This window comes from Lagenorhynchus albirostris, chromosome 15 (genome assembly GCF_949774975.1).
Source record: "Lagenorhynchus albirostris chromosome 15, mLagAlb1.1, whole genome shotgun sequence".
Lineage (NCBI taxonomy): Eukaryota > Metazoa > Chordata > Mammalia > Artiodactyla > Delphinidae > Lagenorhynchus > Lagenorhynchus albirostris.
The window spans coordinates 3,506,144-3,578,232 of record NC_083109.1 but is presented as its reverse complement, the minus strand read 5'-3'; the positions used below and the strand labels follow the sequence as shown (position 1 = coordinate 3,578,232).

At 46.9% G+C, this 72,089-nt stretch overlaps 1 protein-coding gene across 1 annotated transcript; it reads right to left on the bottom strand.

Annotated features, from left to right (window-relative positions):
• Positions 1-18,753: 18,753 nt before the first annotated feature.
• Positions 18,754-55,288, bottom strand: CDH26 (cadherin 26). The gene is given in 20 exon segments (XM_060123697.1): positions 18,754-18,987; positions 20,145-20,219; positions 24,086-24,154; positions 25,741-25,818; positions 27,993-28,122; positions 28,665-28,752; positions 28,755-28,793; positions 29,368-29,438; positions 29,440-29,583; positions 30,856-30,997; positions 31,000-31,097; positions 33,046-33,189; positions 37,746-37,911; positions 37,914-38,014; positions 39,854-40,026; positions 41,466-41,541; positions 41,752-41,879; positions 42,077-42,242; positions 43,782-43,933; positions 55,220-55,288. Coding segments are annotated over 20 exon segments (2,343 nt in total).
• Between the last annotated feature and the right edge of the window lie 16,801 nt (positions 55,289-72,089).

Below are 72,089 nucleotides of genomic sequence, written 5' to 3'. Positions count from 1 at the left end.
TGAGTGTATGACTTTGGATAAATCACTGCTCCATGTGAGAGTGAGCTGAGAAAGTCAGAATCACATATATACATGCAGGGTTGATTCACTTTGCTGTACAGCAGAAACTAACACAACTTGTAAAGCAACTATACTCCAATAAAAATTAATTAAACAAAAAAACAAAACAAAACAAAAATATTAATTAAAAAAAAATCACATATGGCAACAGGCTGGTTAGTTCCAGCCTGCAGGCCTGTTTTATATTGTACCATGATTTTAAAAATTGGAAAAAATAGGGTGATTGTATTAAAAATTCTGCACTTCTAGAGGCTTTTTAAAAATGGGAAGATCTGATTCCTTGGAGAGTACATCCCCACATGGTAGGAATTTCTGGGGCTTGAGTTACCCAGGGCATCACAGTCCCCACCACTCCCTATTGTCTCCCTCACTTTGAGGTTTGCATGTCAACTGAAGCACCAAAGAAGTCCCATGGGGATGTTGGATGCCAGGATTTTTATACTCGGCCCCTGCTGTTCATTTCCACCACCTTCCTGACCTCCATGGGTCTTTGAGTTACATACTAAGTCCCCTACAGCTCTGACGTTCTATGATTCCTAGAAAAAATTTTTAAATGATTCATATTTGTTCAATATTTATAAAAATAATATATACCTAATGAAAAAAACCCATCTATAGACAGTTTGGAAGGCCCAGCGGTTAACAGTGAATACTCCCAAGGGTCAGGGGACTCAGTGGGTTCGTATTCCAGAGGTACCACATCCTCACTATACAAATTAGATAGACTTTTTGCCTCCTCATCTGTACAATGGGGTCAACGATAGTACCTTCATTATAGGGTTGTTAAAAGATTAAGCAGGGCTTCCCTGGTGGCGCAGTGGTTGAGAGTCCGCCTCCCGATGCAGGGGATACGGGTTCGTGCCCCGGTCCGGGAAGATCCCACATGCCGCGGAGCGGCTGGGCCCGTGAGCCATGGCCGCTGAGCCTGCGCGTCCAGACCCTGTGCTCCGCAACGGGAGAAGCCACAGCAGTGAGAGGCCCGCATATCAGAAAACAAACAAACAAACAAACAAAGATTAAGCAGGTTAGTGCAAGTAAGGCATATATAAGCTGGCTCCTTCTAAGCAATTTGTAAAGTTAGCTGTATGATTATTACTCTTCTTTGGAGGGATAATCAGTATGGACAGCTTGGTATGTATCCTTTCAGACGTTTCTTTGCACAGTCACTACTATGAATCTGTATTAACAAAATGGGATCACACTGAGTATACTGTCCCGCTGGTGGCCTTTCTTGTTTTACCATGTGTCACAGCCCGCATTCTGGGGCAGGGAATATAAACCCTGAAAGGCTGCAGAGCCCCATGCCACGGGAGGGGAGAACCACTACACGATTATTTCCATAGGGATGGACATTTATGTTGTTTCCAACTTTTCACTATTACAAACCAAACTGCTGCTACCTTGTTCCTCCATCTCTACCTATCTGTTTATTTCTTTAGGGTAAATTCTCAGATCTGTAATTGCTGGGTATGGTTCTTTACAAATGCCTTTGAATCTTAGCCTAGATATTTGATAGGCGTAGTGGCTTATTCTCACCCTCATTTTTCCCTAATTTTTTCTCCTTCCAGCTGTTCAATAATTTGTCTGCCGGCATGGAATTAGTATATTTAATCATTGGACCTGGTGTAGATAAATATCCAGAGACTGGTTTGTTTTCTATAGAAGATAATGTGAATGGAAAAATACATGTTCACCGCCCTGTTGATCGAGAGAAAACACCATCTTTTACGGTACTTAAAATTTGATACATTCTAAGCTTGGATTTATTGTAAAAGTCTTGCAGGAATATTGTATTCGGTAAGCATTCTGTAAGCTGGCTGTGTGCCAGGTTCTGGGAGACTGACATCTTATAAAATGTGCCACGCTTTAGAAGTGAGCCTGGGACACAGAGGTTAATTTTGTAATCTTCTTTTCCAGTTCTGGACTTTGGCTTTGTAATCATATCTGTAATCTGTGAACTGCTACAGGTCTCCCTTCTAATGACCAGTATGCTGATATGATTCAGGATATCTGAAAGCATTGGGCTATAGAGAGACAGAATGTTTATAAAATGGGCTGATTTGGTCTTTGATGAGTCATAGTTTAAGTCTATGGAGAGAAGCTACAAACAGACTCCATGGATTGCATAACGATGAATGAGGAATTGCAGCCCTTGGTCATGGTTTCTTACTGTGAGTCTAGGTGTTCTTTATGATTTCATCACCCTAATACCATGGTCTACCAGGAAGCTGAAATTCAAGTTCTAAACCACAAAGGAAATTCAAAATAAGAATGCCCCAAACCACATGGTGGTATCTCGTGCTACCAGCCTAAGCTTAACGGGCTTCTTAGGAAGCCTGCAGCCTTGTTCTGGTTTGACGTCTGCTGGAACCTGTGCTTGGGTCTCAGGCCTGCTTGGCTACACATTGCCTCCTTCAGGGGGGAAGAAGTAATTTGTGAAGGTTTTCTCCAGTGACTCAAAACTTTTATATACAAAGTAAACTATATACCCTTAACTCATTGATGGGCTTGGACTCTCTAATTCTTAAACAGGCAGAAATTCTCCCAGACTCCAAAAGACATGCAAAGCTGACTGTCTAGGTCTTCTCTCACCATATAATCCCTCACCCGCCTCCACAAAACGTGCAGTGTTTGTTTAAAAGAAGGAATATACAGTGGTCATAAAGGAGACCCTGGGACAGCACTTCTCAGTCTCTACTGAGCAAATAGGTCACCTAGGAATCTGGTTAAAATGTGCGTTCATCATACTTGTCCTTTTACATCGATTTCTGCAATTATTTACTAGTTGGTCCCCTCTGACTGTAAACTTTCATGAGGGAAGGTACAGGCTGGGGACTCCAAGGCCTGCCTCCACTGCCCCGAGGCTCTCGGTCCTATTACCTGCTTTACTTTCTCCTCAACACCTTTCATTACCTGAAATGTATACCTGGATGGAGGTCCTCACAGCCCTGCCGGTCCCTCTTCACCCATCACAGCACCGCCTGGCCCTGGCGACTGCCGAGTGTGAGAACCTTGCCCGGCCTCGGTGCATCTGAGCGGGACTTACATCTCCCACATTCTCTTTGCTCTATGTTCCAGGTCAGGGTTGGCCAGGAGAGAAGCCTCTGGGCCGTCTGGAAGGCAGACACGAAGCGGCGTGAAATGGGCTCTGATGGGCCGGGCCTTGTGGAAGCTCCTGCTTGTGGCCTCTGATGGGGCCTCACCTGATTGTCCCGGGGCAGCAATGGGACCAGCGGCTCCTCCAGCTCCAGTGAGTCGTGGACCAGGTGCATGACCAGCAATGTGTGAGGGTGGCCATCCAGCCAAGCATCTTGTGGACTTAGACGTGGTGTGAGACAGAGGCAGGTTCTAGTCCATCCTGGGGGCTCCAGTTTCTCCCCGCCCCTCCTGCTCTGTGTGCCGCCCTGCTCAAGCTGGGAACTTCAGGCCAACCACCCGATGTAAAGGCATCAGCCTTCCGGAGACTCGCTCACCTCCTTCATCACTGCATAAGGTCGGGCCCCATCACAAATCTTATCCCAAATCGCTCACAGGGTTCGATCAAGGAAGCACAACTTCTTATCAACACAGCCCTGGACTAGATGGTCCCCGAGGCCACGATTAAATTCTGGGGGTCACAGGTCAACTTGAGAATCGCATGAAAGCTATGCGCTCTGTCACATACACATACAGACACGTTATAAGACGTTTGGCCCAATAGTGGGTGTTTGACCAGTGGGTCTCAAGCTTTGATATGCACACATGTCGCCTGGGGATCTTGGTCTCTTACTGAAATGCAGACACAGGGGCTACAGTTCTAGGGCGGGGCCCAATATTCAGCATTTCTAACAAGCTCCCCGGGCAGTGTCAGCACTGCGGGTCCACGGGCCACACTTTGAGTAGCCAGGCGTCAGAGGGTTCACGGACCGCATGTGAGGAGAGGTCCACAAAGGTTTGCCCAATAGTTTGACTGAACAGTTTGTCCAAACTTTCACACATGGGAAGAGGCACAGTGTGATACACATAGCAGATTCTCAATAAATATTTGCTGAACGGATGAATAAATGTGCAGTTTTCACAACAGTTTATCCTAAGTTGATCTCCCTTGGCCATCTGGACCTCCATGCTCCCTGTTACACCTCGCACCATTCATCTGTGGGTGTTCAAGGACCATGGACCCCTGTCACCAGTATCTTCACCACAGTCTAGTCAGAAAAGTGAGCCAACGACCCAAAGGCTGTGGGCGCGGCTCTCAGAAGCAAAGAAGAAAGGTAAGGGCAGAAGGTTTGGGTTTGGGCAAGCATGTTTAAACTCAGGCTCCCAGGGCCCCAGCCCAGACCTGCCGAAAGAGGCTCTGGAGGTGGGACCCAGGCATCTGCATGTTAACAAGCTCCCCGTCTGGCACATTCCGTCCATCGTTGCTGTGCGTCTGTAGCCATCCGTCCTCAGCGTGCACCAGCAAGGGGCTCTGTCCACTCATCTGCTCCTGCAGCTCACTCTGACGAAGCTCACTCGTGCCAGGCGCCGTGTACCACAGAAGCAGGTAAGACAGCACTTGCCCCCAGAAGGCTGGCCTGCAGTGGGCTGGGTAGGCAGACAAGCCAGGAGGGGGCACGTGAGGGGCGGTGAGGGGCCGGGGGCCAGAGGAGAAACACGACCTGGTCACGGATGCGGGCCGGGCCATCCCAGTTGGCACCCGCAGGCCAAGCATGGGAGAGACAGGCTGGAGGGGCACACCCAGAGCCTGGTCTTCCCTCCAAGAACACAGCATGCGAAAGCTGCACCTCGTGGCCCCACCCTTACGCAACGGGTGTGAATGGCCCACATTCTGTAAGTGCCTGGGAAGCGCTGGAATATCGCCCGCTCTTCAGAACCTAAACGAATATCGCCCGTCTGAAGACAGTTTGCAATAAAATAGTCTTTATCGTTATTGAGAGTTTGACCTGAACCTGCCAACCGCCATGCTCGATTTAAAATCCTTCCATCTGGAATTCTTAGTTAAGGGCAGTTTATCAAAGTAAAGATGGATGGTGTAAGCAGATTTTGCTGCCGGCATTCAGAAAAACATGTCATCCCCTGCCATTCAGCAAAAGTTCTTTAATCACGGTTGAATGAAGGTTACCAGCTTTGAATTATTAGTTAATGGCATCTCTGCAAAAGAATGATTTATTGGGCACCTAAACTTTGCAAACGAACGCAGATCCTGAATTGCTGGGTATTTCATCCAAAGCTGAAATGTGCATTATTTGGACAATCTGTCTTCACAGAGAAAACAAAGTCCAAAGCAGAGGCTGACGTTTAGCCTTGAGCTCCGATCTCTCTGTGCATTCGAGATGTTGGGGATACTGAAGCCTGAGGCACAGCAGAGTCCCCACATTTTCTGTTCACCTACAGCCTGGAAAGCGCCCCCTCAGCAGGTCTCGCCACTTTGGAGCAGCCATCAGGAGAGACGCATGCTTTCAGTGACTGTGACTTGGTCACCCTTCTCTAGGGCCCTGCCCTGAAACACCAGCCCCGCTGGGCCAGCACCATTCACTGTCCCACACATACCAGAGACCTGACACCAGCCCCCAGCCCAGCCCTTCCCGAGAAGAACGACTCACCATCAGGCCCCACTCACCTGGACCCACCTCAACCCTGCCTGTCAGCACAGCAGTTCTCAGGGACCATGGGGAAGGAAGTGAGGGGGACCTGTCATCTGCCTCAGCTATCGTTCTCAGACTTCCGAGCATCAGGGCCTCGGGAGGGCTTGCTAATACACAGAGCGCTGGCGCCACCCTGGCTTCGGAGCCTGCAGGCCCGGGGCTGGGCCTCAGAACGTGCTCTTTAAGGAGTTCCTGGGTGATGCCACTGCTGGGCCAGGGCACCCTGCTTTGAGAACCGCTACTCTAGTCTGAGCCAGAGGCTTCTGGGCCAGGACAAAGGTCACCAGGAGCCCTGGATAACACCCCACAAGGGATCCAAAGTGTGGCTTCTATTTTAGCCTCAGGATTCTGGCCAAATCCTACCTTCAAAAATAACTAGACTTAGGATCATGACCTGGCCTTATTAATCATGGCCCATGAGATCACTCAGTGCACCGAACGAGGGCTCCCTGCCTGCCCAGACCTGGGAGCATCAACCCAGGCAGCTCAGCAGTGCCCGAGGACCCTGGGCCAATCCCCACTCTCCCCTGACCAGCAGTGAGGTGTAAGCAGCCCGTGGGGCCCTGGTGAGCAGAGCAGAGGCAGCAGGGGTCCAGCCAGGTGAACTTGCCATCGTACACATCGTACACGTCGTACCATGTGTACGATGGTACACAAAGAAGCTCTGTGTGCTTGCCACGTACTAGGTGCTCAGTTAAAGCAGCTGCCGTGAATTATACTATTAAAGAGCCGCTCCTGCCCCACGAACATCTGCTTGAAGAGACGGCTTGTGCTCGTAAATCATTACATAGCAGTCTCGCGTTTCGTGTGATTTCTCAGTTACGTGTCTCCCCTGTTCATAGCTGGGGCATTAATCAGCTCCCCCAGCCCCTGCACCAGGCTGGTCAGGAGCAAGAGTTGGACAGAATTCCTGCCCACAGCTGTCCCTCCTCAGAAGCCGAGACATGAAAGCATGTTGCTGGCACCCAAGTTCCCGTGAGTTCTACTTGTGACTTGCAGTGACCTCAAAGGCAGCTTCCCAGAGACAGTGGGGGAGCATTTCTGGAGCCCTGTCGGGTTCAAGCCCCGCCCCTTCCACTCGAGGGGTTCATTTGCTAAGGGGCCAGCAAAGTCTTGCCGTTAAGGTAGTAGAACAGACAGAGGGCTCGGCTGCACAGCTCTGAAAATCTCTTAAGCAAAGGAGCTGGAAGTGGCATTTCGTTTGAGCCTGAGTACTAAGGCCGTCTTGGCAGAAGCTGAAGCTGTGGGCACCCTGAGCTGGCTGACCTTTGTGGCTGGGCGGCCTGCCTGCTGCCCGTGTTGTATCAGCTCTCCCCAGGGCTGCCTCTGGAGAGCGGTTTTCTAAATGCAAGCCCTCGGCCCATGACCAGGGTATTTTTAGCCAATCTCCTGGTGCCCAGGGCTCTGCGGCTATGATCAGCATGGGGCCAGAGAACATTCTTGAACTGTGAGTCCCTGCTCTAGGCTGGGCTGATTCCCACGGCTACTTTAGCACTGTGTGGCCTCCCTCCCGACCCTTTCCCCAGAGCTCAAAGCTCCTCCTGACCATTCCGAGGACAGACTTTGGCCCTGCAGGTCCTAATACTGGGAACAAATCATCCCTTCATGGTTAACAGCAGCAGGGACGCCGTTGCCCCCACTGAGAAGAATGTGACATTACTGACAAAAGAGCCATTCACACTCAGGACAAACTTCAAGTGTAGAGCTTCTAAGCTGGAACGGACAGAAACACCCTCCGGCCCAGGGTTCCTGAATCTTCAGCGCTCCTGGGCTTTCCACCTTCACTGTTTTTACCTTCCCTCTCATACTCTGTAATGTTATTGCTACTCATGCACTTTCTTAACCAGTATATTAACTTTAGCTGCATCCCAAGAACTACCATATATAATTTCATGGGTTTGACATGCTAGTTATTCTTTTTCTTCCTACAATGCTTTAAAGGAACTTCTATTAAAATTTGTAGGAAGAGAAAAAGAAACTCTTCTGTGTGCCTCTGATAAGCAGTAATGAAACCAGTGGAGAGGAAATCACACTCTAGAAACACCACTATAGCGCAGTTCCCACGGTTCACGCAGGAAAAAATATTTATTGCCAGGCCTTGGCATATGTTATTTCCTCTGCCATGTTTTCTCTCTCTCCCTCTCTCTCTCCCTCTCTCTCTCTTTCTCTCTCTCTCTCTCTCTCTCTCTCTCTCTCACACACACACACACACACACACACACACACACCTCTTGCCCACCTGGATAACTGACACCTGCTCCAGGAAGCCATTTCCAAGGCCCTAACCTCCGAGAACAGACACATGACCCCCACTACATTCTCCTTAGCCCTGGGGTGGCCTGACAATTTTACTGCCTATTATGCTCTGCTGGCTCCTTGCAAAGACCCCTTTTTGTTAAGGGGTGATAAGGAATGTGAGCTCTGGACTCAAATGTCCCCTGTTCACTTCCTGGCTATGTGGCCCTGGGCAAGTTACTCGTCTGTTGTCCCCAAGTCTACCTCCCTCATCTACAAAACGAGGGTGATAACAGAATGTGAGAAATAACGTAGGGAAATGTTTAACATAGGCCTTAATCAGTGCTCAATAAATATTCGTCGAATGCATGAACACATGAATGGATGCAGTCTGTATACAGGCTGAACTTAAACAATAATCCACAACTTATTCAAGAGCTACTAACAATCTTATTTAAAATACAGGTTCCCAGACCTGTAGCCAGACTTCCTAAGTTAGATCTAGAACCTGTATTTATGCAAGCCCTCAGTGTGATCGTTTCAGAACTAGCCTATTTCTTCGTAGGGACAGTGCTCAGAAGCTGAATGACCACTGAGAATCTGTAGATGCTTCCACAGATGCAAAGTCCCCAGCTCACCTCACATTTTCCCATTACCCTCACACTGTACGCACCACTGCTTAAACTTACAGTGGAGTTCTCTCTGAAGCTACGGCAATAGGAGTTAGAAGTTAGCATTTAGAGACCCTTCCATGGGAATGTGGTGTCTAAATAATAAGTGATTATGATGATCTTGGTGGTGGTGTTGGTGATGATGGTGATGACAGTGGTGATGGTGGAGACGGTGGTGGTGGTGGTGGTGGTGATGATAGTGATGGTGACAGTGATGGTGGTGATAATGATGGTGATGGTGAAGCTGGTGGTAGTAATGGTGATGAGAATGTTGATGATGGTGATACCAATGATTTCTCGAAAACCTACAAGAGAGGGATTATTGTTTTCCTCACTTTACAGACAAAGCAACGAAGGCTCAAAGTGTTGAATAAACTTAATCATAAAGGAGGTGAATGATGGAGCTGATTTCAAGCCCTGGCCTTTTCCCAAACCACAGCAGATGTTCTAAACACCTACAGTATGTCTTCCATACACAGTGTTTTCATCCTCCGTGGGACACCAGGGTTGGAAATATGTTAGGGCTACATTCAAGTTCTTCTTAATTCCGCCATCTAAATCTGCCAGCAATTCCCTGGCAGTCCCGTGGTTAGGACTCCACACTCTCACTGCCAAGGGCCCGGGTTCGATCCCTGGTCAGGGAACAAAAATCCCATAAGCCGTGCGGCGTGGCCAAAAAAATAAATCAGGGGCTTCCCTGGTGGCGCAGTGGTTGAGAATACACCTGCCAACGCAGGGGACATGAGTTCGAGCCCTGGTCCGGGAAGATCCCACATGCCACGGGGCAACTAAGCCCGTGCGCCACAACTACTGAGCCTGTGCCCTAGAGCCTGCGAGCCACAGCTACTGAAGCCGTGCACTCTAGAGCCCGTGCTCTGCAACAAGAGAAGCCACCGCAATGAGAAGCCTGCCCACTGCAACAAAGAGCAGCCCCTGCTCGCCACAACTAGAGAAAAGCCCGTGCGCAGCAACGAAGACCCAATGCAGCCAAAAATAAATAAATAAATTTTAAAAAGCGAAAAAAAAGATTGAATTAGATTGTGTTGTTTAAATCAATCAATCAATCAGAGTCTCAAGTTTAGTTTCTGACTAACAAACACAAGAATAGAAATCCATCTCACGGTGGTGGAGAGGGAATGTGCTTTCAGCATCCATGTGTTCCTCTCCGTCTCACAGCCTCCCTTAAGTTCTGGCCAATAGAATTTAAGAGCCACTGTGATTTCTTCATCTTTTCCCTGCTGCAGCAAACTTGGAGGCCCAAACTGTACAGTTACTGGCTTTTGCCTACATGAGAAATAAACCTTTGTTGGGTTAATGGAATTTGTGGATTTATCTGTTAAAGCTGCTTGCACTAACTTCCCTGACTAACGTAGAAATTAATTTCAGGGTTAATTTCTCATTCCAACTTCTCCCATTCATTGCAACACTCAGGCCTATATGGTAGCATTTTAATAATTATAGTTATTGAATTATAATACTGTTAAATTATTTTTAAATTGTTCTTAGCCTGTACGGCTTTTGAGGAACAACTCAGTGTTTGTTCCATATTAAAAACTGACTTATAGAATGAGTCAAGTCTTCCACTCCATGTCACCAATGTTATTAAAAGCTAAGAGGGGCTTCCCTGGTGTTGCAGTTGTTGAGGGTCCACCTGCCGATGCAGGAGACACGGGTTCGTGTCCCGGTCTGGGAAGATCCCACATGCTGCGGAGCGGCTGGGCCCGTGAGCCATGGCCGCTGAGCCTGCGCGTCCGGAGCCTGTGCTCCGCAGCGGGAGAGGCCACAACAGTGAGAGGCCCGCATACCGCAAAAAAAAAAAAAAAAAAAATGCTAAGAGAAGCAGACAGCTGTCTGTTGGGGGTATTGATTTACAAATCACATGATAGATTAAGTTAATATGCTTCCAAAGTGGAAAATAAAATCTTCAAAAAGATAGATCCGGAAGGTGAAAATACAAAGACAGTGCTTACCTCCCGGCCCCTGATGAACACCCAGAGTGAAGGCAGGAATCATGCAGCCCTCTCACCTGTCCCCTTCCTGCTCTCCCTCAGACTTTCTTCCAAAGAACCTTGCATATCTCGCAAAGCTGCTCACAAAATGCAACAGACAGGAAATTACAAACAGAATTTCATGAATATTACCTTCCTTTCATCTAAAGAACATGAGGAAGTTTTTACAAATAATTAATTAAATTCAATTAACTCTCAAGTATTACATTTCAGATGCCTGAATCCATAACCAAACCTAAGGAGGAAAAATCTATTACATGCACAAATATAGAGACTCAAACCTCAGTGACAATAAAGAACTTTCTTGAAAGGGGGCATTTGGGTCAAAGCCCGGTGTTTCCATTTCCCAGGCTCTGCTAGTCTTGGTTTCATCATTTCCTCATAAATATTCTGATGCAGCCCCTGTCAGCTGTGGCCCAACTCAACAACACCGTCCCTTTAAGCCACTCAAAGCAGGGGGAGTAGCTCACGAGGAGGGGTCTCTGGGAAAGTTTGACTCCTAGTTAAAACTTTTGAAGCAAGTCATTTCATTTGAGGAAATTTTCTTACTCAGGCTGGTTTCTAAAAACCTGAATTAGGCACAAAAGTAACCTTATCAGTACAGGTAATTGTCCAGGGGAAGCTGTGGAGTCACAACTTGGTGCAGGACCAAAGCAAGGTTATTAGGAGCCAGCCTCTGTCCTTCTCTCGTCTCAGCTCCCCTTCATACTGCCTGATGTGGTGCCCTCTGCCCCCATAGCTCTGCAGCTTCCCCTCATGGTTGCAAAGTGGCTGCAACTGCCCCTGCACTTATACCCACTCAGGTTCCAGCCCTACCCAAAGACTTGAGTAGAACTCGGCCTGACCCTCATTGGCTCAGATTGGCTGACATGCTCATCTCTGAGCCAATTATGGTTGCTATGCTAACTAGCTTAGGTCATTCATGATCCACCCCTAAAGCCCAAGTGAGCAGGGGATGAAGAGAAAGGGAACTGCCCGTAGGAATTCCCATATGTGCTTTCCCAGAAGAAGGGTGAAGAGATGCTTGTGGAAAGACAGACATACAGACAGATACCTATAATACCAACAGACCAAAGTTCCTCTGCCATAGTTGATTCTGGGTCACACTGATGTCCCTGAAAATGCTGAGACTCTGGGGAACTCAGGTGGGAAAACCATCCACCAGAATGAACCCTCAGTCTTACAAGTAGATGCTGATGCCCAGACTAGGGAAGTCTCCAGCAAGGGGGTGGCAGAGCCCTGCAGAGCCAGGAGCCGGACCCTTTTTCAGACCACGTGTCCCATTGTGGGCCTGTGCCTGCCTCTGGGCTCTGAGAACGCTAAAGATTCCATGTAGACTTCCTGTTAAGCATAGTGTTTAGCACAACGAGTTCATTTTTCTGGGTTGAAGGCATGTAACGTATGAGCTCTGTCTACTCTAGGTTGATTTTGGTCAGGGGCAAGCAACTCCTGTCTAATTATCTTTATTCTGTTTTCAGTCCCCGCAAGCAGTGGCTTAAGAGCACTTTGATGACAGGACAGTGTCAACCCAGGGTAAGTCGTGTGAAGGTGGCAGCCCTGGCCCAGAGGGAGCCCTCGAGATACACAGTTTACTGTACTGCTTAATATCAAGTCTCTCAGCTCATCTCAGAGAGGCAGTTCTTTTAAAACAGAGGTCATTAGCTTCTTGCCATCTGCACGGTATTTCAGAGCAGGTCTCAGTGGGTCTAGGGCAGGGTTTTTCAACCTTGGCACTGTTGGCCCTCTGGACTGGATCATTCTCTGTTGTGGGGACCATCCTGTGCCCTGTGGGACGTTTAGCAGAATCCCTGGCTCTACCCACCCCTTGCCAGGAGCACCCTCTCCCAAGTCGTAACAACCAAAGTGTCTCCAGTCATCACCCAGGGTCCCTGGGAGCAAAATCGCCCTGGGACACCTGGCCGGTGGAAGGAGCCTTTAAAACACAGCCTCCTAGAGCTCTCAGCGGCTGCTGACTTCATTAAACTGGGCTTCTCCCCACAGACACTGCAAAACATAGAGTGAATTTCAGCTGTTGGAGGTGGTTCATTAGGACGATGTGAACAAGAATAGCAATAAAATCATTCTTTTTTTCCCTCACTTAGTTATGTAAATGATTAGTTAAAATGGAAACTGCAGGGTCTGGAGACCCTGAACAGTGGACCCTGGCGATACCATTCCTCAAACCCGGGAAATGCTCACCGACCTTTCCCCGGTGAAGCCCTCCTTCATGGGTTCAGATCTATGTGTGGATCCTCCTGATGGCCAGACACAGCACCATCTTGGTTGACACAAGCATCCTGGTAACACTGCCTCTCCAGGCATGTGAATTCATTCTGCCACAGAATCCTAGGGGGTTCTGAACATCACAAGGCAAGAACTAAAGAATAAAATTGATTGAGCTCACCTGGCCCAGCTGCACAGCGATGCCCATGGGCTCAAACGTTTTACGGGTTGTGGGCCCCACCCTCCACCTTCAGCCCCATTCCCAGCCCACAGTGCTGTCACTCAGGCTGATCCCTCACCTGCTTACCCGGCGAGGCCCTGAACGCCTTTCGGCAGTTTCCAAAAATCAGACCCAAGCTCAAAATGATACCGTGTGGACAGAAAAAAGGATATTTAAAAGAGTCTTGTCACAGGGTAGTGACAACCGTTTTGGAAAATAATCTTAGAACTATATTAAGCCTTCATGCAGCACAGGGAAGAATGAAACATTCATTGTACAAATATTTGAACATAATGGAAAAAAATCTGTTCAATGAATAAAATTAACTACACAAGGTAATTGCTCTGAAGCATAATGCACATATTTTGTTATGTCAATGTTTTTTCTATTTATTGGTTTGTTTTTTAGGTTATGTAACCTGAGTTAATTAGTACGAAGTTTGGCTGTGAATGACAGAACACGAACCCCCTATAAATAGAGACAGTGTCTATTTCTCTCTTGTAAAAAGTGAGGCGATTCAGGCTCTCATGGTCTCCAGGGTGAGGGATGAGGCTCTAACACATTATCCCATGGTCGGAAGCCTCCGTTCCCAAGGTCTCCCGATAGCCTGCTTTTACAGTCATGTTCCAGCCTACAGGGAGAGGAGAGGGCTGGAAAGAGGCATCCTGTTCTCCTCAAGGACCCATCTCAGCATCTGCACATATGCTTCTGCTTCTGCTTCTGCAATGTGAGTCCCATTGGCCAGAACATGGTCACCTGGTCACATCTAGTTCAAGGAGGGCTGGGAAATGTCATTTTCACTTGAGGAAGCCGTAGCCCTCACTCAAACTTGGGGAAGAAGGAAAGAAGGGACAATGGGGGTTGGGAGACAGTAGTCTCCGCAGCCGTCCATGCTTTGGCCGCCCACATATCTGCTTGCCCTTCTTCTACACACAGAACCCCTCCCACACCCGCCCCAAGGGAATCAAGTGCAAAGCCCCACCCAATTACTGCATCTGGCTCACAATCCAAGATCCCAGGGTAAAGCCCAGTCCTCTCCAACAGATATGGACGAGGTTCTTCATGGTTTTACAACCTACAAACTAAATCATAAGTTCCTGGTTCCCAATACACCCAGCATAAGGTAGATAAGTAAGAACAGTAAGACGCCTGCAATAAAAATGCCCATTTGGAGAAAAGCAAACTAATAAACACAATTATCATTGATCCATACACATGAGCGAATCCTGGAGGCAGGAACAGTGAAGACACCCCTGCAGCCGTCGCCGCCCCCGGCCCCTACCTGCGTGCTTGCTGTTGTCTCCCCTGCCACAGCTGACCGGCGTGGGTACCGGAGGGGATGCCCTTCCTGGGACCTGCATGGTTTTCACAGCTTGCTCCTTGTTTTCAGGGATTGCTTTGGGGTTGAACAATCGCAGGCTTTTTCAGACCATGCTGTGGCTTCCTTGGCAAAGCATTTTTTCAGAAACGTAAAGATTTCTGATCTATTTGTTTCCAGCCAGCTCTCTCTGTTGAGACACAGTTTATAACCCTGGAGCGTCTGGCCTGTCCTTTTTGGCCTCCACGCTCGCTTGGCCAACGTCTCCCGTCCCTCAGCACAATGGCACCGCCCACCTTGAGTCACCTGAAGCAAAAGGCCTGGGTAGGAAGGCAACATCCTTAAAGTGACTTTTGCCACAAGGCTTACAAATTGGTAGGATGGGGCACTAGTTTTATTTTCCACTAAGTGCAATGCTTTGCACAGAACCTTTCCAATGATTGATGTCATCTGAGAGATGCAGCGGTTGCTTTTTTCAACCCTGCAAGGCTCCAAATTACCCAGTTCTCAGTCAATTTAGATTGCGGGCTTCAGGCAGAGATGGTCTCCATGAGCATAGCTGCCTTACCTTTCATGCCACACCCGCCCTGGCCAGCAGTCACCCATGTCCATCTCTTTTGTGGGACTTTGCTATAAGCAGTGAGAAGCAGCTAATGCATTTCTACATTATGAATTTCTCCTACCATTTCCTTCCTCAATCCTTGTTCAGAGCAAGGGCTGCTTTTCAAAAAACAACAGAGGAGAGTGGTTAGCAAATGCTTTGTTTCTGCCCGATATGGGTCACCTGTCCTCCAGCCCCCACTATCTGAGTCTCTGCCCCCGACCACATCCATAAGCCAACGCCCCAAGTTTCAGCTCTCCTACTTACAGTTTGCTTACCTTGGTCCTATATTTTGTATCAGTTAAGATTAGATTTGGCCATGAGTGACAGAAAATCCAAAATGGCATGGGCTTGAACAAGACATATTTAATTCTCTTTCAGTTTGAGTCCAGAGTAAGGGAGTCCTGGGATGGGTCCAGTAGGGCTCTCTGGTGTCAGAGACCTCCACCCCTTCTATCCTGTTGGTGTACCATGCGTCAGCTCTAACAACGATGTCCAGGATGGCTGCTCCTGTGCCAGCCATCACATTTTCATTCCAGCCAGTAGAAGAGAAGAGGGGGAAGAGATGAGTCTACATCTCCATGCTTCAAGGACACTTCCTGGAAGTTGCCTTCCATTGGCCAGAACGTAGTCACATGGTCATACCTGGCTGCAAGGGAGGGTGGGAAATGTCATTCCCATTCTCGATGGCCAAAAATTCAGGGTTCTTTTATTGAGGAAGGAGAAGTGACAGATATTGAGACAATTAGCAGTTGCTGCAGCCATTCCAGCACCAGTGTCCTCATGCTGGGAAAAATGAAAGGACAAGTCTTTCCTGTTTTTATATCTCCAGCATTCTTTCTCCTCTTCCTTCTTCCTGATGGCAGATTTGTTTGGCCTCTGACACACACATTTCAGGAGAGACAATGACTACCCAAGGTCTGCAGTCTTCTGCCCACATGCCATCTTTGAGGGGACTGTTGCTATGCCTACTTTACAAGTACATAAAATAAAATTTCCTGGGTTAGTGTTTCACTTGGGCAAGTTTTTTTTTTTAATACTTATTTATTTTATTTATTTTTGGCTGCGTTGGGTCTTAGTCACGGCACGCAGGATCTCCACTGCAGTGCACAGGCTTCTCTCTCTCTAGTTGTGGTGCGTGGGCTTAGTTGCCCCGCGGCATGTGGGATCTTAGTTCCCCGACCAGGGATCGAACCTGCATCCCCTGCATTGGAAGGCAGATTCTTTACCACTGGGCCACCAGGGAAGTCCCTCACTTGGGAAAGTGACCAACCAAGATAGCTTCTGTGTTTAGTAAATCATAAAAGTAAGCAAAACAAACTCCTCTGATGAAAAACTCCATAAAGCCAATGAGACCGTTAATATAAATGGAAACCCAAAATTGATGAAATGCAAAATAAATATTTAATTTATGAGATGGCAGCTATCTTTGGATTGCTAAGTAATTTGGAGGCTAATGTTCTTAATAAAATCACATTTTCTAGGAAAATATTTACTATTTCTGTTTTATTGCCTTCTTCGTTGCCATTAGTAAGACTTCGTTTAGTTCATGAGTGTACATAAATTCCACCGGAGGCTAACATTTTTTTCCAAAACCTCCTGGTGCTGATGTTTCTAATGGAAACCTTTCTAAGCATGTAGATAGACTTGAAAATGAACTTGTGGGGAGAACCGGCCAACATCCAAGAATGTTCCCTGTAGACATCAGTTGGGACAGGTGATAATATATAATATAGTCTGGCGTCTAAAGGGAAGAGTCAAAGTATTACATGCCAGGTATGCTTCATAAAATGCCAACAGGGCCAGTGTCTCCACTGCACAATATATCCCAAAGGCTTGAGACCTGCGAAAACATATAGAGGATTCAAAATACACAAAGAAAGCAGCAAAATCAAAATTAATACATGTCTAATTAAGTACCTACAAAAGATAACATTTTGTTCTTGCTAAGTGTTAAATCTGGGATTCATGAATTTTTCATGAGTATTTTATTACTTTTGAGAACAATTAGCTGGAGAGAGCCTCATAATGCAAGAATTCACAAATACGCACAATTGCCCAGATTTCATAACCGTTAGTAAAGGAGCCAAGTTACCCGTAGCCAAAAGCAAAGTTATCTAAAACCTTCCTTAACTGTATGGCAATGTATTTGTTTTTAACACAGAGTATGGATATATCTTAATACGTCTGTTACAATGTGGGGTTCCCAAAAAGAATGCCTTAGACAAGGGGGTCAGCATACTTGTTTTCTTTAAAAGGCCAGGAAGTAAATGTGTTGGGCTTTGTGAGCCATACGTCTCCATCGTGACTACTCAGCGCTGCTATGGCAGCACAAAGGGGTCATGGAGGCCCTTAAACAACATATGAGCACAGATGTGTGCCAATAAAACTTTATTCACAAAAACAGATGGTGGGCCACATCTACCCCATGGCCATAGTTTTCTATCCCTTGCCTCCGATCCAGGAAGGTCCAGTGACCACCTATACTGATCCTTAGCAACCATTCAGACTCAAAAAGTATACTATCCTAAGATATTACTGTTATCCTGAATTACCCAGAAAATGTCCTATACTCTCCTCGGAATCATTCCAGCATTAGCATAGCTGTTCTACAAGACTGTGAGTCAGCTTTAGACTTTCCAGTGCTTTGGAGATGGTTTTTCTTCTTTTTCAGTTACTCAAAGCACTAGGTGATACATGAAATAACTATGTACAAACTCTTGAGATCTCTTTAAAGTAAGCATTTGCACAGCTTCTTTAAAAAGAAAGGGAAAGTTTTAAGCTTGCGTCAGCTAAAACTTAGGTTTAATATAGCATTTCACTCATTTGACATAAATGTGCTTCTCCTGATTTATCCCTCAGGTTCAAGAGGGGACTAACAAAAGACTACGCTCATTAATTATATAAATTTTGTAGAATTTGCCACAGGCTTTTAGATATCTAATATATACATTAAAGTGTCCTGGTAGCATTTAAAATTCTGCTTAACCAGTTTCTTATCTATTACTCAGACAAGAAAACTGAGTATATATAGGGCACATGTCCTACTATTTACATTTTTTTAGATATTTAAAGGAAACTATCCCCGCCCCCACAATTTACACTAGCGGTAGGTGGACATGTAGAAATCAATTAAAGTGTGTGGTTTTGTGCATAGATAAAATTTAATCAGAATTTATTCACTCAAAGGCTCCTAAGTTATTTTACTTACATAATACATGCAAGTTAAATTATGTCAGTTTGGTTTTTTTAGTATGTACTGCTCACAAATTTTAAGTATAATCATTTCTCTCATGATAAAATATTTATCTACTCAAAAACTACAATGGGATTAATATTTATGTTTTTTAAAAAAATCACTAAAAATACTGGTCACAAATGTTCTAGAAAACATTTCCCTATTTTTCACTTAAACTGAAGCAGAATCATAATTATAGAAATTTAAATAAGCACTTAAAAAATCTGTTTCCCCAGTTTTTCCCAAATAGTTGGGGGTAATCAGTGGATTATATTTTATTTACCCTCAGAGTTGGGCTATGAACAGCCATGAGCTGCTTCCATGAGCTGAAGCAAGGAATTACACAATTCAAGTTTCTCTAGAAAATCTGCCTGACAAATCGAATTTTTATAAAGTATAACCTGCTGTTTCACTTTGGTTCAAGATGTCTGGTCTGCAAATGTCCAAGCATTTAATCCAGACTCAGTTTAACCTCATTCAAGAACTAGAAGGTAATTTTTTTAAAAAGGAAGTACGGAAGAAACATTCTAGAATAGTGATTTCCCCTTCATGAGTTATTCCAATTCACCATAATATGCAGTTTTTAAGAAACGAAAACCTGACTCAGAATATATTTCTTTGAGTGGAGCAGCCTTTGGCCCCAAAAAGTCCAGCAAGTCGGGCAACAGGTCTTGTTCGGAGAAGGCGAGAGAACTGCGGGTCTCTACTCGCTCACACTTGCCCTGCTCTGCGTAGACGTGAGGTGGGTAATCAGGGTCTCCCTTGGGGATGTCAGCACCACTGAGCTGCTGCAGGGGAGCCGCGAGAGAAGGTAAATGCCATGGTGGGCAGGGCCTTGTCCCCACTGTCGCAGACGTTTCTACAGACTGGTCTTGAATGAGGTCCCTAATTTCTTTGTCCCTGAGTTTCCTCATTTTATAATAAGGAAAATAATAGCACCTGCCCTGGTGGGCTGATGCAAGAACTGAGTTAATACCTTTTGATTCCTTAGGACAGGGCCTGGAACGCAGTGATTATCATCCACGACTTTGCCAAGTAAAGTAACTCTTGGCAGACGACGCCCACCAAGCATTGATCTATTCCTTTGCACTTATTATTTCACAGGTCTGAGCCCCAACTTTGCAACGTATGGGGCTCCTTAGGGTCGGAAGCAGCACCTGAAGCCTCTGTGTGCGTCCCTCCCTGCGTGGGTTGGGGGCAGGCACACACAGAGAGCATCTCTCCACAGCACCTGCTCCAGCCCCTTCCATTTAAACTACCCATGCGTTTGCCCCAACTCCCAAATCACTGTTTAATTTGCCCAAGAATAGAGGGTGGCTGTGTTGAGGAACCTTCCAGGAGAGACAATGTTATTGTCCAATAATTCCCTCCAGCACAGTCAACCCACATCTTTCATAATTTCAAAGAAAGAGACCATTCACTGTTGTCTGAGGCTGTGCTGATCTGCAGAAATGCCCCTGGAATGAGGATTCCCATGAAAGCACTTGCTATGGACTGAATTGTGTCCCCCCAAACTCCTGTGTTGAAGCCCTAACCCCCAATGTGATGACATTTGGAGGTGTGGCCTTTGGGTGGTAATTAAGGTTACATGAGGTCATGAGGGTGGGGCCCTCACGATGGGAATAGAGTACTTATAAGAAGAGATACCCGAGAACTTGCTCTCTCTCCCTCTCTCTCTGCCACACGAGGACACAGCATGACAGTGACCGTCTGTGAACCAGGAGGACAGCTCTCACCAGAACCTGACCATGATGGCGCCCTGATCTCAGACCTCCAGCTTCCAGAACTGTGAGAAAAACAGTCTGCTGTTTAAGCTGCCTGTCTGTGGTATTTTGTTATGCAGCCAAGCTGACTGACACAGTGATTAGGAGGAAGTGGCCCCAGGTCAGTGTGGGGCCAGATGGGGAAGCAGAACCCATTCACCACCAAGGAGAGGCCTTCCTACCTGACTCAGCATCCCTGCCATCACTCGTACCCTCACTTCCAGGGGTCCTCTGGGCACCACAGTATCCAGGTAAACCTACAAAGCAAAGAAGCAGAGTCCTAACACCACCAAGGACTCACAGCTCCCCCCAAGTTGATGGCCTCTTCTGGCCAGCACACAGGGGGCCACCACTGGGCGGAGGGCTGCCAGAGCTCTTCTTGAGGGACAGCGGGCCAAGGGCAGTTTGATCAGATGTCACCTACGTGTGTGGTGGGAGAGAGGGCAGGCCCTTCCAGTTTTGACTGACAGACCCTTCAACGCCTTGGCTTCTAGGGAAGAAGTGAGCCAAGCAAGCCTGGCCAGTGGGCTTTGGGACCATTCCACAAACGAGATTTAGCAAACAGTTGATTCCCACAGGGAACCTCATCCCACTTCCTGCTCCCCCGACCGCATGGCTCTTCCCCAGGTTCTAATTTCTCCTCTTCCTGTCCTTGCTGGGTCAGCCGCACCTCATGTGTGGTAGTGGGTGTGCTGCCCTCCACTCATTCACTGGGCAAGTGCTCATGGACCTGGGTCTTGGGGTACCGGCTGAGGAGTGGGCTAGAGCAGTGAGGAGATGGACGCAGCGTGCACCATGTGGGGGTTGCCTGGGAACCCACAGATTCCCCAACTGCATCATGTAAGTCAGGCCCGCACAGGGTAAGGCGAGGCAGCCTCACTCCTGGGCTCATGCAGGCACTGGGCCAGCACCCAGGGTGAGAGAAACACAGTGATGACCGTGGAAGGTGCAAGAGAGACCTCACCCAGCCTGAGCCTGGGGACCTCTCAGGAGCAGGACCAGGAGACAGGAGCAGAGCGGCCAGGGAGAAGGAAGGGCCAGCAGAGGCCTGGAGGCTGGCGGGAGCTCAGACCTGCAGGCGGAGGACAGAGGCCACCACACGGCCTTAGGCCTCAGGGCTGCAGATTATTACAGGGCAATGGCCAGCCGCTGGGAAGGTTTAAACTGGAGAGTGACATGATACAATTTGTGTTTCTAAAACACTGATGGCTTTATGGCTGAAGTGACTTCTGATAACCCCTGGGTTTAGGGGTACTTAGTACACTCCAGAAGATGTATGTAAAAAAATTGTAAAGCTTGGAATAATTTTACATGTCCATGAGGATACACACACACACACACACACACCCCTATCTGTACACATATCTACCTGTATACATAAATGCAGCACACCCCACCATTGTGAATTGAACTAAACACACTTAGCCAAAGAGAGAGCAAGGGGTGACCCCTACAAACAGCCCTGAGGACCTGCTGCCCAGAGATGCTGTGCCCTCAGTTGGCCACCCTCCGGCTCCCGTGGGCCTCTAAGAGGATGATCCCAGAGACATAGGCCCTTCTTCCAACGTGCTCACGGGTCAGACACCACGGTCCTTCCCGGGCAGTGGAAGAGGCTGCACCAGTCTGCAAACTCAGGGTCGATTTTGCCTTGAGCCAATTTTAGGGCCTACCACATGCTGAATTTTGCTGCATTTTGCTGCATTTTGCCCCATGTGTCCACTCTGGCCTACAGCACCATTTCCCTTCACCCGGCCTCTCTGCACTGAGACCCTGGCTTCAGCTGTGTCCCCAGGACCTACGAGTTCTCAAAGATACTTCGGCAAGAGTATTTGAATTTCATTTCAGGGAAGATTATTTTAATAATAATACTTAATGTTATTTTTCTAATATAATGGAGAAGGGTTTACATCTTTTACACTGAGTCCCCCCAACATGTTAATAAAAGCAAAAATTTTATAATTTGCTTTTATGACACTTGAATGACGCTTTTTGTCTCTTGTTTGCTGAATCAAAGAGAACCTGATATGATCAATTGAGCTCCCTAAAAAATATCTGAAACTGCTTATTGGCATGAACTGAAATTTTCTTGATACTTTAAGAACTAATTTCAACAATGTGAGGCAATGAATTAGGTGTTAAGGTAAAATTTTGCAAACTGCCTCCACAATGCCTAACTTCTTTTTTGTTGTTGTTTTCAACCGAATCACTATTTTTATTTGTTGCTTTGGTAATACGTATATGTTATAAACGTTAATGTACTTCAAAATTGGTACTAATAAAAAACACCTCTTTTCTGTTTTATTTATAAAGGCATTCTTTGTAGGATCTCATTTGTAAGGAAGGATTCTGCTGCTAGTAAGGTTTAGGGAAAAGATGGACCAGATGGCTTCAATGGCCCCCTTAGCTCAAAACTTCTACAAATCTGTAAAGAATCAAAGCAAAAGAATATTCAGGCCTTCACCAAGTTCTTAGCTTCTCAGCAGCAAAAGAAAGTTGACAGGGACTTAAAAACTCTGATGCTTTCAAGTCTAGATGTAGGTACTTTATCTACTTCTCATCTGTTTCCCACATTCACTTCTTTTGGCCTATTTGGATGTTGGGTGGGTATGTTTTTTCTCACCTCCTCCCTTCCCAGTTTCCCATTTTCAGGGCTTCCCATGGCTATCAGGACAATAAGGTAACTCTTTTCATGATAACATCTTCATCTGTACTTACAGGAGGAGGGTATTTGTTTCTCACACTTCTTGGATCAAAAAACATGCCACGACCCTTAAATTTTTTTAAAAATGAAAAATTAATTAATTCAAGTAAAAAGAATGAAGTCTTCATTGGTTTCATATAAATTACCCGAGGATACAAACACACAGCCAGAAATTCTTGTAATCACATTGCCTTTTGTTTCTGCGCTAAAGGTATGATCATTCTAACGATAGCCGATAGGTGTTCATAGCTGAAATCCATGGGTGAGTTTTATAGTTGCTTTGTGGGGATGGAGCATGAGAATATAACATTTTCGAGCCCCATCTTGGGTCCACAAAATCCCCATAAGACTCATTTTGTGCCATGAGCATGGCCTCAAAGTCTGTGAATGAGACGCACGCAACCCCTAAGACTCAGGACCGGCGACAAAATTTGCAGCACCCGGTGCAAAATAAAAATGTGAGCCCCTTGTCCAGATACGCAAAATTTCAGGATGGTGACCGTAGAGCATTAACCAAGCACAGGGCCTTTCTGAGCACAGGGCCCTGTGGGATTGACCGGGTTCCACGCCTGTGAAGCTGGCCCTTCCAGGACCAGAGGGACACACCTATCATACACAGGCCCTTTCAAGGATTCATGGCACCGTGTCTGCGCAAAAAAGAAGAGCACATTTGTAATCTTGGCGCAAACTCAGCCTGAGAAAAGATAATGAATTACAGAGATCTTGAATTATTTTTTAGAAGTTTCCATCATAAAAACTGTGGCTCTTTGGACCTTGAGAACCTCGTTTAGTTCTTGTCAGAAAAGTAAATTTTTTGTTAAAATAATAGCTAGTTATACTAGTGAAGTCCAAATAAGGTCTGTGTTTGAGACCTGTGCTAATAGTGTTGTACCACAGTCAGTTTTCTGGTTTTGAAAGCATACTATGGTTATATACAGTGTTATTCTTGGGGGGAGCTGTGTGAAAGGTACACAGAAACTCTCTGAACTATTTTACAACTTCTTGTGAGTCTGAAAAGTCATGTTAAAAAGCAAAGCCACAGTTGTAGAATTTGTACATGGAGTGTATAAAGGGGAGTTGGGGTTCCATTTGGCAGGAGGTATGGAATCACTGGGCTGGAATTTGCCCAGGGCCAAGGCCATTGCTCTTGATCTTACAGATGATCTCTATAAGATGGACACAGGGAAATGTATCTATCTGTGGCTGTTCTGAGAAGTGTCGTATTTGATCTGCACTATCAAATAACAACTCAGTAACAACCAACGATCACAATAACTAGGTAGACAGATGAGAAGGTTTTCACTGACTATGTGTTTGTTCTACCCATATCACAGAATCTTCTAGAAGGGCCGCCTCTCAAGGGAACCAGCTGTCAGTCATCAGTGAAGTCCCAGCAGGAGGGAGTGAGCTTGTGGAACTCACCAGAGTCCCCAGCACGAAGTGGACTTGGTCTGATGCACTTGGCGAAGATGGCAGCATTTTGCCTAAATCCTGGGGGAAAACGCTGGGGGAAACTCCAAAGACAACACGTCTCCCTCCAGTTGAAAACGAAGGCACACCTTTCCCTGCTCAGATACTCATATGCAAATAAAACTGGCATTATGATGGGGGAGGTGGTGGAGTGGGAGGAGAAAAGGAAAGGTGGAGAGAAGCAAGGAAAAGGGACTATAGTGAAATGGAACTGCATGCCCCAATGTGACTTGAAGACGTCGATTCTAACATTCTACCGATGACGTTACAGACACCTGACAATTGAATATGCCCACGGACAAGATCTAGAGGGTAACACAGACAAATGAAGTTGCTTAGATTTAGGGATAGGAGTGTGGACAATTTTTGCTTTGGGTTTCTATTATTTTAATATAAGCCCTTCAATCATGCAATAAAATTTCAAAGACAATAAAGCAGGCAATGGTCCTTAGCAACAGTTTTAAGATAGTTCATGTCTTGTCACAGATTTTAAAATATCAGGTTACCTGATAAATCATAAGTGACAACTTCACTTAGGGCAAGTATGTGAATGGCTGTCGACTCAACCAGCCGCCACAGGTGCACTTACTATTTGCAGGACATCATAAAGGGGACCCAGAGACACTCCAAGAAATAGAAGCCACAGGCCTTGGTGTCCTCCCCTCCTGCACGGGTCTGGTGAAAATGCAGTGGGATTATGCTCGTAGAGTGCAAACCCCAGGGCACGCTCAGTGGATCAGAGCTCTTAGTGTGCTTACCAGGAGCAATGCTCTGGCCTCCCGAAGCTTACAGACCAGTTAAGGAAAGAGAGGCCCCCGCCAGCCCCCCAGGAGTCTCTGCACTCCCTTCCCCTGGGAGCGTGGATTGGTGGGCAGATGCCCTCTGGACCTGGACCTGCTCACCCCAGCCAGGCACCTGCCCAATAAATGATGGCAGCCCTGGGTCAACTCGCTCTTTTCCAAAGTGGGATCATCGTCCTCTTAGAGAAGGGAAGGTTCAGCCAGTTCGGGAACAGGGTTTTAAATGACATTGAATTGCACAGCAAGAAAATTAGTCCCTTTCTAATTCCTCTTCCATACTCCTAATGACAACAGGAGAAAGTCTCCATCGGGTGCCAGCCTGGCTTGGCTCTCTCTCTCCTTCCACATTTTCTACCTGGAATTACTGGGTTCTATTTCTATGAGCACTTACCTGCTCTTTATACAAGCAAAACTGGTTTTTCATTTACAGTTGAAATATAAAATTTCCTATTTAAAGAAGTGTATTTCATTGGTATGCAAGTCCATTTAAGGAAAAACAAGTTTTTTAATACACTAGTGCAAGTGGCATCTGCATGTGGCAAAAAGTTGTAATGGTAGCAGTGGACGGACTGGAATGTGGGCCCCGGGTCATCTGACACCTGAGCTGGGAGGCGAAGGCATGTGAGCTTGAGCAGAATCGCAGGGCCTTTGCAGGTGGGGCTGGGGTGGAGGCAGGTGTGGATCAGGCCTGCAGGGGATCATCCTGGGTTGGGGGCTGGGGGAGCAGCCAGGGTGTCCCCCACCAGGGGGACCATCAGCAAAGCCACCCCTCTGTTTCAACCCAAGCAGCAAATGAGCCACACTTACCTTAGCTCCCAGCTTGGCACCTGCCTCGGCCGTGTTGATGGACAGGGCTGACATCTGATCCCTGACGAATGACCTTTCCTGTGGGACACAGGGAAAGAAATATGACAGGAGCTGAAATTACAGATGGCGGTAATAAATGCAGAGGGCAAGGAGTATCATCTCCCCCAGATGCCTTGTTCTGTGCCATCACAGAAGCATCCAGACACCTGTCCTATGAAGCAAGAGGACATACTTGGGGAGGGGATGCTTCTGTAATTGCTGGTTAGGAAGTGGAGCTTCTTGTTGTTCAGTGTTTCAGGTAAAGTGATGGTAAAAACAAAAACCAACCAACAAAACCAAAAGCCTTGTTTCACTAGGGCCTCGGCATCTAAAAGCCTGTTCTCATCCTCTTCGAAGACTCACAGTGAAGGCTCTTGGGGTCACCGCGGTTGGGCAGTGCTGTGTGCAGCCTTATCCATTCCTCATTCAACCAATATTCACTGAGGGACTCAGAAGCTGATGGGTGCTGGATTTCTTTCTGTAAGAGCTCACCAGCTTCCCCACAGAGAGGGCAGGCCCCTATGCTATCTTGCAGAACCTCTTGATTGGGGGTGTCCGGCGGCAGAGTAGGACAAGGTGGGTGGAATCAGTGATGGCATCTGGGATGAAGGAGTCTTCCCAGGAGTGTACAATGTCCCCGGTGTGTGAATGCAGGCTGGTATATTCAGGCTAATGGAGATGGGTAACAGAGAAGCGTGGACACTTTGGGGTAGCCTTATTTACCAATGGCTACAAAGACATAATTGGTAATTACTGTTAATAATACTAGTAGTAGCAGCCACTGTTCACTATGTACCAGTAATTACTAATTTACATGTGCTACTTGATTAAATTGTCCAATAAGCTTGAGAGAAAAAGAACATCATTGATCTCACTTTATATATGAAAGTCGAGGATTGGTTAGATTGATAAGACACAGTTTGGGAACCGAAACCCAGGTTTGTTGGATCCCCGTTCTCAGAGCCCTAAGATACTGTGGCAGGAATGGGGGTGTGTCCTGGGGTGTGTCCAGGGTGTGTCCTGGGTGAGTAGCAGATGAGAGGAAGGACATCTTCTGGGACAAGATGAGCTAGAGGCCCCTTGTCCCGGATTGGGTGCTCTTGTCCCTTGGTCAGTGCCACCAGACCCCCTCCAACCTGCCGGCCTAGCCCTGCAATGACCAAGCTTCCCTTCCACACACTCTGCTTCTGTAGCTGCTCCTCCTTCCCCAAAAGACAACCACTAAGCAGCTGGCCAACAAGAAGAGGCATCACCAGCTCCTCTCCCACCTCGGCAGTGCCCTCAGCCAGTGCCTGGGGAGACGCCCTCCCCACTGGCCTCCTTCCAGCCGGGCAGCCTCAGCTCCACCCACCAAGCGGGAGGCTAAGCACAGCCCCTGGCTCAGGAGCTCTTTCCATTTTCCTGGATGGTTCAGCATCAGAGCAGAGTAGAACTGCCTGAGGCAGGGGATTCTATCTGTCCCACAAAGAACTGTTGTTCGTCAGGATGGTTTCCTTCTTAAAATTACACAAACAAATCAGAACAGGTAGCTGCTATTCTCATAGCTGGGGGCAGGGGGCATTCCTTCTGGGAATCCAACTATCTAGCTAGTTCGGACCATGCCTCTACCTTCCTGTCCCCACGACAGGCAGGGCTGAACGCAGGCCTACACAGACATGGACTTACAGGTGTGTGCATCCTCAATGTGGTCCAAAGCTCTTACTTCCCCTTCCTTTGTGCCAACAGAGGAGAGAAAATGTGGGAAGAATCCTAGGAGTCTTGGTCAACCATCAGCTTCTCCAACCACCAATCATCTTTTAGAATATCTCCCTATTTATCCGAGCCAGGGACCAAAGTTAACTGGACTCTCTTTTCCCAAAATCATCTCACTAAGTCTCTTCCTTCCAGGAGAAAACCGAGGGTAGAGGTCTCAGACAACAGCAGATGAGGCAACCTGAATCTTCTGCGTGAAAGACAGTGTTCCCTTTTGACATTTCTTGGCTTTCGTCTTTTGGATCAAGCAGCCTTAGTTCAGAGTGAAGTGAAGACAGACAGGAGCGCTCACAGCGCTTGTATCTCACGGCCCAGCTGCTAACGAGGGCAATGGAGCCAAGGCAGGGCCAGGATCAGAGGCGGCAGGTGTGAAAACCCAGCAGTCGCTGGCTCATTCCACCTTGTGTTGGAGGCTTGTGAGGTGCTGTCATGGGCTTCGTCTTCCTTGACCCATAACCAACTTGTGAGGCTGGTTTCATCCTCCCTCGCTCACAGCTGAGGATGTGCAGAAATGACTCGCCCACCGCGACAAAGGCCCAGGGTTGTCCCTGCAGGGCCAGTGGGCTCTCTGCTCCACCTCTGCTGGAGATGCTGCATGAGTGGGTTCTGCCTTACTTCACCCCACACCACGGCCAAGAAGCCAGCGTGGGCTCACTTAATGAGGGAGCATAGCATGTTTTCCATTTAGAGAAACTCCACCTGGCAAAAGTCATTTTTCCTAAACAAGGTTTCTCAGCCTTGGCAGTGCTGACACTCGGGCCAGTGACTTCTCTGTTGTGGGGACTGTCCTGTGTCCGGTAGGATGCAGCCTCCCCGGCTCCTACCCGCCAGACGCCAAAAGCATCATCCCCCCACTGCACTCCCAATTGAGCTGTGACCACCAAAATGCCTCCACACTGCCCACTGTCCCCTGGGGGCAGGGGGCAATGGGGGGGCAAAATCACCCCCAGTTGAGAACCAATGCCCTAAAATAATAAATCAGTTTAGTGGGGTTGGACAATTTTCACAGGACTTTCTTTCCCATTTGCTACTCAAATATGGTGAGATGGTGAAATGAGAAAGAACAGTGAGTGAGAACAGTACGGTCGTGCCTAACTCGCATCGACATGAAACACAAGCACTGAGTTCACTACCTGGACGGGGCAGCTCCACTCCCATCGTTCCACATGATCAGGGTCTGGATGCCTTCCTCACGTGGGATAGAGCAGCCCTGCCTCTGGCTTCAGACACAAAATAGCATCTCAGCAGGAAAAGCAGAGCGGCTGTGATGAGAGAAAGGCGGAAACGAGGTGCACAAGCTCATCTAGATCAGAGGTTCCAGCAGGATCCTGTGCTGCTAACTTGTAACTCAGCCATGAACTCAGGGGTCAAGTGCGCCTTCAGCATCTTTGTAGCCACAGCACTTAGCACAGCTCGGGGCACAAGGAGGTGCCAGACGACTATCTGTTGAACCGATTAATACCATGTGAGCAGTAATATTTTATTATTTCCTTGAAAACTGAGCTTCCTCGTTAGCCTTTGCCAACCCTGGGAGCTTGTGTTCATTGCTGCCCTCAGCTATTATAAACCATACAGTCACCCTTAGACAGTGTCCATCCATAGGTTCCATGGCTGTAAGTTGCTGTGTACTAAGTAGAAGCTGCCTTTGCCAGGCAGGCAGCATTCCTGACCAGGGTGGCAACCTCTGATCTGAGTCTGGGACTCTGACGAGCCTAAGGGTTATTCTCAAAGGCATCACGCTGACCTCGGCCATCATCTGCTCCCCACCCCTGAGGACTCATCCCCCTGGCTGGGGAGAGGAGCCGCATTCCCAGGGTAGCTCCTGTATCTGCTGACCTGCCAGAGCTATGAACGCTGCACAGAGAGAGGCCAGGACCCCCTGGAGGAGCCCGGCTCCCGACGGAGGGCTCTGCACATGTGAACCCACCGGGACAGGAACAGACCTTCACATGGACAGTCTGCTTCCGGGAAAGCCCCTGTTTGTCTCCGATGAAAAGTGGCACCAAGTAGTCACCACGCGGAGGCTTCTCAGCATAAGTTCCACTGAGCGACCTGCAGAGGGAGAGGGACCTTAGCTGCACTGACTTGTGCATTTGCTCAGCTGCTCGGTGGGTATTTCCTAGGTGCCTCCCATGTGCCAAGGCTCTGTATGAAGTTAGGGTCGCCAGAGCGACCCTCACTCGGACACCAGCTGCAAGTGCAGGGGTTCCCAAGACCACCCTCAGGTTGATAATTCTCTAGAAGGACTCAGGACTGGCTGAACACTGTATACGCAGGGTTAGGGTTTATTACACTGAAAGGATATGGATTCAAACCAGTCAAGGGAGGAAGTACATGGGGCAGAGTTTAGAAAAGTATCAAGTGCAGAATTGCCAGTTCTCCTGCCCATGGAGTCGGGACCACGGCACCTCCCGGCATCCATGAGTGACAAGATGCATGGAATGTTGCCAACCAGGGAAGCTCACCGAGCCCTGTGTCCATAGTCTTTATCAGAACTTGGTCTTGTAAAACTGGTTAGCCACCCACATGGCTGATTCACTGACACCCACACGCTTACATGACCCAAAGGCCACACCCTAAATCACATTGTTCTTATTGACGGACACAAGATCCCCTCCCCTAGGTAAGCAGAGACACTTTTATCAGGCAGGATATTCCGAGGGCTTGGAGATCACCTCCCGGAAGACCAGACCTCTTTTGGGGTACGTTTCAATGCTTTACAGCACACTCTGGGTCTGGGAAATATAAACATGGACTCACAGTTTCAACTAAAAAACAGGTTACATCCTAGAGACCAGTTAATAGAAGCACAAAGTAGGATGTTGACACTGGATGCCGGTGGTTCCTCCTGGTAAAAGCACCCCAATTTTCCTTTGGGGGAGCCCACACTTCCTGAACTCTCAGCCCGTGTGGGTCAAGAGAGGCTAAGCCCAGATCCCAGCCAGATCCAGATGTGGGCTCAGAACCAGCCAATCAGCACTTCTGCCCTCCCCACCCACGATGCTGAGCAGGACAGGTAACTCAAGCCTTGCAGTGAGGTACACCTTCTTGCTAGGTGCCAGGATGAGTCCCAGGGACTCCCAGCTGCTACCCTGCCACCTCCAGAGGAGAGCCTGCCTTAACATGAAAGGACCCAGAGAAAGGCAGGGCCAAGGTCTGGAGCTGCCTTCTCCAGGAAGTCCTCGGGGCCCCCAGCTCTGCTGGGAGACAGGCTCACTTAGCCTCTTTCTCGGTTACATAGCTAACACATTCCTCTTTTGCTTAAGTCTGTGGAAGTCAGGTTTCTGTCTTTTTCCATCCTTTATCCCCAACCAATGCGAATACTCACCATGATTTTCTGCCAGTCTCCACGTGTCTTCTGTGTTTGCCCACGTATTGTCCAATCTGAAGGTGAACGGGTGGGAGTAGGGCTCCTGGGCCCAGTCCTCCACCTCGATGGGGCGGGGCCTGCCTCCTGCAGACTCCAGACGTCCAGGTATCGAGACCATGGGTGGAGGGTGGGCGTGTCGTCGTTGGTGTCTGACAGGAAGAGCAGCATGGGCCCATCCCCGTCTGTGGCGGGACACCTGTGGCGGGGGGATTCCAAGAGGGTTGCTGATTAACTAACGAGGCTGCTCCATGCACACAGAACCCTGGGAAATTAGCATGCTCAGCCTCTGGGAGAAGAACCACTCCATGGAAACACTGAGGCCGCTTCCCTCTCAAAGTCATAAGCTTTACTGCAGGGGCTCAATCTGTTTTCCTGCTTTTTTGAAAATTCAGAATATCTGGGCAGGATAAGTTAACAAAACACTTTGGCTTCCCTGGTGGCACAGTGGTTGAGAATCTGCCTGCCAATGCAGGGGACATGGGTTCGAGCCCTGGTCTGGGAAGATCCCACATGCCACGGAGCAACTAGGCCCGTGAGCCACAACTACTGAGCCTGCGTGTCTGGAGCTTGTGCTCCGCAACGAGAGGCCGTGATAGTGAGAGGCCTGTGCACCGCGATCAAGAGTGGCCCCCGCTCGCCACAACTAGAGAAAGCCCACGCACAGAAACGAAGACCCAATGCAGCCAAAAATAAATAAATAAATAAATAAAATTTTAAAACAAACAAAGAAAACCACTTGCCCTTTCACATCATTTGTAGAAAGAGGTAGAATGTAGAATCATCGAGTAGATTAAAACATCAGTCATGGGCTTCCCTGGTGGTGCAGTGGTTGAGAATCTGCCTGCCAATGCAGGGGACATGGGTTTGAGCCCTGGTCCGGGAAGATCCCGCATGCCGTGGAGCAACTAAGCCCATGCGCCACAACTACTGAGCCTGCACTCTAGAGCCCACGTGCCACAACTACTGAGCCCTCGTGCTACAACTCCTGAAGCCCGGGTGTCTAGAGCCCGTGCTTCACAACAAGAGAAGCCACCGCAATGAGAAGCCCGCGCACCACAACGAAGAGTTAGCCCCCGCTCGCCGGAACTAGAGAAAGCCCGTGCACAGTAACAAAGACCCAACACAGCCAAAAATAAATAAATTAAATAAATTACTTTTAAAAAAACCAAAAACAACCATCAGTCATGCAAAGTGTTAAGACAGGAGGCTGGGGGGCAGGGAGGGGGGGATGGGTGTGACGTGGTGATGAAAATGTCTGCACCTGGACTGGTGCTGCGTCTTGTAGTCCTGGCCGTGATCCTGCACTAGGGTTTCGCAAGGTGGTACCACTGGGGGACACTGGGCAACGGGTACTCAGGACACCACTACGTTATTTCTAAAAACCGCATGTGAGTCTACAATTATCTCAAAATAAAAGCTTAATTTTTTAAAGCCATTCCACTGAAAAAAGTGCCATTCGTGAAACCATCCATAACAGAACCATGGAGCCCTCCTCACCTAACACCAGTTAGGAACACAGATTTGATATCTCCCTAACCAACATTCTACTGTTAATTATACAAATGGGATATACAACCACATAGCCCTGGGAACCTGGGTTTTTACAGATTTTTCTTAAATACAATCACTAAAGTTACTTGAAATTTTTTATTTATTCAGCTTTATGCTTTGGTAGGTTTAGAAATCCAGCCTTGGGAGATTATAGAGAAAAGTGTTAAAACATGCTCATGAGACCACGCATCCTGGTTTATAACAAATTTGTCCTGTACGGTCACATTTACATGAGCTTATAAGCTGGTCCAAGTACAGGGAAACTGTGCTAATGTTTATCATATGCAGTTGGCTTTGACAAAGAGCTAGAGGGTTGTCTTATGAGCAGATGAAAAAGATGCTGGGACAGTGGCAGCGCCCTAATCAGGTTCATCATCTCTGAACGAATGCTGCCCCTCTTTCCATGGCAGAGCCCCTTAGTTTGCTGTTTCAAGAATTACCATCAAAAATAATCACCAGTATGGATTCACAGTGATAAAAAGGTTTATTTTATATTTTTCCCAGTGTTCTGAAGACATTCAACCATGTCATTTTCCCTCAAGAAGCAAGAAAACACATCCGCACCCCCCTGACAATTTTGGGTCAACCCTTACCATCATCAACAAGTATGAGCGATGATCATGTAAAAGCTTTCATTCACATGAGGGGATTCGCGGTCAACTTGCTTCCTGGTGAGCACTGCCCCTGAGAGCTCATCTACACTGACCCAATCTGCCGGATCATAAGCCAGTTCGTATCTTGTAGAAGAAAACACATGCAATTTTTAAAATTAACATGTTACATCAAGAGAGACAAATCCAAATGTATCACAGCAGACACAATTCCTATCGTGAATTTAGGAAGTTAGGAGTGTTCACGAATCTGACGAAGGCCCAGGGATCTGAGGCCAGACTACAGTGTTAAATCGGTATTCACTGAGCAGGAAGAGCCCTGTCCTTGTCGGGCTGCACGTAACTCTGTCCACCTTAGGGAAAACATTTCGTCCTGGAAAAGAGCCAGCTTCAGTTGCCTGCAGGTGCTGGTGGCTTACTGTTAAAACCAGCCTGCCCTTGCAGAGAAGCACAGGACTTTCTTTATTACCCTGGAGCCCAAAGGATTCAAACGTGGGTAATCCAGTCAGGCAACATGGTCGTCTACATCCTCCCTCACCTGTGCACACCTGATGCCATTTTAATGGGCGGGCACACCTAGCCTTCCGGAATTCCCCAAGACCTGTTGGAATCAGAAGGCAGCCATCCGGGGACTTCCCTGGTGGCTCAGTGGTTAAGAATCCTCCTGGGCTTCCCTGGTGGCGCAGTGGTTGAGAGTCCGCCTGCTGATGCAGGGGACACGGGTTTGTGCCCCGGTCCAGGAAGATCCCACATGCCACGGAGCGGTTGGGCCCTTGAGCCATGGCCGCTGAGCCTGCGTGTCTGGAGCCTGTGCTCCACAACAGGAGAGGCCACAACAGTGAGAGGCCCGCGTACTGCAAAAAAAAAAAAAAAAGAATCCTCCTGCCAATGCAGGGCACACAGATTTGAGACCTGGTCCGGGAAGATCCCACATGCTGCAGAGCAACTAAGCCCACTCACCACAACTACTGAGTCCACTCACCACAACTACTGAGTCCGCTCACCACAACTACTGAAGCCCGTGCACCTAGAGCCCGTGCTCCACAACAAGAGAAGCCACCACAATGAGAAGCCCGAGCACCCCAATGAAGAGTAGCCCCCGCTCACCGCAACGAGTGAAAGCCCGCATGCAGCAACAAAGACCCAGCGCAGCCAAAAATAAATAAATAAAGTAAATTTATAAAAAAAAAAAATCCTTTTAAAAAAAAAAAAGAAGGCAGCCATTGGAACCAAGCCGGAATGCCAAGCACAGCTATTATTCCTCCTGAGGGACCCGCAGAAGGCAAGGCCTGTACCCACAGGCAAACACAGAAAAGGTACAGCTCCACCAAAGAGCCAGAGAAAGGGAGTTTCCATGCCTTCTCTTTCATGCTGTGTAAAGGCTTTGGAAAAGGTCAGTAACTCTCTCTCTGATATTTGACAGGTCATGGTTTTTAAAGGGACCAACCATACTGTAGGGATGGGAATACAGCACTGAATCAGATACAGGCTCTACATGGGTGTTCCCAAAGCAAGGTCCAGGGACCAGCAGCTTAAGCATCACCTTGGAACTTGCTAGAAATGCAAATCTCAGTCCCCACGCCAGACCTCATAATCAGAAACCACAAGGGTGAGGCCCAGCAACGGGCATTTTAACAGGCCCTCCAGGTGATTCTTATTCTAACTCAGCATGCACCTGCATGGACCTGTGCTGGTCTGGAGCTCTTGGTTAGCTGCCCACAATGAGACAATAGCAGAAACTGAGAGCAAGTGTTGGGGAATTTTTATAGTCAGTGGCATTACTGTGACCCCCAAGCACATAATCATTTTTTGTCATTTATTTTTTCATATTTTATAAAATTATTACTCCACAGTGAATTGGAAATTAAAAGAAGCAAAATATGGTCCTTCTCAATGGTTGAGAAGCATTGCTCTAAGGAAGAATCTCAAACTCTCGTGCCCGCGACGGTCTGAGCACGTGGCAGAAATGAGCAAACTGCTCGGATGGGGATTGGAGCCAACTGCTGAGTGAGAGGTGGAAGGGACATGATGCAGGACCCTCTCTATGCCCCAGATGATCGTGACCTCGTGGGACACAGACCCAGTGATGCCGAATCTTCCTCTTTTTCAAGAACAACCAGATAATTTGGGTTGTTAGCTTAATCTCTTGATGTTTAAATGATGGCAGCTTTATTAGCTTTTTCTTTTTTTATTACAGTAAAATACACATAACATACAATTTACCACCTTAACCATTTTTAAGTGTGCATTTCAGTGGTATTAAACATTTCACATTGCTGTACAACTATCACCACCATCCATTCCCATAGCTCTTTTAATCTTGTAAAACTGAAGCTCTGTACCTATTAAACAGTAACTCTCCATTCCCCTCCCGCCAGCCCCTAGAAATTGGCATTGTATTTTCTGTCTTTATGCCTTTTGACTACTCTAAGTACCTCCTATAAGTGGAATCACATGGAATTTGTCTTTCTGTGATGGGCACATTTCACTTAGCACAATATCCTTAAGGTTCATCCATATTGTAGCATGTTGCAGAATTCCCTTCCTTTTTAAGGCTGAATAATACTCCATTGCACGTATAGAGAACATTTTGCTTAACCATTCATCCATCAGTGGACCCTTGGGTTGTTTCCACATTTTAACTGTTGTGAATAATGCTGCTATCAGTGTGGGTGTACAAATAACTCTTTGAGACCCTGTTTTCAGTTCTTTTGGGTACATACCCAGAAGTGGAATTGCTGGATCATACGATAATTCTATTTTTAATTCTTGAGGAACTGCCATACTGTTTTTCACAGAGGCTGTACCATTGTCCACTCTCATCAGTGGTACACAAGGGTATCAATTGCTTCACATTCTCCCCAACAGTTGTTTTCTGTTTTTCTTACGGTAGCCATTCTCCTGGGTGTGAGGTGGTATCTCACTGTAGTTTTGATTTGCATTTCCCTGATGGTTAGTGATGGTGAGCATCTTTCATGTGCTTATTGGCCACTTGTATATGTTCTTTGGAGACATGTCTATTCAAGTTTTTTGCCCATTTTTGAATCACAGGTTTTTTTGTTGTTCTTATTCTTGTTGAGTTTGAGAAGTTCTCTGTATTTTCTGGATATTAATCCCCTATCAGCTATATGACTTGCCAATATTTTCTCCCATTCTGGCTTTGTACTCTGTGGATAGTGTCTTTTGGTGCAATGTTTCCATTTTCACGAAGTCTGATTTGACTATCTTTTCTTTTGTTATCCGTGCCTTTGGTGTCATATCCAAGAAATCGTTACCAAATTCAGTGTTGTGAAGCTTTTGTCCTATGTTTACTTCTAAGAGTTGTCTTATTTTAGGTCCTTGATCCATTTTGAGTTAACTTCTGTATACGGTGTTAGGTTACCTGTTTTTGTCTTTGGATCTCAAGAAAGCCTCTTGAAGACAACATAGAGTCAGATCATGTGTTTTTATCCATTCTATCAATCTCTGTCCTTTGATTGGAGAGTTTAATCTTTCTATATATAAAGTAATTACTGATAAGAAGGGAATTAACTTCTGTTAATTTTTTGCCCACCCCGGCTCCCACAGCAGTGTGCGCGATTCCAGAGACACGTGCACAGCTGCCTTCCGTGGGGCTGGAGGTGGGGAAGGGTAGCCGCTGGGAAAGGTACTGTGCTAAGAGTTGAAATGGACCCAAATTAACCACAGTTTACAGTCTGCCTTCCCCTGGAAGGTGCAAGCCTTCAACAGATTCCTGAGGTCCAAAATAGGTACATGAGACAGATTCTGCCAGCACGACTGTCTGGATGGGGAGAGAGATTCCTGTGCCTCCCACTCTGCCACCTTCTTGGGGATTATCGAAACTGTGTTTTTAAAAACAAAACACTAAGCAACCCAAGTGTCCATCAAGGGATGAGCAGATAAAGTGTGGTATATACATAGAATGGAATATTACTCAGCTTTAAAAGGAAGGAAATGCTGGGGCACATGCTAGAACATGGGTAAAACTTGAGGACATTATATGCTAAGTGAAATATGCCAGTCACAAAAGGACAAATCCTGTGTGATCCCATTTATATGACATAATTAGAGCAGTCACATTCATAGAGACAGGAAGTTGAATGTAGTGCCAGGTCCTGGGGGGGTGGGGGGAACGGGAAGTTATTGCTTACTGGGGGCAGAGTTTTAGTTTAGGAAGATGAAAAGAGACAGATGGAAAGATTCTGCAGATGGACAGTGGTGAGGGTACACTGTGAAGTACAATATGAATGTACTTAATGTTCCCGAACTACACACCTGAAAATGCTGATGGTGGTAAACTTTACATACATTTCACCACAATGAAAAAGAAAACACTTCTGTCGCCCAGAAGCCAGAGGGCTGCCAGTTTACAACCTTTGATAAAGGGGAACTAGAAATACATAACAAATTCTTTTAATACAAGAAAAAACTGTAAAAGAATTTTGTGCTAAATGCAAAGGAAACGGACAAGTGGATTCCACCTTTGGAGGTCAGAGACCGCTATAGAAACAAGAAGGCATCGAACCTGGGGAAGTGTGTTCTGGGTGGCTGCTGGTATTCTCATAACTGGAATGGAGTCGTCCTCAGGAGCACATGAAAGGAGCTAATTTCCAACAGGGATCCTCTGGGGCATGTGGCTAATTCTGCATAACCCACAACCCGTCCCGCTCCTGTCTCCCCACCTTATCCGGCTGGCAGTTCTGTCCGGATCAGTAGCATTAAAAATTCCCACCTGAGTCCCAGGCCCAGCGCCTATGCCTTCACTGATGATGAAGGTCCCAGGGAGGAAGGCGGCCGGGTCCTTGACGCTGGCCACCCGCACACTCGCAGTGGTGCTAGCCGCAGCCTGCGGGGCCTCTGCAGCCGCCCCCCTTCGCAGGAGAAGAGCGGCTCCTTGTTCTCCACGGCCACGACCAGGCTCCGCACTGGCTGAGTCTCACAGTCCAAAGGCGGCCGCCGCAGAGAGAAGATCGCATTAGCACCCGCAGCTCTGCTGGCCAGATGAAGCCTGCTCAGCACGCGTGTCACTGTCAACCCAGCGCCTGTGGCTTTTGTGCTTCATTTATTATTTACATCGTCTTTGATAACGATCAAAAGACAGGCATCAGCCCATTTTCAGATCACTTATGGAGTTCTTTTTTTCCCCTCCCCGCTCCTGGTTGAAAAAAGCCACATTACCCTCCATCAGAGGGTAATGAAAAATGCAACAAAACCCATAACCTAATAAAACATTAATGTGACAACTCTACTGCAAAAAAATTAGGGGAGCTTAGGGAAATATAGATATTAATGATCATAGCTATTCAGGGTACAAAGTGGTCAGTGATTTAAAAGGATTGAAAGACTCGGAATATTTGGGAAGTTCAGCCCCAGGCTGAATTCAGCCCCAGGCTGGTGTAGAGAATCCACAGAGCCTTGCTATTCACAGGGTGGATGTGGCCCGTAGGCATCACCTGGGAGCTTGTTACACTGACAGGCAGAAACGGGCCCCACCCCAGACCTACTAACTCAGGTCTGCCTTTGAACCTGACCCCCAGGTCGACTCACCTGCACTGCACCAGAGACACTGGTCATTCTAGGGTCTACTGAGAGCAATTAAGACTAAAGGCACTGGAGTCAGACTGCCCCAGTCTGAACCGCTATTCCAGCTGTGTGACTTCCTGAAAACAACCCAACCTCTCTGGGCTTCGGTTTCCTTATCAGTAAATGAGACAATAATACTTTACTGCAGGGCCAACTCTCCACTAGTCACAGCAGGCAAACTGCCAGGAGCCCACAATATTTTTATGGGTCCGTGCAAATGTTCTAATTTCTTTCAAACCCAGGAGGAAAAACAATGAACTCATAGGGTTAGAGAAAATATTTTAAGTGCTTTTATCACAACAGGAGAAAAAAATGTTAGGGACTATATAAATCTATTATATTTTGTCTAAAACAAAAAAATTTAATGTTGGAGTAATTAGTCATATCAAAAATAATCTTTGGGCTTCCCTGGTGGCGCAGTGGTTGAGAGTCCACCTGCCGATGCAGGGGACACGGGTTCGTGCCCCGGTCTGGGAAGATCCCACATGCCGCGGAGCGGCTAGGCCCATAAGCCATGGCCGCTGAGCCAGCACGTCCGGAGCCTGTGCTCTGCAACGAGAGAGGCCACGACAGTGAGAGGCCCACATAACGCAAAAAAAAAAAAAAAAAAAAAAAAAAAAAAAAAAAAAATAATCTTTAAGGGACTTCCCTGGTGGCACAGTGGTTAGGAGTCCGCCTGCCAATGCAGGGGACATGCATTTGAGCCCTGGTCCGGGAAGATCCCACATGCCATGGAACAACTAAGCCTGTGCACCGCAACTACTGAGCCTGCGCTCTAGAGCCCGCATGGCACAACTACTGAGCCTGCATGCCACAACTACTGCAGCCCGCGCCTAGAGCCCATGCTCTGCAACAAGAGAAGCTGCCGCAATGAGAAGCCCACGTACCACAGTGAAGAGTAGCCCCTGCTCGCCACAACTAGAGAAAGCCTGCACAAAGCAATGAAGACCAAGTGCAGCCAAAAATAAATTATTAAAGAATTAAAAAAAAAATCTTTAATATTGATATGTATAATTTTGGTGGGAGGAGCCATGGAGGCAAAAGGGCTGAGGGTCCGTGGCAGAAATCACTGTGCAGCCCTGCCTTCCTCACTTGCCATGGGGGTCGGAACACACAGATCATCACCACTGTTGGCGCCTATTTCATTGTCAGGAATCCTACAGAAAGGGCCTCAACATCTATAGCTACCTGCGGGGATGCATTTACCTTGATTACATTTAAAATCCCTTCATTGGTCTCAGGATCAGTCAAAATGTCAAAATGTCCCTCTTCATTGCCATTTAATATATTGAACTTCACTCTCCATGCTGACGTAAATGGCGAATCACCATCTTGGACCTCAAGACATAACACGCCCTGGCTGGCTCGGCCATCCGCTATCTAAATGTTATACTGACAGAAGCAATCATTATTTCAGTGTCATGGAGAAAAAGAAACGCAATTGAAAAAGAAAAAAAAGAAAGAAGAAAGAAAACATAGGCCTTGGAGACAACAACCTGGATATTTGTCTTGTGATTGAACTTGACCCCTAAGGATCTGCAACTCCGCCTGTTACAGCATAACAAGCATCAGTAACAAACATCTCCTCCCTGGTCCCTGTGACTTGGTGTCTGAATAACTGAATAGCTGAGTAACTTTAAAAGTACCCTTCAATTCAACGTGATGCACTACTTTTTAAAGAAGTTTTAAAATAATAATACATACCTCAGTTTATGCTGCCTAAAAAAAATCTAACTCTTCTCCTAAAATAGAGCTCTTATGATTATTTCAATTAAGACGATCGTTTTTCTAACATATAATAGATCTTTCAAATAGCTCCTTATTCAACACTTTTGGTGACAAGATAATTTCTCTAGATGAGCACATCAAAATAACAGCGTATATTTTCTCCAGCCCTACTTTTGGGAGCACAGCTTTTAACTAAGCCAGAGAAGGATTTTGAAACAAGACTCAAACATAATAAATATGTTTCAGTTATTATATACTGTTAGGTGAGATGCTTTCATTGAAAACATTTCAACTTTGGTCTATACAATTAATTTTTTTAAATGACAGTTCAAAAAAATAATTGTAGCATTTATTTATTCAACAAAGGCTACTGTGTACCAGATCCTGGTTTAGGTGCTGTGAACAAGACAGCAAAAATCCCATCACCAGGGACCTGAGAACTGAGTGTGTGTATGTTGCAGGGGTCAGGTTGGGAATTTAACCAGGTCATCAGGAAAAGCCTCCTTGAAAGAGGTCAGGAGAAGGACACAAATACAATGGACATTTTCCTTTTAAAAGTTCATATGGAAGAATGAAAAATTAAGAAATTGAAGGTAGATCACGATGGGTTTTTATTTTCTCTCTTAGCAATCTTCTGTATTTTACGTGGTATGGTGTTTCCAAACTGATGGGAACAGTGGGTGCCAACACTTTCTTCAAGCCTGAGGACCTAGTAGCATGTGAAATCCTGTGTGGAGCCCAATATATATAAATCAGGTGAGCTGGGAAAAGCCAGGCCCGAACCCACCTACCCACCTTTCCTATTTCAGAGCTCTGAACATTGTGCGCAAAGCTCAGGCCCAGACTTCTCACCCAGGGCCAGTTCTGCAAGGTCTGCAGATATTTTCAGTTGTCACACCTGGGGGTGCTACTGGCATCTAGTGGCTAGAGGTCAGGGAGGCTGCTCAGCATCCTACAGTTCACTGGGCAGCCTCCCCTCCCCTCCCCCGTACCCTTCCTCCAGCCCCAAATGTCAACAGTGTGGAAACTGAGAACCCCTGCCGTGGATGGAGCAGGGATCCTCCGTCCGCCCCGAGCCTCGGTTCTCTTACCTGCAGAATGGAAATCACGCAGCAGCTCCAACCAGTAAGCACCCGCGGACCCATGGAGATGCTCCGAACACGGTTTCTGGCAAGAAGTAGTAAAAATGCGAGCTCACGTGACTGCTATTAACTGGTTCTCCATCAGTATAGTTGACATCCTGATTCTAATTTACGTTATTTTGGAGCATTGCACACATCTTGGGTGATATGGGGAATTCCCTCAGCAAAACCAAGCCTAGGACGTGGAGGCCATCCGTGTGGGGACTTAGATGCCGAGGCCGCGCAGGCGCCTTACACAGTCGCGGCTGAACGTGGCACGTGGTTGTAGCCGCCTCGCACACGCATGTGAACCATGGCCGTGGATGACAACGGTGGTCCTCCACAATCCTCCGCTCTGAAGAGTCATGCAAGCCGAGGAGCAGTCTGAGTGGAGAGGAAAAGGAAAGTCAAGCCCTTCAGACACAGGAAAGGGGAACGTTAATACAGAAATATTCCATTGTAGCAATTTCAGTAGCCAGTCTAGCCACAGAGGGTTTCTCACTGCAAACATAAACCCTAAGTCTGGGGCTCAGAGAGCGAGAACCCATTTCATTTTTCCAAAACAATAAAGTGCGCATAACCTCATAATCTAAGCATCCTGACGGTCGTATTTCTCCACTAATACGGTCAATCCAGAAGGCACTTTCTCTCAGTAACGGTGTTTGGGAAACAAGGAAGTAAAGGACATGAGAATTTGGAGTATTTTCTTGATCCAAATCCACTGTTAACATCTCAAAAATAGGTTGACTTGGAAAGAATGTTTTCAATTGTTACTGTCGGCCAAAGGCAGCCTATCAAACCAGTAGGAGGATGATTCTTTGCTAAATGGCATTGAGGCATACACCAGAGTGGATTAAACACTTAAATACAAAGTCAAGCTGTAGACATACCGGACAAAATAAAGAGGGATAAATAGTCATAAGGTCAAGAAGCACTTTCTAATCATGATTGCAAATGTAGCAGGCTTAAAGGACAAAACTGGTACATCGATTTTTTTAAAGTGTGGCAAAAAAAACTATAAGCGAAATTTAAAAGGAAATGATAAACCAGGAAAACATATTGGCAGATAGAGACATACACATTGTTAATATATACGTAGAAAAGTGACAATCACACCAGCAGAAATGGACAAAGAAAAGAACAAGCAACTGATAAAGAAATAAAAGTGGCCAAGAAAGCTATCGTGTGTTCAAGCACTTAATAATCAGAGATGAACACTGAGCCCTCTCATATGTTGCTGGGAGACGGATAAATTGCAGCACTTAAGTTGTGTGTGCAGTTTGAACCAACAATTCTACCTGTCTGAATCTGTGCTTAGTAAATACTTGAATGGCACACACATTTAGCTCAGATATGTTCACTGAAGCATGTTTTATAACAATAGCAGAAGGTGGCAAAAAGGTTGGTTAAAAACCTTAAAGCACACCATAAAATAAAACATGACACAACAGGATGCTGTGGGAGAACACTGTTAGGTTACAAACAGCAAAACTGCATTTTTAAAGAGAAAATTCATAAACATGCACATATAAAAAAGCATGCCCATATATTTATAAATATTCGATATATACACATATACGTTTTGTACTACCATAAGGATGAAAAAAAGCATGTAGATATACGAATACACATTTGTAATTATATGTATAAATCTGTGAATATATACACATATATAAATATAACATACCATGGGTATATACATACACACATATAAAATGCAAAGAAAAATATTGAAAGAATATAAACTAAAACATTAATTGTACTTACCTCTAATTGGTAGTATTAGAGATGCTTGCCGTTTCAATCTTTTTGTTTCTTGGAACTTTCCAAATTTCCTCGAGACAGTTTTGCAAAATAAATAATGCTTTTGTGTTATTAAAATAGATGCACATTTTAGTGAGGGTGGTTTGGATTTAAAGACTCACAGATTCATAGAAATTTTAGATCCCATCTTGCTGCCACTTTACAGATGAGAAATTCGCAGAGATATTCAGGATCCTACCACCCACCTCTGCCTCTTCTTCCCTCACTCATTTGGCTTTATTTTAGATTGATATTTATGTATCAGCTCTTCCAACTGACAATTTTCACATCATTTCATTGCCAATACAAAATGAGGCTTGCAGACCTCAAAGCATTTTGCTCTGATCCACACCCTGCAACCTTTGGGATGTGAACAGGGAAAAGTCTCCCTGAAGACAGCTGGGACCAAGTGCCCTGTCACTATGCAAGCAGGAAAACCTTCATGGAACAGAGAGGACAGGAAGCCCCGAGGCCCCGCCGTGCATACCTGCAGCGTGGTTCTCCTTCACACTGATGTTAAATTCCTTCTCAGGGAACTGGGGTGCATGATGGTTCACATCGCTGATCCTGATGTTGAAAATCAAGGATTTATCTACAGTTTGTCCTGTTAAGCGATTCACAACATCAAAATAAACCTAGGATGCAGAGAACCACATTAATGTTGTACAAACCATTGATTAGAGGACACTAACCCCATACCTGTCGGTGTAATTGTGTCCTGCATCTGTATCCTCCATAGACTGAAAGTCCCTGAGGGCAGGGATCACAGGCGCTCATTCACCCTGTGGCCCCAGGGACTGAGCACAGTGGTGGCACAGACCAGGGGCACAACCAGCATCTGTAGAACAAATCAGTGCACTGACTTGAAAAAATACTTCATTCGTTATTATTAGGTTCAAATCTCAATTTCTCCACTTGCGTCAACATAGGCAAGTTGTTATAAGTCTCAGTTCCTACATCCTATCAGTCTTCTGATGAGAAATGAACACACTAATGAATATTGGTGAAACATCACAGAGGGCAGACACTTAAAAGCTTTGGGGAAAGTGAACATTTAAAGTAACGAGGACTGGGAATTCCCTGGTGCTCCAGTGGCTAGGACTCTGTGCTTTCACTGCCATGGGCCTTGGTTCGATCCCTGGTCAGGGAACTAAGATCCTGAAAGCCGTGTGGTGTGGCCAATAAATAAATAAATAAATAAATAAATAAATAAAGTAACTATGACAGCCATTGACATACCGTGGGTTCTTAAACGGTCACTGCTGTTACTTGTGTACTTGAATAAGGAAGGTCAATTCATCTCAAACATGCATTTGAGAAGTCTTTCCTTTTAGAAGGTCTCAAATCAGTAATTTAAGCTTCTACCATTAGTTTCTTAAGAAACTTAAAAAAAGGAGCAAATTAATCTTAAACAGAAAAAAGGAAGTAATAAGGATAAAAGCATATATCAGTAAGATTGAAAACAGCAAAATCAATAACGTCAATAAAACGAGAAGTTGATTGCCTTCCCATATAAATCTTGGGGTCAGCTTATGGATGTCTATAAAAATTCTGCTAATCTTTTGAATAGGCTTGCACTGAATTTAAATTTGAGAGAATTGTCATCTTAATAGTCAATCTTTCAATCCATAAACACACTACATCTTTTCATTCAATTAAGTCATCTTTGATTTCTTTCATCAGTGTTTTATGAAAGTTTTGAGTAAACACATCCTGCACATATTTTAGATTTGTACCTAAGAATTTTAAATTTATACCGAAGCACCTCATTTGTCTGGTGATATTGTAAATGATATTGTTTTAAAAATATTGATTTCCAATTATTCATAGCTGGTCTATAGAAATACCATTAGTTTTATGTAGTAACTTTAAAATTGATTTTCATATGTTAAAAATAGGCAAAGGATTTGATCAGACACTTTTCCAAAGAAGCTATACAGATGGCAAATAATGCATCATTTGTCATTAGAGAAATCCAAATTAAAACCCCAATGCGAAACCTCTACACAACTATTAGAATGGCTAAAATAAAAAACCTGACAAAGATGCAGAGCAATTGGAATTCTTACATATTGTTAGTGAGAATGCAAAATAGCTCAGTCATTCTGAAAAACAGTTTAGGAGTTTCTGATAATGTTAACATATGCTTTTCATGTGATTCCACAAGCCCACTCCTAGATATTTACCCAAAAGAAATAAAAACTTATGTTCACATGAAAATCTGTATGCTTTTAGCAGCTTTGTGAAAATTTTGCCAAAAATTGGAAAGTACTCAAGTGTCCATCAAATGATGAGTTGGTAAATTATGGTACATCTGTAAAAGAAATACTAATCAGCAAAACAAAACAAACATAAAAACTTTTGCTGCATGCAACAATATGGATGAATATCAGATGCATTATGCCAAGTGAAAAATCCAGATTTAAAAAGTGACATTCCCTTCCCTGGTGGTGCAGTGGTTAAGAATCTGCCTGCCAATGCAGGGAACACGGGTTCAATCCCTGGTCCGGGAAGATCCCACATGCCGCGGAGCAACTAAGCCCATGCACCACAACTACTGAGCCTGCGTGCCACAATTACTGAAGCCTGCACGCCTAGAGCCCGTGCTCTGCAACAAGAGAAGCCACCGCAATGAGAAGCCCCTGCTCGCCGCAACTAAAGAAAGCCTGTGCACAGCAATGAAGACCCAATGCAGCCAAAAATAAATAAATAAAAATAAATAAATAAATTTATTAAAAAGTGACATTCCGTGTGATTCCAGTTTACCTTCTAAACAAGGTAAAAATGTAGGGACAGAGAACAGATCAGTGGCTTCCAGGGGTTAAGGGTTAGGGGAGGGTTTGATTATAAAGGAGAAGCACAAAGAAATTTCAGGGGTAATGGAACTAACTATTCTGTAGCTTGGTATATTAAATGTAAAATACTAAATGTTTTAATTAAAAAACAAAACTACTCAGACAAAAACATAACTATGTGCTTCTTATAAGGAGATACACCTTAAATATAAGAGTATGAAAAACTTGAAAGTAAAAGGATATATATATATATATATATATATCCTCTATATATATGACCTTCTCTATATATTATCTTCTTTTGGTTAGTCTTTGAAGATAGATAGATAGGTAGACAGACTGATTTTTAAAGACTATCCAAAAGAATCTCATCTAGTTATCTAGCTACAGATACAAAACTTTAAGGTAAGAAGTCTTACTAGTCATCAACGGGGACATTTAAAAATCATAAAAAGCTCAATCTATGAGGAAGATATGACATAGCAATTCTAAATCTGCATGCACCCGATAACATAGCCTCAAAATATAAGCAGATAAGATTAACAAAACTAAATGGCAAGCAGAGATTTTACCACATTCCTCTCAGATAGAACAAGCAGATAAGAACAGGTAATCCGTAAGGATATCAAGTATTTAAACAGCATAATTAACTGACTTGATGTGATTGATGCCATAAATAGAACAATCTATCCAACACTGCAGTATACACATTCATTTCAAGAGCACATTGACTGTTTACTAAAATTGATCATATGCTAGGATATAAAGCAAGTCTCAACTAATTTCAAAAAATTACAACCATATAGAGTATATTAAGCTAGAAATCATTAAGAAAGATAATTTACAACCCCAAATGTTTGGAAGTTAAGCAAAGCACTTCTAAATAACGTATGGGTCAAAGAAGAAATCACATTGGAAATCAGAAAATATTTTGAACTGAATGGTAGTGAAAACACAATAAATCAAAATGCATTTTCCTCTCATCATTCAAACTTCAAACCCAGGCTTTATATGCATATTTTGATTCTATAGAGGCTAGCAGGTCAATAAAAGCTTGCAAAATGATTGTTTACAGACAACCAATCATTTTTGTATTTGGCAATAAGGGATTTTTGAGATTTGCCCATGCCATGACTCCTAGGTCTCAAGTTCCTTGTTGAAAGCATGTTACCAAAAAACTTTCTTCCCGAATTATATTCTGCTCACACAAAATGCTGGGTGATATAAATGTGTGATCTTTTATTTTGTGTATCAGAGGCTTGGGTGTAAGGAAATAACCAGAAGTCTTTCTAAATCTGACAGTGCGGTGGTGTAAAAGTTTCTGCTTTGCTAGCTTCTTGGGAGATTTTGGAGTCTTGCAAAACTCACCTCATAGTGAATTGGATTGAAGAAGTATTTATGGAATGAAAAAGCAGAAAGGCAATAACCTACACATTTGCCATTGACAAAGGAGCAAATGTGGTGAAGTCTCCGTTGATTAAGGAGTCATGATTGTACCAGGCTTCGTTTATGTCCCTGATTTGGGCACCGTTAACAGAAAGACTGCCAAAAGCAGAAAGATTGAGGGCCACGTCCACGTTCATCATTCTGCTTCAGCCAGAACACACCTCCAGGAGATTCAGGAAATGCATCATCACCTACTTATACAAAACAGCTATTACATGTGAAAACAAACGAAAAAGCTGCCTGAACCACAACAAAAGCCTTGATTCTGTTTTTCCGCAAATAACAATACCACCTAGCGCTGCCTAATGTTTGCTTGCAGGAAAGGGCATTCTCTGGAACTGCTGAAGATGTAAGCAAACTGAAGCATCTTGAGAGAACAAGTGTTTCTCACCTGATCCCTGCGGCAAAGATCCTCGCATCATTCTGCTCTGAGCAGATGCTAAAATTGGTGTGCATGTGTGTGTGCCTGTGTTCCTGTGTGCAATGAAAGCTGAGATGCCAGTGGGAATCCTCAGGTCATTTTGTTTCCTTGAAAGCCAGTTACACCCCGTCATTACCATATTTTTTGCAAATGATTATGTGAAGCTGTAAGGACACACAAAATATTAGATACAAAAATATATAAGCAAAGGCAACAATCTTAAGTCCACTTCTGAGAGCATCTTCTTCAAGTGGTTCATCTGGGGGGATGGACCATGAGACTGCATCAGCACCAATGACCAGCTCTTGAAGACCAAGGTTTTAAGGGAAGAGGCACCATTGTCTTAGTCATTTACCTTTAGGGCAGAGGAAACAGCTAAGGACTCAGTGATCACATCAGAGGGAGCCAACAATGACCCTGCTCCTCCAAGTGAGCAGTTCTCTAGTATCACAAATGTACCTGTCATGTCACTGCAGGCCGATTTAGAAACTGTGAAGAGAAATTATTGTTCTTGCAGTAGGTCAAAATGTTTAAACGGAATCCTTAATTTTCATAGAATTGTAATAAATTTTGAGCTTATGTAGGTTGACAGCATATAGTAAAAATGCTTGGAAAGACACAGATGTAAGGTGATCACTTCTGTGAGATCAGACCAGAGTGGAAAGTTGGGGGTCAGGGAGAGGTTTTTAATGACTATTCCATTAAAATAAATAAATAAATAAAATCTTATGGAATTTAAAATTCCATAAGAAGCCTGTATTAATTTTACACCTAAAAAGTCAGATAAGCAACCGGAACTCTTGTTCACTGATGGTGGGAATGCAAAGTGGTGCAGCCACTTTGGAAGACAGCTTGGCAGCTTCTTCCAAAACTACACTTACTCTTACCACGTGATCCAACAGTCCTGCGCAGTGGTATTTATGCAAAGGAGTTGAAAACTTATGTCCACACAAAAACCTGCACACAGATGTTTAAAGCAGCTTTATCCATAATCATCAAAACTTGGAAGCAACCGAGATGCCCTTGGGTAGGTGGAGGGATAAACAAACAGTAGTCCATCCACAGTATTCCCCAATGGAATATTATTCAGCAACGAAAAGACATGGAGGGGGCTTCCCTGGTGGCACAGTGGTCGAGAGTCCTCCTGCCAATGCAGGGGACACAGATTCGATCCCTGGTCCAGGAAGATTCCACATGCTGCAGAGCAACTAAGCCCGTGCACCACAACTACTGAGCCTGTGCTCTAGAGCCCATGAGCCACAACTACTGAGCTCACATGCCACAACTACTGAAGCCCGTGCGCCTAGAGCCTGTGCTCCACAACAAGAGAAGCTACCACAGTAAGAAGCCCACGCACCGCAAGAGTAGCCCCCACTCGCGGCAACTAGAGAAAGCCTGCGCGCAGCAATGAAGACCCAACACAGCCAAAGATAAATAAATACATAACTTTATTAGGGGAAAAAAAAAGTAAAGACATGAAGGAAGCATCAGTACACATGGCTAAGTGAAAGAAGGCAACCTGAGAAGGCTACAGACTGTATGATTCCAACTATATGGCACTCTGGAAAAGGCAAAACTATGCAGACAGTAAAAGGATCAGGGGTTGCCGTGGGCTCAGAGGGGAGGAAGGGATGAATCGATGGAGCACAGAGGAAGTTTAGGTCGATGAAACTATGATACTAGCAGGGTGGATACATGTCACTAAACACTGTCAAAATCCATAGAATGTACAAAACAAAGAGTGAATCCCCATGTAAACTACGGGCGTTAGTTAATAGTAATGTATATTAGCTCATCGATTGTAACACGTGTACTCCACGAATGCAAGATGTTAATAATAGAGGGAACTGTGGGATGAGTCGGAAAGTGAGGGGGTATATAGGAACTCTGTACTCTCCAATCTATTTTTATGTAACACTAAAATGGCTCTAAGAAATAAAATCTATTAAATTTTTAAAAGGGTCCCTACTTGTAAAATAAGGCATGGGCAACCATATATATATATATAGTCAGTCTACTTTGACTTGTTGCTGAATCTCTCATTGCTCTAGGATAAATAGCGATTTTATTTGTTGAAGGCTGAAAAGATTTCAGGGAGTCCGCAGAGAGGCAGAAGAAGCCCTGAGGAGATCTCAAGGCAGATGACCCCTTACAATGGGAATGTTGGTCTCTCAAGGGGCCTCTGGTTGCCAGGTACACAGCCCTGCTTGGGGATGCTGAATAAGTATGGGGTTTATTCCCAGAGAAGAAGCTTCAGTGAAGCCCAGGGAGGGCGGACTCACCAGGGGACTGGCTGAGCCCTTGCACAGATCAACTCCTTTCTTCCTTCACAAGTCCTGGAGGGATGCCCCCTTGTCACCCTGCTCTGCACCATATGAGAGGTTCCCTGGCTGGCAGGCTCTGAGCCTGGAAGCAGAGCAGCCCAGATTCAAGTCCCGGTAGGTGTCGACTTGACTGTGCCACCAGCCGGTCGTCTCTTCCCTCTGTGGACCCAGAGTCCAGAGCAGAGGCTGCTTCACCAGACGGGTGTCTTAGGGCCTTGGCAGCTTCACGCAGCCATCTTCCCACCCCCCTCTTCCTCACAGCTCACACGGTCTCCTTTACTTTGCTGTATGTGCCTCCTTGGGCCTCCTTCCCAGCAGACTTGCTGCCCTCTCACCGGCAGCCACCACAGTGGTCCCACTCGGCATCATAAGATGCTGGCCTGGGCCCCGGGTCTACTCCTGTTCAGCTCTCTCCTCTCTCCCTACGAGACAAAGGATGCGGTGAGGCTACTAGTACTGAACTCATCTGCTTCAGGGACTCCAACATACATTTTTAAATTTTCGTGCAAGCAAATTGGCTTTCTCAAAAGCAGCATTTTCACAGGCTCCTCCATAATTTATGACTGTGCTGCAACGCTCTGCTCCTTAATCACCCTGACTTCTGGCTCTAAATCTGTGCCAACTGTAATCCTTCCACTTAAAAACAGGAACCACATGTTTGTTTTATGTTTATTATTCTATATTCCATTTATTATCCTAAAAGCTACGTCTGAGACCTTTAGTTCTGTAAGATGCCTGAGAGGCCTATGTGCTATTTATTCTTTGGCAAGATGCTGAGAATTTCCGGGGGACTCAGAATCACAATGTTAAAAGGAAATGTCATGGATATTTTCTGCACTTGTAAAGGGCTTTCAGCCTTTTGTTATAGCCTTGAGACTTACATCCGTGGATAAACACACCACAGGGCATTGACATGATGGCTACTTGAAATCACATGTACAAGATGTTTACTCTTAGACACTAATGAGCATACAGAAACATCTTAAATGCCAAACACACAATACAAAATCACAACTATGTGTAGGTTGTAAGTAGGTAAAGATGACTGTGTTGAGATAAAGATCCACAAATAATCGTTACAAGGAAGATAAAAAGGTGATTTTCTTGAGTGTATTTGTATCTTATGAAATTGAGCATATTTTGATATAAATAGATAAGATTCCTATACAGAAAGAAGACTTTTCCCCTCTCCAGCTCTGGCTTCGATTTTTCAGCAATTCTTGACCGGTGCTACTGCTTTCTCGTAGATTTCTTATGGGGTTAACAGGAAATTAGCTCCCACCCCCCCCCCGCCCCGCCCCCGGGCCCCTGCCACCTTCGGAACACAAGTTTTTTAAGGTTTTAGTCAGTTTTAGTGACTCCTTTGCTATCCTCAAGGATAAGGCAGTGCTACTAGAACTGTCTTTCTGCCAATACATTAGGGTTACTTAATTTTTAATAACATCCTCTCCTTATGCACAGCTGAAAAGCCATAATAAGCATTCTCACAGAAGCAGATGGTTAAGCTAGAACACTCGGTTTGTGTACTGTGCCTGTGACACTCTGCTTATCCCACTGCCATGGCTGGTAATCCTCATCAGCCTGTTTCAAATCTTCCTAACTAGTACGGTAACCCCTGTGGGTTAGTTTCCTATGGCTGCTGCAACAAACTGGGTACCTATGACAGGACTGTATTCTCTTACAGTTCCGGGGGCCAGAACCAAAACCAAGGTGTCTGTAGGGTTGGTTCATTCTGGGGGCTCTGAGGGAGAATCTGCTCCAGGCCTCTCTCCTTACTTCTGGTGGTGGTGGTGTCAGCAGTCCTTGGTGTTTCTTGGCTTGTAGACACATTGCTCCAATCTCTGTCGCCAGCTTCCCATGGCCTTCTCGTCTGTGTCTTTTTCTCTGTGTCCAAATCTCCCTCCCCATACAAGGATGCTGGTTACTGGACTAAGACCCACCCCAATCTGGTATAACCTCATCTTAATTTGATCACACCTGCAAAGACTCTATAACCAAATAAGGTCACATTCACTGGTACCGGGGTTAGGAGTTGAGCATATCTTTTTGGAAGACACAATTCAACACTCGGGAAGTCTGACACTACATTTTGCTGTTCTCATTCACTCATCCAACATAATTGAGAATCTACTATGTGCAGAGGCCAATTCTTGACTCTGGGGTAATAAGAGCAAATAAGGCAGGGTCTCTCCCTTCTTAGAACTTCCATTTTAATGGGGAAATTGACCATCATTAGAGAATCAAACAGGAAAGTAGGAAACATGGGCCTGGGGATGCCAGATCTCCTAATTTTTCAGGAGAAACTAGAATTTTGAGATTTTAGGTCAAATTTCCTTTTTTTTTAAGAAAAAAATTAGAAATAAATTTGGTTTTTGAAAACTGTTAACCAAACAAAATGCTTTTGCCGGCCGGAATTTTATCCTTCTGACCGTGCCCATTCCCTCATTTTATTCCCTCAGAATCACCTGGAGAGAGTTAACGTGATCTCCTTGCTCAGGCTGCACCGCAGACCACTGAAATCAGAACCTGGGGAGGGGGAGGGTCCCAGCATCAGGATGTTTTAAAGCTCCTCGAGTGATTCCAGTGTGTGGCCAGCACTAGATTAGAGAAAGTGGGTTCACACTGAGGCACTGGGGGAAGTGGTTCAAGGCAGGAGGGGTGCAAGGAGAGCTTTCTGCAAGAGCAGCTTCTGAGTTTTCAAGGGGAGGTCTTGGAACTGCAGGAAAGTAGCCATGGGATGGTAGATGGTTCCTGAGCACCTGGTATGTGAGAGCTGATTGAGCTGTGCTGCAGTCAAAACACACCCTTGATTTTTGAAGACTTAGTATAAAAGAAGGGAAAAGATTTCATTAGTCACTTTTTTACTGGTCACATGTTGAAATGATATATTTGAGATGTACTGGGTATATTGGGATAAACAAAGCATATTTAAAATTTAATTTCATTATTTCCTTTTACTTCTTAAAATGTGGCTATTAGAAAACGTTTGAATTGTAGTAAAATACACAGCTATTAGAAAATTTTATATTACAGGACTCACATTATATTTCTTAAAGTCTAAAAGCCACAGAGCTAGTATAGAACTATTGACATAGCTTTTCTCCATGGTCCCTGGACAGCAGCATCAGTGTGACCTGGGAAATTGTTAGTGATGCAGATTCCTAGGCCCCATCCCCAGACCCACTGAATCAGGGCCAGCAGTCAGTACTTTAACAAGTCCTCCTGGAAAGTCCGATGCACGCTGAAGATGGGGATTGGGGTCAGGCAGGCTTCCCAACTCTTCCCAGGGGGCAGGGCAGTGTCCCAGGAAGATGAGCTGCTAGAGCAGAGGTTCTAGCATCAGCCCCAGTGGGGTAAGCTTTGATTTCTTTAGGAAAATGAAAGTTTACAAGGAACAGGACGTAAGCTGTGACAAAGCGAGAGAGAGGCATGGACATATATACACTACCAAACGTAAGGTAGATAGCTAGTGGGAAGCAGCCACATAGCACAGGGAGATCAGCTCGGTGCTTTGTGACCGCCTGGAGGGGTGGGATAGGGAGGGTGGGAGGGAGGGAGACGCAAGAGGGAAGAGATATGGGAACATATGTATATGTATAACTGATTCACTTTGTTGTAAAGCAGAAACTAACACACCATTGTAAAGCAATTATACTCCAATAAAGATGTAAAAAAAAAAAAAAAAGGAACAGGACGGAATCTTCAGAAGCCAAGTAAAGTTGTTGGAACTGCTGAAAGTGACTGAAAAGCTAAGAAACCCAACTGACTTGAGGGAGGAAGGGGTTTGGGCAGCACAGTAACAGCTGTTGGAAAACAACACCATTTCAACTTTGTAACCGAATGTGGGAAGACTCCCCAGTAGGCTGTTCTCCCATCCGGGGGCACAGCCGCGACTGAAGGAGATGTCTGATTTCATTCCCTGAAAGCACAATGTCTGTGGCCACCCAGAAGCTGACTATGTGCGGGATGGGAACGTGGCCCCCACTCCAGGGAACCCTTCTCCTCCACGACAAGGGCAGGACAGTTTACTGTGTTTAATCCCCAAAAATATTGTCTTGAGTTTTCTCTTCCTGCATTGGCAATCTGGTTATTTCAAGGCAAGACAAGGACCCATAATTGACCCAGCCACATCCCTCTGGGTCCAAATCATAACACACACTTGAGTTTTATCTCTACTTTGGGGCCAGACTTTAGAGTCATGTTTGAATAGCAGAAGAGAGAGGAAACAAATTACCCCTACTGGTTTCTGAAGAGGTTCTACCAAACCCACAAGTTGCTGGACACCAAAGTGAAAGTCATTTTAAAATTTAGCACATTTTGATTATCTGCCAAGAAGAACAACCTAGAAGATGACAGACTTGTCATCAAGATCAAGGGGATTAGCAGCTTCTTCGGTAGCCTCCCCCCATAAAAGGCTGGCTCGAGGTCTTCCAAACTTCTCCCAGCGTGGAAGTGGAGAGCCACAGCGATCTGCTCTGAGAGTGGAACAGGACCAGGAGATGGTCCTCCTTAAAAACTGCGCATAATCTATGCTGGCTGCATTAGGAAGTGGAAGGAAAATTCACTGCCTGAGAAAACTCTTTGTTGGGTTTATTTGTCACGAGAAGCAAAATACAGGGTGTTGCCTGGAATGGGGACATCTTGGCCACGTTATTCCGAAGAATAAGATAAATGTGAGTCCCCCATGTTCCAATTAGAAATGTTTTTCACTCTCTCGGATGGCAATGTTCCCTATTGTAGCTTACACTTGCTGGTCCTCTGAGCACTGGCTCCTAAATGCAATTCTTTGGGGAGGCCCCAGAGACAGAAGATTTGAGGTGGGGCATGGGACACCAGGGAAGTGGGGCTGGTGGACCTGGGAAAACAGGACCCCATGTGTGTGAGGTGGGGGAGACAGCAGTTAGGAGCTCCTGTGATAGGATGAGGCTGGCTTACTGTGCCGGTATCCTCTGACATCCGGTTTTCAGCTGTTTCCCGTTTTGCGGTATCGTATGCCTTTGTCATGTTCCTCCTACGCCAAACCATTTTGCAATTTTATGTCCAGTAACTCTGCCTGAGCCTTGGTGGGGTGGTGTACTGGGTAAAGAAAAAGAGACCGTGTTCAAGTTTGGGGCAAAATGCAGCAGTGCATGGGCCCCAACGATGACAAAGACATTAAGGGTACTGGACAGAAGCAAGAGGAAAGGTTAGGTGACTGTCAGAAAGTATAAGCCCTCCTTCCCAATTTCTTAGAATCCTCAGAAGTATTCTGGAGAGGACTGAATTCACCAGAGAAATGTGTGATGTTGAGCCTTGGGTTATTGAAACTGGATGGTGAAGGACAGGGTGGTTCTAGGGGCTGGAGGATTGCTGTCCAGGTATTCAGGAAACATGTGTGCTGCAGTTAAGAAATATTTCCGCCCTAGAAAGCCAAAGCCATAACAAAGAACCCCCTCCCCACCTTCCCATATTTATTCCCAAAGAGGTAAAGTCTTTGCTAGCCAAAAAATTTGACTTCCTGGATTAAGTAAATTTCTGGAGGGTTCCCCACAGTTAAGGCCTTCCCAGATTTGACTCTTAAGGATATTTTTACCAATGTTTGTTTCCAACATTCCAGATTGCCTGCCTTTCCCCGAGGGCTGGGACTGTCCCTTACTCACCTGCATGTCTCCAGCACCTAGCACAGTGCCTGGCATATGGTAGGGCTCAGTGAGTGAATCCTTAGTAACGAAAGTCCTTTGAAGATTCCAAGGGCTGCATTCGAGCGCAGGACGCCGCCTGACTGGCCAGCAGCCCGGGGGCCCATGAACAGGACTATTCCTGAGTAGTGTGGTGGAGCGTCGGGGCCTCATGAATCCATCCACAACTGTCCCATCCTACCACCTGATATGGCTGCAGAACTGAAGCGCCGAGGTGTGACACTGCTTTAATGTTCTCATCAAGAAAATGGGGGTAAAAATGCCTTACCCGGCGGGCTTATGAAGAGGATTAAACTGGACAGAGTAACTGCCCAGGAAATTTTAGTTTCCCCCTCTTCCCTTCCTGTCTTGTCTAACACTTTCCTTCTGGGAACTTCCCTCCTCTTCTCTGCCGGTTTCTGGTGGGACTGTTAACCTGGTTGGCCCCAACCTGGCCAATCAGAGTGTCCCATTGTTCCAAGACCCAGTGATTGGCCCAGGGGTGAGCATGTGACCCAAGCAAGCCAATGGGAATCTTTTGAAAGGGTTGATAGAGATGCTGGGTTTCTCTCCTTCCCTGGGTCCCTGGGCTGCAGGGTGATGGAGCCATGGAGTGGGTTGTGGCCAGCATTGCCCCATGGTGCCTACTGGACATGTGGCAGATTTGAGAGATGGAGAGGCTGGGTGCTGACACATTGTTTCGACTCCTGCATCCAGCTTTGCCTGAAGCCTATGCATCTTTTGATTTCTCCATTCCATGAGTTCAATATCCTCCCACTTTCTATTAATCCAATTTTGTCACTTCTAATCCAGAGGGTCCTGATAATACTTTATCTCTGTCCTTCTTTCCTCTTTTCTTCCTTCCTCTCTCCCCCTTTCTACTCCGTTTCTCCACCCTCCTCCCATGCTTTCCTTTCTCTCAGTACCTAGCCAGGACCTCGGCTTTGTTCTTATCTTCCTGTCCATTCGTCACTTCAATGGTGTCCTCATATAACTGAGACAGTGACTCCTGCACATTTAAAAATAATAATGAAAAGATCCTTTCATGACTCACAGGCACACAGCTCTCTTAGGAGCACGATGGGCAGGGATGTTGACATTTTGGATCAGGGAATGGTTATCCTTCAGCCGCAGTCCAAGCCATACTTCGCATTGCTGGCTTCGACCTCACTCATTTTTGTCTTCATGTAAATAAAACCATTTTGTTTTCACGTATCACGAGAACCAGGCTTTGTTGATCCCCTGTCCAGGTGTGTTCTGAATGCGTCTCTAGCTCCCGCTAGTGGCTGACATGGCTAAGGGCTGAACTGGCTGGGGCTGAGCCTGTCAGGTGAGAAGTCCCACCCTGGAGATGGGGTTGAGGATGATTGAGGCCGACTGTCCCATCTCTGGGTCTGGCACCCCAGGACTCCACTGAACAATCACAGGCAAAGGATGTCATCTGCCTCCTGGGGTCTCTTGAGCAGTGGGTGGTCTTGTCTGCCCGTGGGGAGTTTGTGGCTATTGACAGCGTTGAAATATTGTTCTTAGAGGAGCGGGGATGAATTAGTCCGTTAATTTGCTCGTGGTCTAAAACCCAAGGAGCACCTGTTTGAGCCATAAGGGGCTTTTTTTTGTGGCTGGAGGGAAGCCCAAGTTGACGGTTTGATTACAACCATCAGCAGGGGTTGTCTGGAAGCTTCATGGAGAGGAGGCAATGAATCACCACCAGGCACAGTGGCTCAGGTCCCCTGTGTAGTTATCCCCATTGCCCTCAGAGCCAATCTCTTTTTCCAGAGGGCGGTGGCTGGAAGTGGGTTAGCACAAGCCGGCTCCTTTGCTCTCCCTGGGCCAGCTAACCAGGGCTAATGATCATAATGACAACAGCTCTGCTTTGCAGCACACTTACTGTGTTCCTGCTGCGCTACATCCATTATCTCCGGCCTCCCCAACTTCTGTCGTTCAAATACCACCTTCAAGATCTTTGCTGTTTGTGTAACGCTGGTCCTGTTATTTTCTTCATTAAAAAATACAATAGTTATTTTTTTCCCCTTAAAATAAATGTACTTAAAAAGTAAACCTTCCAAATGGAAAAACATCTTCTAAATGGAAAACTAATAACACCTGCCATGAATGGGAGGAAACCATAAAAATACGATGTGAAAAATATAATTAGAGACTTCTGGTTTCTGGCCCAGCGTGTAAGAAGCTGAAAGACGCCACTCCATCCTAAGAACAGGTAAAAAGTTGAACAAACTGAAAAAGCACCGGCTCTTCCTCTATCTGTCAGAGAAGTGAGGTCACAGGGCAAACTGCTGCCCCCCAAACTGGAGATACTGACAGGCAAATCCAAAGAAACACAACTTACCTGAGCAGAAACTTCCGCAGAGGCCAGCACTGGGGTCGGGAAATCTGAACTCTGGTGATTTGCTGAAGCTCAGTGTGAACAAGCCTGGGAGAGAGAAGCTCCAGGAGTACCTTGTCAGGGCCCCGACACTTGTGTGAATTTTACCTGGAGGAGCTTGGCCATGTTTCCACAGTGAGCATGGGCGGGGCGAGGGGTGGGGATCGTGGACTCACTCTGGCTTCCAGCAGGCGAGCGAAAAAGGAACCAGTTTGAAATACACCAGAGCATTCAGTTCTTAATCAGGCCTGCCCTCCGGGAAAAGAGAGTTCACCAGAGTCTAACCTCCTGGGGATTTACCAGCCCCTAACTGACCTGGAGGAAGGGAAATGCCCAACTCCCAGCTCACAACAGCCATTCTGTCCCACCTAAGGGGAAGAAAAAAAATCAGAAACACTTGTGAAATTCACAGCCCAGAGGCACAGGCTCATTAAAAGACTGACACCTGAATATAGGCTAAAGGACCCTTCCCCTTCCCCAACTCCTCACCATTTTACCAAAGGCCTACTTAGAGCATGTCCTTTTAGCCACCTGGTACATCATAGTCACTTATAAATAAAAAAGTTACAAGGCATGCCAGAAGACAAAAAACACAATTTGAAAAGACAGAGAAAGTATCAGAACCAGATTCAGATATGGCAGGGATACTGGAGTTATCAAACCAGGAACTGAAAACAACTATGATTAAGATGCTAAGAGATCTGATGGATAATGTAAACCACATGTAAGAACAAATGGGCAATGTAAGTGGAGAGAAATTCTAAGAAAGTACCAAAATGAAACGCTAGAGATCAAAAACACTAAGAGAAATGAAGAATGCCTTTGACAGGCTTGTTAGTAGATTGGATATGGCTGAGAAAAGAATCTCTGAGCTTGAAGATCTCTCAACAGAAACCAGCCAAAGTTAAAAGCAAAGAGAACAAAAGATTAAAAAAAAAAAAAAAAGAACAGTATATCCAAGAACTGTGGGGCTACTACCAAAGGTGTAACACACGCGTAATGGGAATTCCAGAAGAAGAAAGAGAGAGAGAAACAGAAGAAATATTTAAAACAACAATGACTGAGAGTTTCCCAAATTAGTTTTAGGTAACAAACTACAGATCCGGGAAACTCAGAGAACATTGAACACAGTGAAATGCCCCTAAAACTACATCTAGGCTTATCATTTTCAAACTACAGAAAAATCAAAAATAAAGAAAAAATCCTGAAAGAAGCCATAGGAAAAAACCACAATACCTATAGAGGAGCAAAGATAAGAATTACATCCAACTTCTCCTGAAAAACTGTGCAAGCACGAGAGTGAAGTGAAAGGTTTAAAGTGTTGAGAGGAAAACACCCGCCAATCTACAATTCAGTTCCCTGTGAAATTATCTTTCAAAAGTGAAGAGGAAGTAAAGACTTTCTCAGAAATTGAGGGGATCTGTTGCCAGTATACCTGCCTTGCAAGAAATGTTAAAAGAAATTCTTTAAAGAGAAGGACAATAATGTAGGTCAGAAACTCAGATCTACATAAAGAAAAAAGAGTATCAAAGAAGGCAGAGGTGAAGGTAAAATAAAAACTTTTATTTTTATTATTAATTGATCTAGAAAATAAGTTTATTTAAAAACACAGTAGCAACAATGTATTCAAGTATGTGTATCTCCCTACATAACCTTTTGTGTGCTTATGTATAAGTGAAATGAATGACAGCAATGATACAAGGGACAGGAAGGGAGACTAACACTAGCCCCGAGTCTGAAGAAGTGGGCGCCAGCTCAGTGCCATGTGGGCTGCCTGCCACCCCAGGCAGCAAGAAGCCCCTGGAGAGACGGCCAGAGTTGGCCACATCATTTTCGAGCAAGAAGGGATCTTAGGGAGCCTTTTAGCTCAGCTTCCTGAGCCCTTGGTGAGGGGTGGCGCTGGCATTCCCTTCCTGGTGTGACACCGATAGACCTGCACACCCTCCAGGACCCCAAGCCCCCTGCAGCCTCCAAGCTGCTGTTCATCTCAGCCATTCTCTTCACAGAGGGGCCAACCCCGATTCAAAACAACACCATACAATTGCAGCCTTATTCCCATTATCTAAGAAATGAATATCTTCTTTTCCAATAATAGGTTTCATTAAATTAAACCCATGGCACTTACAGTCCCTGGAAATAGCAAGCTGATTCAGTTTGGCAGACCTGTGCTGAATTTCTTTAGAAATCATCACATTGGTTTCTGAGGCTTCTGGTGATCAAGGGCATAGGCTGCCGGGGTTTAAATCCAGGCTCTGCCACCTGTGGCTGTGTGACCATGAGCAAGTCACATCACCTCTCTGGTCTTAGCATTCCCATCTCTATAACATGGCAACAGCAGTTCCTACCTCCCAGGATTGTTGTGAGGATTAAATAAATTCACATTAACGCTCCACAAGGTTAGCTGTAAACATGTACACACAGACTTATAGTGCAGCTCTTGTAGGAAAAGAGACGTGGCCAGGAAACTCATTGCCACCCAACAGGATGCAGGGAAAGTGGTTATTTCTTTAAAGTTGAGAGCAGGAGGAAGCTGCCCTAGACCCTCTCCCCTCTCCTTGCTTTGTTTTGTCTGTCAAGCAGAGGCCTCCTTTCCACTCTATTTCTTAACTGAGTAAACTTCATGATTCTAAACGCAAACACACCCAGAGCAGCACAAACAAGCACTGTTCTCTGCACACACAGCTTCCAGGAGAGCAAGATGAGTGACGGGTTGGCTGCTGAGAGACAGAGATGGAGCCCGAGCAGCTGCTGCTTTTTGCCAAAAGGCCCTGCAGGTTCGACCCATTTGCTCCTTCTTTGTCAGATTGTTCATTCACTCATTCATTCATTCATTCATTGACTCACTCATCCATTTATTCATTCATTTATTCAAATATTTGGTTTCCTGTCTCATGGGCTGGGATTTTGGCCCCTCGTTCTCACTAATCTGTTAACTCCTTGATATCTTCAAACGGGTATTTTAAAATTTTTGTCCAGATTTTATTATTTTTTAAATTTTCTATTTCTTTCATTTCTTCTCATATTTTATTTATTTTATTTTATTTTTGGCTGCATTGGGTCTTTGTTGCTGTGCACAGGCTTTCTCTAGTTGCGGCGAGTGGGGGCTACTCTTTGTTGCAGTGCGCAGCCTTCTCATTGGGGTGGCTTCTCTTGTTGTGGAGCACGGGCTCTAGGTGCGTGGGCTTCAGGAGTTGTGGCACGTGGGCTCAGCAGTTGCCATACGAGGGCTCTAGAGCGCAGGCTCAGTAGTTGTAGCTCGCAGGCTCTAGAGTGCAGCCTCAGTAGTTGTGGCGCATGGGGCTTAGCTGCTCTGCAGCATGTGGGATTTTCCCGGACCGGGGCTCAAACCCATTTCCCCTGCATTGGCAGGTGGATTCTTAACCACTGCACCACCAGGTAAGTCCCCGATTTTGTTATTTTTTTAAATGAGAGGATTGGTTCAGAGACCCTAGCCTGCCATTGTTGGAAGGAGAACTTTCCCCAAACTACATACATGAAAACTTGGAAGCACATTAAACCAAACAATGGGGGTCCATTATGGTGTATCCAGGTAAATGGAATAATACACTGCCACTAAAAGTGTTAAAATATATTATTATTATGCTAAAATACTAAAAATAAAATTTTGAAGAAAAATCAGAGTATAAGTTTTTTATATTATCCCCATTTTTTGCAAAAATAAAATGTCTGTCTGAGCATAGATGGCTAGGAAGAGATCAAACTATTTATAGTGGTTACTGCTCAACAGCTGGGTTTCTTCTCCATGTGCTTCTATAAATCCTAAATTTTATGCCTAGAGAATATATTACTTCTATAGTCAGAAAAATTAGGAAGAAATATTTACCTTTGCTTCAGACATGCAGAATTGCTGGGTTATATCGTCAGTACGTGCCCCTGTGTCCCACCTGTACGAATGTCCACAGGGAGGCCAGTGTTGCTTGGTGAGGGTCCTTGGTCGTTTCAAACCAAGAAGCTTTGTAAACCTGATTTTCTCTGAGTCTGGGGGGAGGTGAGGAGGGCGCTGGCTGTGTCTCCTGGATGTTTTGCTTGCTGTTAAATGTCTTATCCTATCTCTGTCTCATCAGTACCTCTTGGTGAGCATTTATTGACAAGTCATTGCATGCTAATCACCACACTAAATGGACCCAGTTATGAAATGTTTGTGCTGGATGGGAGCTGAGATACTGTAACTAGATGAAGCCTTTGGCATGAGACACACAAGCCCCAGCTGGGCTGCTCTAGATGGGTGTGTGTGTGTGTGTGTGTGTGTGTGTGTGTGTGTGTGTGTGTGTGTGTGTGTGTGTGTGTGTGTGTGTGTGTGTGTGTGTGTGTGTGTGTGTGTGTGTGTGTGTGTGTGTGTGTGTGTGTGTTCGGGGGAATTCCACCCGTCCCTGAGGTCCCCCATCCTCTCCCCAGCAGGTGGCTTCTGGGGCAGGCTTGTGGGGCCCAATGTCCTGTAGAACATCCTGTGAACACAGATGCTCTGGGTTTCTCCCTGTGGAGATGGGGCTCTCACCCCCCCACCCCCCCCCCACTTACTGGGTGAGGCCACCATGTTCTCTTCACAGCACACTGTTCAAAACCCTCCATGCTGCCCCGCCCGTGGCCCTGCCCACCAGGCCCCTCCATGTGGCCCTTGACGCCCCATGCCTTGTCAGTCATTCTGTCCTTCAGATGTACCCTGGCCCTTCCTGGCACAGGGCATCCTATGTCACAACTTCTCCCTCTGCTGGGTCACCCCTTTCCACTTATCTGCTCCCTTCACCTGCCCACCCCTCCACTCTCCTCTGAGATGCCCCACTCGGTGAAGTCACCACGTTCACTCTTCGCAGCATCACGCAAAAGGGGCACCGTGACTCACCCGTGTGGGGAGAGCCCCCGGCATCCTCAGGGCCTCGTCTCAAGCTCCTGGCCTCTCCGTGTTGTGTCCCGTTTTACTAACGGGGGCGGCCCACGGGGGTCTCAGGAGAAGAGTCACCCTAGGAAAGAGCTCAGAAGGCTGGCTGGTGGGTGTGAGATGCAGGCACGTAGCCGTCACCTGGAGCTGGTTACTGTCACAGCATCAGGGCAGGGCTTGCCCACCGTCTACACCCAGGCCTCCTCACCACTCCTAAAAGCTCTGATTTCTGGGTCAAGGCTTCCTCGCCCTGAAAAGGAAATGCAGCCCTGCAGCCTCTGCAGCCTGGCCCCTTGAACTCGCCCTCCTTCTCGCTCTCTCTGCAGACATTGCCTCAGATGCCGACTCACTTCCCTCCTCTCGACTCCGACCCCAACAGAGAGGCTGGTCACTGGCTTTCTCCATCCATTTCTGGGGTGTTGCCCCAGCAGGAAGGAGTGGTTTCCTGTTCACATCCTGTGCTTTGGGCCTTGTGAAATCCTGGTGGACAGCGACGCCCAGCAGGGCTGAGTGTGCCTGACGGCTGCCGTGGTCCAGCTCACTTGTCCTGAGAATGAAACACTGAGAAAGGGTGTCGCCCCAGCGGGTCAGGCCAAACCAGTAGTTATCACAGCCCGGGGCCTGGGGACCACGGGTCCGCTTTGCAGCCATTTGGCTGACGGTAAACTTTTACTACACAGTGCAGAAGCCATTTAGCACCTTTGAAGAAATTGGAAATGTGTGTTTCATGTGTGGTGGTCCTGAAAATTGAGAATAATGACAGAATTATTAACAACAGGCTTCCCGGGCTTGGACTCTTAATTGCCTGTGGTCTGTAATGCTGACAAGCGCTGCAGAATCCAAACGTGAAATACTTAGTCTTGGGAGCCTGAGAGAATGGCTCCTAATTCTTTTGTTTATTGGTTGTGAGAACTGCTTTTGGGGTAGAGAGATGTTGCAAAAGCAAGAAAGAGCATAGAGCTCAGAGTCGAGGGGCCGGGGTTCCCACCCTGATTCTGCTCTCAGTGGGGCCTGAGGCTCCCATGGCTCTCAGGAAGCAAGGTAAACTGATGAGGGCAAAGGCACTCTGTGCAACAATGCATCTTGCAGGGTTCTGCCATGGCTCTGTAGGCAGCTGGGCTGGGGAGAGGCTAAGCTAAGGCTGAGCAGCGGGCTTTCCTGCGGGACTTCTCAGAGCCTTTAACAGCATTGTAATGACAGGTGATATTTATTAAGCACTTACTCTGAGCCATCACAGTGCTAACAGCTTTGCACCTGGCCTCATTTTTATCCTCATTAACAGGTAGGAGAGGAGAAGCTGGGGCTTAGAGATTACACAGAACTTCCCTCCTGTTCACAGAGCTAGTGAGTGGAAGTGTCTGGTCTTTACCTTGGGTCTTTCTGACCAGAGAGCCTGGGCTCTAACCATTATACCTCTGTCTCTCTATCCTGTCCAGAGAACCCTGGGGGGAACCTTTAAATCATGTAGTTCAATGCTCCCATTCTCCAGATCAGAAGATGGAGGCTGCTCGAGGCCTCCGAGAGGATGAACTGCAGGGCTCCTCTCCTCCGTCCTCCACTGTGCCCACATCCCTCTTTCTTTGGTGCTCCCGTGGGGCCCCATGGAGTAGGAGGGGGAGGGCATCTGGGCCATCTGCACAGGTGTTGGTAGAACGTGCCCTCAGGTGCCTTACTGCCTGGCTCCACCCCCTGTGCTGTGCAGCTCTGAGCGGCTTACTTAACTCTCTGTGCCCTAACGCCTGCGTCTGTAATAGTGCCCCTGACTCACAGGCTGGAGGTTGATAACAGAGTTAATATGTGAAATGGGGAAAAGTCATAGCTGCAGGGCCAGTGACTTTCCCAACCCACCTGTGGCCTAGAACCTGCCCTACTCAAGGGATGGGTCAGCCAGGCGGCTCCTGCCAAGGGAGGAATAAAACTGGCAACGACTTCTTCCTAGAAGGAAACAAAAGCTTGTGTGAGACTGGAAAATAAGGCATGTCAGTGAGTGGCCAGCAGATGGCAGAAGCAAGCCAGCAAAGGGAGCCTCTGCCCCGCCTGCTGGCAGCAGCTGCCTTAGAAAAATCCCGTGGTGTTTGCTTGTTGTATTAAGAGATCTCCAGTGTGAGAGCCATCCTTCATCCCGAGCAGGATTCTAAACAAACAGCATTGGCTTTGTGGCCGGCACCAAGGACCCCTGGGCTCCCGTGTACTCCCAGTGGGCACCGATGCCCACTTGCTCCCAAACGTCGGCCCCCTGCAGAGAGGACTGGCCGTTCTCTCTGCTCCTTGACCGCAGAGAACATTCCTACTGGTGCACCAAGGCTCAGAGAGATGCTGCCTTTAAACAGGGGGCTCTTGACAGTGCTTCCATGAGGCCCGTCCTGCTCCTGTGGTTGACCATTCACTCACCAACACGGATTTATGGGCCTCAACTGTGTGCCTGGGCCTCTTCCAGGGTCTGGAATGCAGCATGACCAGCACACACCAGCTCCATGACCGCCAGGAAGCTCACATTCCAGTAGCAGGGAAAGAAAATAACTAGCAAGGAGTTAAGGTAAAGTGGGATCCCACAAGGCACAAGAAAGAAAACCGGATTAGTGACGGTGAAGAGGGTGTCGGGTGGGATTTATTTGAGGCACAACTTTAGGGAGGGTGGCCAGGGAAGGAAGGCTGAGACCTGAGTGGCCAGAAGGAGCCGCCGCCCGGGGAGCTGGGGGGGCTCCCAGGCAGGGGGGGGCAGCTGGCTTGACTCTGGAGGCGGGATGGGCTTGGGTGTTCAGACCAGAGAGGAGGCCAGTGTGGCTAAGCAGCATACACTGGGGGGAGGGGAGGGGAGGACGGGGGTGGCAGGGGCCCAGGCACCTGCAGGGAGGGTCAGGGGTGGGAATTCCACCTGCAGAGAATGTGAAATTGTCCAAATGGTTCAACCTGACCAGTTCTGTGCAGTTCCCTGAGAATCCGGTTCTGACCCTCGCAGACCCTCTCATTCCGCCGGCCCCTCCCTCCAGTGGATCAGGCTGCCCAGGCATCTGGAAATATCTTCAAGTCTTCAAGCGGCTCCTCGCTATGTCTTGCTGACATCATTTCCAGCGGTCTCCTGTGGGTGGCTGCCCCCTCTCTCACCTGCACATCTGGCTCTCGCCTCCCCACCAACCCCCCTTTCAGCCCCAGGTCTAGGGAGGCCCGGAGCAGTTTCCTGGGGCCTCTTGGGGGTGCTCAGGCCAGGCGGAGCTGGCGCCAGAGGCCTCCATCCTCCCTTCTCCAGTTTGACACGTTCCTCTCCCGGCGCTTTAAAGCCGAGACGTGGTCTCCACATCTGAGAAAACAGTTAAACTGACAATTCCTCGCAGACTCTGGTTCAAATCCTTATTAGGCTGTTAAGTGACAGGGGATTTCACTTCCTTCCAGGGGCCTTCGTTTCTGCCAATTCCCAGGCCTCCCCTCAAGGCCTTGCCCATCCTGTCCTCCTGCAGTCGCCTGATGTGGCCAGGGAAGCAGCCGGGGGTCCTGGCAGCCTCTGGGGAAAGTGGGACCCGTGCAGTAGGGCTGAGGGTTGGGAGTCCCAGAATGGGGCCCAGGGGAGGGCGGGGTGGGGACCCAGAAGTGACCAGCAGGTAGTAACTGAGGGGTCCTTGGGGAACGTGTTCTGGTGACACGGCCGTGGAACGCCTGCCTCCTGTCTGGGGATTTTACAGCTCTGCTCTGGACACGCACAGAGCAGTACCTGTAAGCACGCATCCATACATATAGACACACACATATATACTTACACACATAGACCTACGCATAGACATACACATATACACACACACGTGGACACACACGCATAGGCATGTACATATGCACACACACATGTACATGTACATATATGCCTACATGTACACATAGATACACATACACTCCCAGATATGTGTATACCTACATGTACACACAGCTATGCACACATACGGATGCATATATAAACAATGTAGATATATACCTACATAAATCACCCAGGCTGGGTCCAAACCCAGTTCACTGAGGTCGACAGGGCCTTTGGGGAGCTGCCTGCCCGCTCTGGGCTTAGTTCTCATCTGCAGCGGGACAGGGTGATGGTGCATTTTCAATGAGAAGATGCATGTGGCACACGTTCCCAGTGGAGACACGGCCACAGCATCCAAAGGGCAAGGGCTGCGGGTCCCTGTACCCGGGAAGCACAGGCGCACCTGCTGCAGGCGACCAGGCATTGTGACCCTGGCCCGTGCCTTTGGGGCACACTTCGAACACGAGACTTCCTGGGGGCGCACACGGCCCGCTGCACAGAACAGTGGATTTGAGGACAAACCGAAACAAACTTTCCAACGGAACCCGGGGCTCTGCCTGTCCTGTCTGAAATCAGTGTCCCACTTAGGGAGGCACAGTCCAGCCACCAAAAGCCCTCAAGGTGAGTGAATCCCCAGTGTGAATTTCTCAAGGAACTTTCAAAAGGTCGGGTTAGTATTCCTCGCCACACCTTAACCCCTCTCCTGGCTTTCCCCTCCCCCACGCTCTCTCAACGGTGCCTTTTCCAGGGACTTCCTCTTCCCCAAACTCTCTGGCTGAGGCATCCTCAGGGGTCCTTGTCCTGCTTTCTGCTCCACGTTTTCCTCCTGCCTCGTCCCTCCTCCTGGTGATGTCACACCAGCCTGGGCTGGCGTGGGGATGAGGTGGATGTGGGGAAAACAGCGGAGGGGCCGTTTTCTTGAGCAGGTAAGGGGAAGAGGAAGGCTGGTTCCTCCCCCCGTGGTCAGAGTCGTCCCTGTGACACACAGTTATTGCTCAAGGAACTTTGGGGAGACGAGACCAAGTACTGAGCCCCTCACCACACACACTTCCATGACCTGAATACTCACCTTAATGACTTGTCAAAATATCCCCCGAATTCATTCACAGAATAAAACTTCCCTGAGATGGATCTGTGAGGATGTGCCGTGGAAAGCACGGCGCGGGTGTGAGGCCGGATGCAGGCCGGGCGCAGGCGGGCGAGCGCTGCCAGTGCACCCTGGCTCTCCTCCCATCAGGCCTCACACACAGGCTGTGCAGGCAGGTGTGTGTGTTATACCCCCACCTCCCGGGCTGAGCCCTCCGTGGTGCCCTGCTTGCTCCTGCAGGGCGCTGGGGGTACTCCCAACCGCGCTCTAACTTAGGGAGAGCCTATCTTCAATCTGTGTCTGCATTTGTGGGGTTACGTTTTATACCTGCCCCTTGCAGTGTAGAAAGAAAATAGATTTCGAATCTGATTCTGTTCAGTGCAGTTAAATACTGCATGTAAACATTCCCCTCCATGAGTTCATTCGGTGTGGACTAATTAGAAAGTAGGTGTTTTACATACTTGCATTATGCAAAAATCCTTAGTGTGTTGTTATATAGGTGTTTTGGAGTGTTTTAGTGATACCTGGAAAATTGGTTGGGGGTTTTTGGACGGTCTGGGAATGTGTTATTGTTTTTTCCCATTTCACATAATGGGATATGAGCTTCCGATGAAAATTTGCTCTGCAAAGCATTTCCAGGAATTGATAATATATGGATAAGGAGGGTTGCCTGCATTTTACTTGATCTGCACTGCTGGTCGGGGGTCGTTCTCACACCACTGGCCGAAGCCAAACAGACTGAGAGTCAGGGAGGGAACAGGGGTTGACACAATGAATCCCTACCTCTTTTTGTTATTAACAAGAAAATTAATAAGTGCCTCAAAGAACCCTGCTGGGTGAGCAGCTGATGAAAATGCTCTCTTAGGGGCTCCCCTGCGAGTTGTCTGGTAGTGGCTCCCCTGCCACTACAGCCACGCTGCAGCTGGACGCTGGTCCAACTGGGGGCTCTGCCAGGCCGGGATGCAGAGCCCTGCCTCTCATGGTGCCAGGCGTGGGGTGAGCTGAGCCCGTAATTAGTTAGAGCTGCAGCTGATTGATTTTCTCAAGGCTGGCACTCACCTCGGGGCCTGGGAGGCCCGGGGGGGTTCTGTTGTGCCAATGTGCAGCCTGGCTGCCCGTGTGCCAACTGCCGCTGGGATTTCACTGCAGCCTTTCCTGCAGCAAACCAGGGATGGCCTCAGCCCCGCCTGTCACCGTGGCATGGACTGTGTGAGCCCGCTGCACCTGGCGGCCGAAACAGCCCGGATTCTGCCGGAAGATGCTTGTGGCCTGAAAGCTCACTTTGCCGTCACTCTACCCTGAGACGCAGCTTCTGTGCTGGCAGGATTCACGCAAACAGAAGTTGCTCTGCTCTTTCCTCCTCGGGCCTCCACTGCTGCCATCTGCCAGGGAGAGCCACTTGGTGATACTGTTAATTAAAACCATGGCACTCGGGGGCAGGAAACACGCTTAAAACTCTGAAGCCATTTTTCCCTAATAGAAATCTTATTGTGGAGGTGTTTGTGGAGGTCGGGCTGACCAGGAAAACCTGCCAGCCTCAGATGAACTCCAACAGCTTTACCTAATTTACTCACCTGGGGGCCTGGAGGCAGAGCGGGGAGAAGGGCCTGCCATCAGCAATGGATCAGGGCGGCCACCCTCACCTCTCACCCTAGATTCTGTCCTGGGACTGGGAGATGGGAGGAGAGAGCCAGGCTTTCGTGGAGGAATCAGGAACTGCGGAGTGGATGCTTTGGGAATCGCTGACCAGGCATCTGGGAGTGAGCCTGACTGGCCATCTCTGCGCTGAGCTGTCTATAGTCAGACGGCTGTTGTCACCTGGAAATTAATTTTAAAGCGGCGGCTGTGACGGGGGAGTGGCTCTGTGCTGGATCCATCAGTCACCCACACAGAACTCCCCTTTCCATGTTTCCTGGCCCAAGTCGCTACTTGAATGCTGACGACTCCTTGGAGCTGGCAGCATCCAGCAGACCTAGGTGGCTCCTTGGAGGGAAGCTGGAGTGATTTGAACAGGCCCAGAGGGAAAGGGCAGCAGAAAGCCTCAGGAATGTGCGGGCCCGAGCCTTCTGCAGTGGAGGGAGTCGTACTCCTGCCGCAGAGGGGTTAACTTATTCAGGGTTCTTGGCTAATTTGTGAAATTACCTCTTCTCACGGGGCTAGGAGAGAGCGGTCTTAAATAGGAGCAGTTTAATTCTTGGATCCTGGTCCTAGTCAACGAAAAGCCAAATTTTATCCTCTCTCCTTCACTCGCCCATTTAAAGCCTGAGGCGGTGGGGCTGGGAGGGTGAGGGCCTGGAGTTGCTATGGAAACTCAGGGCCTGGAAGTGGACACAGCGCTTGAGTGCAGGTAGTGGTCCCTGTGCCGGACACGGCCACTCCTCCTCTCCCCCGCCTTCGAGCTCTGCCTGCCTGTGGTCCTGGAGAGACATGGAGACCACAGAGCCCGGCCTGCCCTTCAGGCACCCTGGCTTTCCCAGAGACTCACATAGCCCTCCTATAGGCTCCTTCCAGAATGTTCTCCGAATTCTCTCCCAGTTCAACTCCTTTATCTCCATAGCAAGCAACACCCCATGATTAACGGCCAGACCCAATACTGTCTTTCATTCCTGGCACCTCGGCCTCTGATAAGCAGGTGGGGGTCTCCTATGCCTAGGGGCTGCATCCCACTGGTTCTGTTGAAGCTCAGAATCCTTCAGTGGCCAGCATTTGTGCAGTACAGACATCCCTGCAATACAATGAAGGACTGTCTGGCCTTTATCCCTGGTTTCTGAGAGGAAACTTCTAAATCTTTAGAATTTCCTGGGTGATAGCAGTATCTTTGCTATTCATGGGGGCCCCTTGGACCAGACCTGGGTTTATGCTAATGAGATAAATCAGGATGAGGCTGCTAGAAAGATCAACCATGTGGTCAGAGGACTGGGGCTTAGACCTCTGTGATATCACACATTGCGGGAGGGGAGGGGGCTAGAGGGTGAGTTCAGTGGTGCAGCCCGTGATCCAGTCATCCTGCCTACAGAGAAAGCTCTGGACCCCAGGGGCAGGTGAGTTTCCTGGGTGGTTATATACATCCATGTGCTAGAAGGGGGACGAGACGAGCCCTGATTCCAAAGGGAGACAGCACAGAAGCTCTGTGTTTGGGGCCCTCCCAGGCCTGGCCCTAAGCATCTCTTCATCTGGCTCCTTGTCATTTGTGTCTTTCGTAACAATGCTAATCCTAAGTATAACGGTCTCCTGAGTTCTAGGGTCCTCCTGGCAAATTACTGAACCCAGGGAGGTTGTGGGAGCCCAAATCTGTAGCCAGTGGGTCAGAAGTGCAGGTGGCCTGGGGACCCGGGAGCACTGGGCTGGCATCTGAAGGGAGGGGCTCTCATGGGGACCACCCCCTCGCAACCTGTGAGGTCAGAGCTAAGCCCGGGCCGTGCACGCCAGGTCACGCTGCAGTCCCTCAGTACGAGTTCGGGGAAAGGAAAAGGAGGCACCTCTGCACTCTGACACGTCGGCTCGGTGCTTTCCTACGCTGGCTGCTCCTTGAGGTCTCCCGAGGGGCTGTTAGGGACACGAGCTGCCTGGGGCCCTTCCTGAGCGGTCTGCTTTGGTGGGTGTGCAATGGGTGCCTGGAATCTGCATGTTTAACAAGTTTTTGCAGGAAGTTCAGAGGCATAATCGCATTTGAGAGTGACTTTCTCAAGGAGCAGAGCACACGTTCCGGGCAGAGAACATCTGCTTGAAAGGAGAGAACTTGCAGGAGGCCATTTGCCAACATTCAAACCAAAGGGAACAAAGGGACGGTGGAGAAAGAGTTAAGTGCTGGGCGCAGGGCACATTAAGATCTGTGTCTGGGAGGGCACAGCTTGAAAGCCAGGGTCACCCGGCCTGTGCTGTGACACAGCAGCAACGTGAGAGGCCTTCTTGCCTCTCAGGACGCTCTCCCCTGGCTCCAAGGGCCTCCGGTTTTTCCTTAGGGTCAAGGCATAGTGCCCTCTGAGGGGACCAGGCT